The 72,089-nt window shown below is 41.2% G+C and overlaps 1 long non-coding RNA gene across 2 annotated transcripts; it reads right to left on the bottom strand.

Moving 5' to 3' along the window:
• Positions 1 to 42,683: 42,683 nt before the first annotated feature.
• Positions 42,684 to 69,097, bottom strand: LOC118239566. 2 transcript variants are annotated; one of them, XR_004772054.1, is made up of 4 exons: positions 68,820 to 69,095; positions 58,999 to 59,089; positions 48,252 to 48,645; positions 42,684 to 45,507 (listed from the first exon to the last, which is right to left on the bottom strand). It is a non-coding gene; the product is annotated as an uncharacterized LOC118239566 (long non-coding RNA). The 2 variants fall into 2 exon arrangements; XR_004772053.1 differs by lacking the exon at positions 48,252 to 48,645 and having other exon boundaries at positions 68,820 to 69,097.
• Between the last annotated feature and the right edge of the window lie 2,992 nt (positions 69,098 to 72,089).

Raw genomic sequence — 72,089 nt, 5'->3', positions numbered from 1 at the left:
CAGAGTCACTGGATGGACATTGCTGCTACCAGCATGCCAGAGCCTATTTAACTCTTAAATATTGGTTGACTTTTAAAAAATTATATTCAAAAATTTCTCAGAAAATCTAAATCTTTAGAATAATACATATTTATACAAAGTATAAAAATGTATATGATCTATAAATAATAACTTATTATTTATATGTTTCCTGACTATTATAAATGATATACTGTTGTGTGTCCCCTTGTATAGACTGTAGTCATTCAAATCTACATCTCTAGATCCAATATCATGGCAGTGTAAATTGTTTGGGGATAAAATCATCTTTTATAGACTTTGTTCTACCACAGTTTTATGTCATGGCAATTTTGAGCAGAAGTTAAAGATTTTTCCATATAGCTATTCCTTCACACATACATACTCCTCCTGTTTATTATCAACGCCTGCCAGAGCTAGATTTGTTCTTACTTAATGAACCTGTTCTGACACATTGCCACCCACAGCCCATAGTTTACCTTGGGTCTCACTCCTAGCGTTGTGCATTTTATGGGTTTGGATAACTCTGTAATGACGTATATCTACCACAATAGCAGCACACAGCCATTTCCCAGCCCTGAAAATATGCTGTGTTCTGCCTATGATTTTATTATTTTTTCCCACAAGATTGCCTACAGTCTTCTTAAAAATTGCCTTCAGAATAGTTAATAAATTTGACATTTTTGACAACTTTTATTGACTTTTCTCTGTTGACCACAGTATTTTTACTGAGAAACACTCTCCCTATATGAACTGGGGTATATTTTATAGTTGCAGAACAGATTCCACTCAGTCAAGGATATACTGAAGGGAGTTATTCAATTGTATAAAATTTTTAGTCTATCTAAAGGCACTGCCTCATGCCCTTTATTCAGAGTTGTCTTTTTTTCAAATAATTTTTCAAAGACAAAATACACCAATTCAATATCCTTTACCTGCAATTCCTTTAATGATTTGTCAGATTTAGATGCTATATCATCACAGGCCTGCTTAATGCTAATACCTTATGATATCCACCTAACGATGATGGTCCTTGAAAACACCCTTCCCATTGGTTACAATATTTCAAAACACAATCATGATTATGATTTCCAATTTAAATTGGTTCACCATTGAGTTAACTCTTTATTTCACTGGTTTAATTCCTTTCTTGAGTTTTAAAGAAAATTCATAATGCCTTTCCATCTGAAAGCTTTGTTTTTAAGAATTGTAATCTCTAAAAAATTTAAAAACCAAAGATTGATGCTTCGTGTAGTTTATAGTATTTTGATGAGGAGTTTCCTATCATCTGAATATCTACAGTTCTAATTTATAAATGTTTATCAGCATGATAAAAAATATAGGTATGAACAAAGATATCCTGGACTCATTTTCAAACTACTGTAACAAACAGAATATCTTAATATAAGTGAATACTTCAATAAAGTAGGTCAACTTTTCAAAAAATTTCTCTCCATATATGTTAATTTGTATGCAGTTATGCTGCCATCTACTATGCACGCAATAGCATCACGTCTAAAAATCAATGCACTATACCATTTTCCAAGAATTTTGCAGGCATGGTAGTACATGCCTGTCATCTCAGCTCTTAGAAGTCAGGATGGGCAAGGTAAAGACCAGAATAGGCTGCACAGAGAAAGACTGTGTCCCAAAGGAATTCTGTCTTATGACTGCAGTATCAACTTTCAGCAAACCATAACTTTTTGAGAGGGGTCTCTGTGTGTGAGACAAACATCTAGGAGAGATAAAATACACACAACTACTCACTGCAGAAAGGGAACCCATAACAGACCAAACTATGGAAATCATCAAAGTGATGACTTGGTGAACCAGTGAGTTTTATTGGGTTAATTGTGAGGACCAGAAATGACTCAGACACATTGGCATCACTAAAGCCTGTCCCAGCATAGGCGATAGCCCATAAAAGCTAGGAAACCTGGAGCACACTGCACAGCCTGCAGACAACTCAACAGGTTGCAGAGTGTCCTTTCCAGGTACCTCAGTTGGTCTGAACCAATCCCAGGCAACCCTTCTGGTTTCTGCTTCTCCCAGACATCTAGACTGGAGTCAGTCTTCTTTGCAACTTGGTTTGTTTGAGGAGGACTTTTGTTGTTTACTCTGGCCAGAAGGGGCCTAGAGAACCTTCTTAGTTTCCAGAACTTCCTGATTCTATTTCGAGTCATTTTTCTTACTGTTCAAGCTCATTTGCTGCAGGATGAAATGTAACAATTTCCTTCAAAATTCAAACCCCTTCCTCAGCTTTTTTTTCCCTTTCAGCCCCCTCTTTGACAATGATCCCTGAGCCTTGGATGGCTGACTGCAAATGTCCATCTAAGGCTAGGACTTAGGCTACTATGACAGTGAAGCAGTCATTGGTTCCCAAGAGCTTCACAGTATTTCTGAGTCAAAGCTGACAACAATAAAACATGGGCATAATATACATGTTTAGAAGGAAGTTTGCATTACATTCATCTAGTAAAACCACAGAAATTGCTTCCCTGTTGGGACCTATGACCTCTCTAGCCACAGATTTTTATCCTGGTTTACACTACCAGACATGAATTCTTTCCTGTAAAGTGGGCCTTAAATTCAATCAGAAGGGTATGGTCTCAGCCATGTTACCAAGCACTACTGCACAAGCACACACCCCCTTCCTGGCATGTCAGTATTTTAGCATGCTGGATTCATAGCTGAGCAGAGTGTTGGTTACAGCTCTCCACCAGCAGGACTGCATGGCACCTCTGAAACTCAAAGGCCAGCCAGCAGGGTGGGAGTTTCTAGCTCACATCCAGTTTAATTTCTCCATGTCCTACAGTCAAAGCATGCACATGCAGCACCGTCAGCAATAGGGGCTTACTGTCTCATCCTGGCAGATGACCAATAGCAGTAGCAATAGCTTTTGGATTTGTGGGGTTTAACTGGCCAGCAACTAACAAGGAGATGGCCTCCCCCCTGTTGCTGGAGTTTTCATTCAACAACCTTATGGCCTCTGGGAGTGTCGTTTTCCACGTATGTGGGCCACCTTTTGGATTTTTATTTCCTTTCAATTAACCCAGCCCCAGTAGGGTTATAAGGGAGCACCATTTGCATCCTATGGCTCTCTGCTTTCCAAATCCACAAAACATTCAGAGGTTAGCATTACATCATCTATATCATAAAACTTTTCCCAGAGGGACAAGGCAACATCTGGAACCACCATCTCATAACCAATCGTGGGGGTTACACAGATAACCTTGGAGAAGCACTCTGAAAGTCTGCTATCACCTGTTGTCGTACCTGTCAGGTGATCTGAGAGGCTCACCAGTACGAAGATTTGCTAAAGTCAAACACAATCAAGGTCTAAAGGAGCAAACAAATGTTCTGTCTGTTTGTATCAATTGCTTCTTCCTCAGATCAAGGTTGGATACATAGCATGGTTAGGAGGTGCTAATTTAATTAGCTCACTATAGTCATTCTCTCTGAGTCATTGTGTTTACATATTCTGGAGCTCTTCCATGGTGGCACCCTCTGTGACTCCATGGCTGCTGAGCCCAACGGACAGACTTAATTTGCTCAGACCAACTCAAAGCCAAGGGTCAACACGGTCCTGCTGTCTTCTGCTACATCTACTGCCTCCCAGGGTCAGAGTGGCCCTGGTAGGCACAGCAGCTGTAACTTGTCTCTCCATCCAATATACCTAGCTGTTGGGTGAGTTTTCCCCAAAGCATCTCCACCCCTAACCCCTAGCATAGCCTCCTTGTGTTTCTCCAGCCCCAGCTATTCCTGGGTACCTCAGACAAGTGTTCCTAAAGGCTTTGATAAGCCAGTCCATCAGGAACTGATTTCTTTAATACCGTCTCAGGTTATGCATCCTCTGCCTTGAGGAGGGATGGGAAGGTATATTATTCAGGTTTTCTGTCTTCACAATAGTCAGACTGATGCCATCCGCTCTCATGTTCCACAACCTCACAAGCCATGCTTAAAACTCTTTCCCAATTTCAGAAGTTCAAGTACTGAGTATTGCCTGATCACCCTAGTCTTTTATTCTGGATCATTGTACTGGACCACCTCTCCCCTCTATCAGCAAGTTTGGACCACAGGTTTCTTTTCTATTAAAAGCCAGACTTGAGGGATTATCTCCTACTGCCTTTTACCACCTCTCTCACGATCTCATTTATCTACTTCACTTGCTCAATCAGAGGCTAGCTTGATGAATGCTACTGTATCTTCCTTTCTTGTTATAACTGTTACTGTACACAAGCAAGTTCCTGCTTGGCTGCCATCTCAGCCTCAGATGCTTTTCTAAGTACCCACAACAGTGCTGGCCAACCTCGGCCACTGCTAGACGACAGCCTCAACTCTTGCTCCCAATCTCAAAGGCTGCAACATTTCCTCTAACCTTTAACTGTTTTCAGGGCTTCTCCATATTCACATAGTAGACCTCACTCACAAACAGTCATGCCACCCTGTACCACATGTACCACATAGATGAAGACTACCATCCTGGGATTCCTCCTGTAGACACTCCTAATCCTGATGGCTCAACCTTAGTTCATGTCTCCCTACCCATTGCAAGAACTATGCATCCACTGTCATAATAGCACAATGGCACACTAACACACACCACACAGGAAAGGACAACTGTATCAGAATTTCTTCCGTGGATACTTTCCCTTGGGTTGCTTAGCAACAGCCTCAGTTGCACACCTTGCTATCCATAGCCAAGACCACGTACTCATTCCTCCCCAAACTCATCTTTGGTTCTTCCCTTTCCATGTTTGCATAACAGTTATGCTGTATGAGAAAACTTTCCCTAGAGAGACAGCAGTATGTATTGTATTTGTAATCCCAGTGCTGTAGTGACAGAGATGGGTAAATCTACCTAAGCTCGATACTCAGCCATCCTAGCCCACTTGACTACTAGCAGGATAGTAAGAGACCATGTCTCATAAAGATGAGGACAGTGCTTAAGGAATGGCACCCAACATTTCCCTATGGCCTCCACCTGCACACAATATTGTTAATGAGTAAAATTGACAGAGCCACAAAGTGAGCACATGCCATTGGAAAGATGGCACTAATAGTTTTTCTCATTGAAGAATTTCCACAAGCTTTCAACTTGTACAAAGTGAAGTGCAGTAAACTGAAGTATACCTACATAGTGGTACCATATATATTTCAACAGCTTAAATATTGGTCAAATCTAATTAAATATGGGAAACCAAAGGGAAAAGGTGCTGACTTCTAGAATGTACTTGTATGGTATGTGAAGTAAACTACTTTGAAACGTCAGAAGCTGCAGGTTTGAGTTTACTCCAGCTCATTTAAAAGCAAGTGTGGATTATGCATGCTATAACTCATTCCAAGTCCATGTTTTATGAGTTCCCTCATTTGCTTCACAAATTTCCCAGGGCTTTGTTTCTGTAAAATGGTTCCGGAGAATGGGGTCATTGTTGTGACTACTGGACCACATGGCTCCTAGACATTTAGAACTTGTTTTGAGGAGGAATTTGGAGGAGTTTGACCACAGAATGCTGGAAGAGCTTATGAAAATTCTGATGGAGCTCAGAAGGCTAGAATGCTGGTTGAAACACAGAAAATGGAGGCCATCACTCATTTGGTTTCAGAGGGGAACAAGGACTCAATTGCAAACTTGGCTAGAGGACATTCATGTTACATTCTGGCAAAGAATCTGACTGTATTCTGCCCATGTGCTGAAAATTTAGGTCAAAATTCAAAAATGGGGTCAATTGTTGGGCAGTGGAAAAGTCAAGCATGGTTATTGGCCGGGCAACCTCTGCCACTGCCTGATGACAGTCTCAACTCTTGCTCTCAATCTCAAAGGCTGCAGCATTTCCTCTAACCTTTAACTGCTTTCAGAGCTTCTGCATATTCACATGGTAGACCTCACTCACAAACAGGCATGCCACCCTGTACCACATAGATGAACACTATCATCTGTATCGCTGTGCTTACTGAGTTTTATATTGAGAATTCAGGGTCCTCCTCTACTACTCCTTGCCTTATGGTCTTGAGACAGTTTCTTACTGGACTAGAAGCTCTCTATTTTGCCTAGTAGGCTGACTGGCAAGTGAGATCTCATGATTTGCCTCTTGGTACCCCTCAGTATTGGGGTCACAGGCATGTACAGCCATAGTTAACTTTTTATGTGGTTCCTGGGGATTCGATTTCATTCCTTACTTTTGCATCAAGAGCTCTTATCCACCCAGCTGTCTCATGAGACACCTTAAGCAGATTTCTACAAAGGACTGCCTTGTATCTGAGTCCAGAATGGGCTACATAATGAGTATGGGTTACAGGATGAAAGCATATCATGAGAATGGTAAGGATGAGCAGGAGGAGGAAGAGGAGCAGGGCATGAGGGAAGAAGAGGGAGAAGGAATAGAAGATGACCCCAAAGTGGGTCCTCTCTCAACAGTGATTCCCCTGTCACCCTACACTATGACTTCTAGAAGCTGTTTAGGACTGTGAGGAATAACTTTATCTTGCCCATATGCCACCACGTATATGGAGGATTATATATCAGTCTGAAGAATGTATGACTATGATGAAGATATTGAACCTGTGAGAAACCCGGTCTGTCCTACCCCTTTCACTCTCCACTTGAAGCCTGATCTTACACACCAGATCCTAATCAGTGGCTAGGAATAGATAAAACTGTGAGAAAGAATCCATATGGTTTAAAATACATATGGCTTGCCGTGCAGAGAAAACAGAGCACTCTTCTTAGTAAAACACTACGGTAATAGAGAATCCCATGAAAACAAACATGCATTACAAGGAGCCAGATAAAATGGAATACATTTACACAGAGCATGATTTAGCCTTTATTTAGTGATCCAAAAGGTAGTCTAAGCTCCTTGATACCTTTTGTGTTTTAATCCTGAATACTGAGAGTACACACAGAGTGAATGTCTTCACCTGATAGCACTACTTGCAAAAGCATGCTACTGAATTGACTGAATAATAAAAGTCCCTCTGTTAATATCATTAAACTCCCCTAGGGATGTGGTAGTACACACTTTTAATTCTAGCACTCAGAGGGCAAGGGTAGGAGGCTCTCTATGAGTTTAAAGTCAACCTGGTCTACAAAGAACATCTTAGGGCAATCAAGGCTGTACAGTGACTTTCTCTCAAAAAATAACCAAAGCATAAAAACATACCAAAATCATCATTACAATCTTATGCGTTCTGGTGATTTATATCAACTCTAACAGCATTAGGAAATGTCCCTAGCAAAGTAAATAATGGCAGCCTTGTGGGCACCCCTGCTGTTGCAAACACTCAAATCTTCATTCCACCCTGAAATGCAGACAATACATACAGAGATAAAAATTGAATTTACATAACAATTAGGAGGCTGAAGTTGACCCAAGTCTGCAAATTTCTGACCTGTCTTTAAGCAGACAACCCCAAATTTCTACTGCATTCTAAAAACTTATAAATTAAAATTCTTTATTTTTAATGTTAGAAATCTAAAGAAATCTAAAATGAAACTCAGAATACCTATCTAAAGTAGACGAGATTGCCACCAGGTATATTTTTAAGGCCTCTTTCATCTTTTGTTCTCCAAAATGTGTTGTCTTCATTCTTCCTGCCTTCTAGTCAGTTTTTAGAGCTTGTCTCCATGTTGTGTGTGTCTACATGTTTGTATACACGGACATGTGCATGCATATGCAGATAGAGGCAAGAGGTCAACATCAAATTTCTTTCTCTGTTGCTCTCCACCTTGTTCTCAAGGCGGGGTCTCTCAGTGACCCTGGATCTCATTGATTTGCCTAGGCTGACTGTCCAAGAAGCCCCAGGGATCCTTTTGTTATTACTTCCCCATTTTGGGGATTGCAGACATGCTACCGCTCTTTTATGCAGATGCAGGGATCCAAATTCAGGTTGTCACCCTGTGCAGTTACCTTCTGGGCCATCTCCAAAGACCTTTGTCCTGTTTCTATTTCCTCTGTCATTGCCTTGCTTCAGTTTTCATTACTCATCTGGACTCTCCTTGTGGTCTTGGATAGAGCGTCTCTACTTCCATGCTCTGTGCATTTCAACCTGTCCATAACTTTTTCATTCATAATACAAGACGGAATGCTTCTTAGTGCAGGAACAAGCTACACCTGAGTGGCTCAAACCAAGGCTCTGAGTCAAAATCTCTAATTGCCTGGACCAACTCAGCTTTACCAGAGATCATTACCCATCCCCGGGAGTTCTAGTCCAGTTCAACACACAATTTGCTTTAACCTCATGCTGTCCATTTTCTCCCATCCATGTTTTGTTTGTGTTGTATGCTAATTTGTTGGTCTAGAATCACTTTGGCTGTTATCAGCATTTTCTCAGTTGAGCTAGCCATATTTCAAGTGCTCAAGAGCTTATGTGGCTGATACCATATTAAATGCAGAAGCTACAGGTCATTTTTGTTTTTGTTTCAAAGACAAGGTCTCATGTAGCCCAAGCTGGTCTTGAACTTGCTATATAGCCAACATGACCTTGAACCCCTGATCTTCTTGACTCCATCTCCTGAGCACTGGGATTAAAGGTGTACACCACCATGCTCGGGTTTTTGTGGTGCGGGGAATTGAACCCATCTGTAGCTTGCTTTGTGGCAAGCACTCTACCAACTGAGCTGCATGGCTAGTCCTGATCATGAATGTCATAAACAAAGTTCTTTTCAAATGCCCTAGTATGCTGGGCTCCTGTTACCTCTCCTTCATTGTCAAGCTCCAGAATTGCTCCTTTGGCTTTTAACATCTCCTGGTGCTGGTGTTTTTCCCTTCCAACCTGGAACAGTGAGTTTATAACATGCCACACTCTGCCTCCACCGCTGTTTTTGTTTGTTTGGTTCTTTTGTTTCTTTAGGAACAGTTCATCCCAATCCATGTACACTTAAGCTTGTAAAAAGGACTTTGTGACAAGCCTCATTAGAATATTCTCTAAAGCTTGGTGAATGTGAAAACATTTCCATAGCAAAGAGTGATGAGTCAATTGCACAAATGTACCAGCGGGAGTTAGCATAAAATCGAACACAGAGACTGTTTGTGGTAACGATACTTCAGAAAACCTAATGATAAATCACATTGATCTCCATCACTTGTGACTGGCTTTCATCAGCCAGGGAGGCATCCTAATGTACAAAGGAAGATGGATGTGAGTACCACACTGCTCTGTCTCAGGATCTTATCTGCATCTATTACTGACTAGGCTTAGTCAAGCTCCTGAATTTCTCAGAGCTTGGTAGAGACAGTAAAAGCTCCCTACATTAGATAGCAAATGACAGAAATAGAAATCAAAGTGGATTTTTCAGAAAAAGGTATTAATGGGCTCATGGAACTAAAAACATCAGGCAGCTTGAGTGTGACTGGATCCAGGAGCCCAAAGAATGAAATACGTGGTACTTTCGAGTTTCCAGTCCAGCTGCAGGCTTGCCCTCCCCAAAGACAGCCTTTCAGACTCTGTACAGTAGTAAAGCAAGCAGTTAAGAGTTTAGTCTAAGCAAGCAAGACATCCATGGTTTGCTTTTTACCAAAAAAGCAAGCTGGCCTAGCAGCTGTACCATCACACGAGCCTCAGGCTTGTGTTATTCCCTACCCCTTGCAACCTGTCCCAAGGTAGCCATTTCCAGAAAAGTGGAATGCTTTTCTTAGAAACTCAATGTACCAGAATTCAGCCTGTTGCAAGTACAAACATAAGACTCAAGAACATGTATGGGGACTTAAGTACCACAAAATTGAAGATTCACTGGAAGAAAAATTACACATGTGCTCCTCTGGTAAGGAAGCCACTGAAGCTGTTTGAGTTGACCTAGCTAGAGTAGACCACTACCACATTTTTTTACATTATTTCAAGGGCCTTGAGCTGGCCCAACTTTGGAGAAGGTCACCTGTAGCTAAAGAAAGACTCAAGATCTCTCTGCAACCCTGGACTCCAGAGCAAGATCTTCTGAAGTCACACTTTCATGTCTCTTTCTGCCAGGAGTACCACTATGACAATTAAGAAATGGAGTGTTCAAAGAAGCAGAGTCAAGGCCAAGGGATAGGGGTGTCACGGGCCCACCTTGCCATATGCATCATATAGGATTGCTGTGGGATGGAGGCTTCATGATTCTCCAAAGAAACGAGCCAACACAAGGATGCTGGTGTGTTGAGTTGCCATGCTTGTCCAGAACAGGGCAGCCATTATATCCCATGGGACCCATGCTTGCTGGAACTGGCCACAAGGTCTCTGTTCTCCTGCCTTCTCCTCTCTTTCTGGCTCTCCTCCTTTCCCCACTTCCCCTCCCCTTCTCTTTCTCCCTTCTCTGATTTCTTCTATCTCTCTTTCCCTTCTGGGTTGTACCGTGGTTAAATGTTGCAATCCACATAAAATGACTAACAGATAGTAGGACATCACTTCTTTAAACCACCATGTGTTTTTATTTCTAACCATTTGACAGAGCAAGGGACATTCTATTCATTAGTGACTAAGATCTGGTTATAATCCTTCTAAGCATGCTATCAACATTTATTCTGAAACAAGAAAAATGAAAATTCTAGTTCCTCTACTATCACTTTCCTCAAGCAACATTCTACAGTCAAGGCAGAAGACTGAGTCTGATAAGAAGAAATGCTTCCTTGGGGTCCATTGTTTTGTTTGTTTGTTATTTTGAGACAGGGTTTCTCTGTGTAGCCTTCACTGTCCTTGAACTTGCTCTGTAGATCAGGCTGGCCTCACACTCACAGGAGTGAGTTCTGGGATTAAAGGCATGATCCACCTTTTCACACACAGCCAGGTGCTTCAAGCTTGTGTCTCAGCATCCTTCTTACGGCTTCTTCGTCTCCCTCTGTAGCTACACAGTGGTGATTACATCACCAAGGCCAATTGTTTGAGTATGAGTCTGGGAAGCAGATCAAGCATTAAGTACCCACACATATTAATGAGTCCAAATATATTTTTTGATCAAGTTTGCCTATAACATCAGCTTGATTAAAACCCGAGACTCACTTTTACCACTACTTACTGGAGTTAAGGAGAGGGTTGCTTTGAGTTTGACAATCTTTAGCAAGCCCCTTTCTTCGCTGCCTGTTTCAATTCTCCATGTTTTTCTATGGCCCCCTTAAGCCCAACCTTCAAGCAGCTCACAAATGGCCACAAACCTTGGCACTCTCTCCATTCATTGAGAGCCCAGAGTGTGTAAGTGGCATTTACTGTGAGTTGTTTTATGGGGTCATTGTCTTCTTCTGTTTGGTTCTCCTATCTCCATAACTGGATAAGCAACACTAGAGAGCAAGGAAATATTATCAATAACCGCATCAGAACACCTAGCATGAAACTGGTCTCGGCAAATTACCTATCAATATGGCCATTCAGTGAAGAGCAAAGGCTGTCCAAGGCCATGATTTCCTAATTCCCATCCCTGTCACCCACTGGGTCTACTAGAGCTCACAAGCAAGCAGATGCTGACCCTATAGGCAATCAGCTGAACAAGCAAACGAAGTTTCCCCCTGCAACAGCTGTGAAACAGGAAGAACACCTGGACAGGTCTCTATGAGAGGGAGATTTAATAGCTCCAAATAGGAAGTAACTCAGGGCAAAGCTCTAAGTAATCAGATAAAGACTGTTCTGAGACAAAACCAGTCTAGAATTTATATGCTTGCCAACAAAAGCCAGCCACGGGACCCTACTAGGCATTCTTAGTTGTTGACTTAACAGTATTTCATGTAGTCCAATCTGGCTTCACATCCAGTCTGTAGCCTTAAACTCTGGATCCTCCTGCCTCTACCTTCCTGAAATGCTGGGATTACATGTGTGTGCCACTATACCTGGCTCGAAATAGGCACTCTACGAAGAGAGATGGGAGTGTCCTCAATGGAATTTTTTGCTGCATGTTATTTTTTGTTATTATTTTTAATTTAATTAAAATTGTTTATTGTAAATAAGTTTTTCTCATACAATATGTTCTGATCCTAGTTTTCTCTGCCTCATCTCCTCCAGATCCTCCCCACCTCCCCACCCATGAAAGAAGGTATGGACCTTCTTTCTCTCTCTCTTTAGAAAACAAACAGGCAAATATTTTATTTTTATTTTTATTTATTTATTTATTTATTTATTTATTTATTTATTGGTTTTTCGAGACAGGGTTTCTCTGTGTAGCTTTGGAGCCTATCCTGGCACTCGTTTTGGAGACCAGGCTGGCCTTGAACTCACAGAGATCCGCCTGACTCTGCCTCCCAAGTGCTGGGATTTAAGGTGTGTGCCACCAACGCCCAGTACAAACAGGCAAATAAACAAACAAATCAGAATGAAACCAAACAAACAGAAAAGATACAAAAGCATAACACATACACCTATAAGGAAAACACAAAATCAGAAACCATAATATAAAGGAAAAAGCCAACAATATAAAAAAAAAAAAACACCTAAACAAACTATTTTGAGACAAAAAGCCTCCAAAAATGGTGTCTTCACCATTGAGCTTGGGGCCGAACCTTCAATGTGGTTTATATACCCAGTGAGATATAATTGGAGAAATCTAATTTTTCCTTTGCTTCTGGTTGAGAGATGGAGATTCATGTTTTCTTCCCTTCTCAGCTCTAGGACCCCATCTGGCTTGGACCAATGTAGGCCTTGTTTGTTGATGTGCCATATGCTCTTGTTTCAGGGACATTCTATATCCCCATCGTTATGTGAGCCTATGTATCAAACTTGGGGGGGGGCAGAATTCTGTGCAAAATGAGACTGGCAGTCTACACCCTGGGAATGCTGGTAGTGGGCCTTTCCCCGTGTGAAGAAGGTGTATGGTCTGGTGTGGCTCAACAGACCAATAGAAATGAGTGGATTCCTGGTAATGAGGGCCAGGAAGCCAATAGAAAGGACCTCTTTCTATATCCTGGTAATGTCTCAGGTAGAAGGATATGGGGACACAGTGCACTGTGTGAAGTTCTGGTTTAGTGTGGCGGCAGACTACTGATGTGTGTCTACATTCCTCCAGTTGAGAAAACCTGTGATGTGGCCACACGACTCCTCTCTGCAATGGGAAGAGCCCATCCCTCATGTGCAGTCATCATGAAGAGCAGATGAGTAAATGCCTCCCAACCTGCTGACAGCAGCTCTAGGCCACATGTAGCAAGAAGTCAGCAAGGATTGGCCAATCATCAATGTCCATGTCCTTATCATTATCCAGTATAAGACTGAGAGGGTACAGCTTCAGTTTTTCTCTATGGGCAGAGTGGCAGAGCTTGGCAGATGAGAGCCAAGTGTCATGGACTGAAAGAGCACACCCACCTAAAGTTTATGTGTAGGAGGACTCACCTCTGATTCCTGTGGGATGTCTTCAGAGGAGGGACCTATTGGAGGTCATGAGGTGAGATGAGGTTATGAAGGTGAGGCCTTAATGATGGAACAGCTTTGTGACAACAAGAAAGAGCTCTCTCATGTCATGTGAGGACACTGTCAGAAGGCAGTTTGTTTGCAAACCAGGTTGAGAGTCTTCACAGGGATCTGACCCAGCTTCCAGGACTACAGGGAGAAGCTTTCTGTTGTTTAAGCTTCTGGTTATGACAGCCTCAGTTGAGGCAACACCTATAGAGGGGTAGAGAGGCAAAGAGGTGGGAAGGGAAAAGGTTGGGGAAAGGGAGAGAGGGGAGGGGAGGAAAGGGGAGGAGAAGAAGGGAGAGGAGGGGAGGGGGAGGGGAGGGAAGAGGAAGGGGACTGAGATCTATGGTTACACAAATAATTCTGAACTAAAGTATTCTGCCTTTGGATCCTGGTAACATAACTCTTCACCCAGTCAGACTTAAAGAGTCAGCCATTCAGAATCTTAGGGAAGGAAGTACTGAGGCAGTGTGGTTCTGTGGTGTGACAAGGGCCTAGTTGTACAGCTCTGAGAGTCCCCTCAGTCTACCGTTAAGGGTATTGGCTATCAGATTTACATAGGCCCCCACTCCAGCTAACTCACAAAGGCATTACAGCACCCAGAAAAGAGTTGGGGACTGCCTCTCTCTGTGTGTCTCTCTTGGGCAAACATCCTACACTAATCCCTTTCCAGAGCCAGACTCATAGCTGTCTTTCAACCAATGAGTGGAAGTTGTGTAGCACAACTCCCTGTAGCTGGGAGGCAGCCATTTTCTTTTTTATGGGTCCTCCCATCAAAAATTGTCTTCAAATACTGCCAATGAGAACTTTATTTATAATCGGGATACTATGTCTTAAGTATCAGACCAAGTCACAGTCCTCAAAGGATGGGACGCCTGAGCCATGTGTTCTCCACATGTGTATATTTTGCATCTAGCCCAACAGTTTTGATAGCTTTTGTCACTGTTGGTGAGAGTGATGATGGTGATATTCTCCTCTATTTTTTAGCCTCATCTAAACTCATCTTTTTATTTAAATTTCCAATCACGGTGGCTTAATGCTATGTTAAAATAAGATATGAGCAATCTGACTTCCTTTGATTGGTTAGATAGGCTTTTCTTGCATGTTGCCCCTTGAATCTCTCTGAGGAGTCTGAGCTTTTCATTATTATCATTATTATTATTGTTGTTGTTGTTGTTGTTGTTGTTGTTGTGTGTAGATGTGCATATACCCACCATCGTGTGGGAGTCAGAGGATAATTTGTGGCAGTTGATTCTTTTTTTCTACCATATGGGTTCAGGGGATTGAACCTCAGTCATCAGACTTATTTTCACCTGCTGAGGCATCTTACCAGGCCAAGGGATTTCCTGGTTGATCACATAATGTTTAAAGACATCAATGGTTCAAAACAAGCAAGACATTGAGCTACTAGAATAAATTGGGATTGTTCTGGCAAAAGCAGGATGTATGTTCCTCGAGCTCCTATCTACACAGCATTTGCAGACTTCTCCACATTTAGGATGCCATTAGTCAATGTGAATTCCTGGCACCTTCTACTTAGAATGTTAGTCTTAGCTTGGAACAGAGTTCTGCTGTATTCTTCCATCCACATACTAACCAGGCCCAACCCTGCTTAGCTTCGGAGATCAGTCAAGATGGTGGCAAATTCAGGGTGGTATGGCCATAGACTCTGCTGTATTCTCTATAAGATTTGTTTATCCCTACTGACTCATTGTAAGATAACTGCAGGTCAAGTCAGAACTCATGGCATTTCTCACTCAGTGTTTTGGTATCAAGAAATAAGATTCCCAGGCAACTACCAAAGCATGCCTCATTCACTCCCTGATTCCTGAGATTCCAGTTGTTCCTATTCACATCTGAGATACATGAAGCTCCTACCAGAGAGCCACAGGCTTAGAATTCTGACCTATCTGTGTGATGTATCAAGAGAAACCTACCCAGTGTTGGGATAATGGCAAGAAGAAGAAGAAGAAGAAGAAGAAGAAGAAGAAGAAGAAGAAGAAGAAGAAGAAGAAGAAGAAGAAGAAGAAGAAGAAGGAAATAGAGTCTGGCAAAATCCTAGAACATGCTAGACTTTAAAAACAAAATACAGGAAAAGGCCTCAACTTGGAGTCAGAACACTGGTGCTGAAATCTTTTATCTGTCACATTCTCTCACTTACCTTCAAACAAAACCTCAGGCTCCTCTCTTCAAGGAGTCTTTTCAGGACTAAATAAGATGGTATGTGTGAAAACAGAGGGAATTTTGTAGCCCTGTGTGAGTGCAGGAATCTTACCCATTCAAATCAACCCTTTGGATTCTGTCCCTCTCAATCAGCTCAACTGTGTCATTAGGGACACAAATGCACAGTTGTAAGTTGTTGGGGTTTTTAAGCCAACAAAACAACTGGTTGTTACTTGATCCTTGACAACAGTTGGATATACTTTTTTCCTTAAATTAAATGAAGAGTTCTAGCAATCTATGAGTATACCCAGAGTAGAGCAACAGGAGAGAATTGTTTTCCTTGGGGAGAGCATAATTTCAACAGAAGCTCAACTTTACACATTATATGTATTTTGAATGTCTCTGTTAAATGCAGAGTGAGCATAATTGGTTATGAGATGTTTTGCCCTTGGCATAAAGCACATTAAGCTGCAGTGTAAAATCTTTCAAAATCTATTCATATGCTGTCATGAAGTTCAGGCCTTCCTGTATCCTCCTGTCTTAAATAAAAGAAAATGTATATAGTTTCCAAATTTAACAGTTGTTTCTTCAGAAGGGTAAAGAGTGGATGTAACACATCTATGACATCCAAATAATCCAGCCAGCCATAAATTCCTATAAATGGCACCTTGGGTGTCCATATCTAGTCACTAACATAGAAATGAAGCCTGGCACAAGGTGAGTGTATGAGGAATGAATGCCGAATGAGACAGACCAATGATAGAGTCTACCATTGATTCAAAACCTAGCAAATTGGAATTTGGGGGAATTCAGAAACATATACCTGCATTCTTCCCAGCTTATCTGCCAGAAATAATCACCAGGGTAGACTATGATTGTTAAGTGGCCATGGTGACATTGCTGACGTCCCTGATATCTCTTCACCTAGAGATTATTGTCCCAATATATAAAACAGGAGTCCCAAAGAGGAGCTAGGGGAAAGGTAAACATTTGTCCACCAGACTGTGTATCCATGGGAAGGAAGCTGCTTCTTTACTTTCATTCTTTCTGTATTTTTGAAATATTTTCAATGGAAATAGAATCTATCACTTTCCCTCCTACCTTTCCTCCCCCATACCCTCCTAGCTATCTTCTCCAGAACCCCTCCCATAAACTTCCTCTTAAGTTCATGGCCTTTTTCCCTTGATTTTTATTGTTACTACACACACACACACACACACACACACACACTGCGTTGGTCAAGCAACACAGGCTCATTCTGAGAAAGTGATTCCCCTTCTCCCAGTAGTCATTAGTTCCCTGTCATTCTCTGTCTAGTATCAGAGAGAGCGTCCTTCTTCTTTATGAACATGTTTATTGATTCTGCCATTGTTCCAGTTTGTTTGTGCAGCCATTTCTGGGAGAGACTGCTTCATAGCAGAATCCCTGGTATTCTGGCTCTTACAATCTTTCCACGCCCTGTTCATGATGTTCTCTGAGTCATACATGGATGCAGGAGATGTCATGCCCATGTATCTACTGGATCTGGGCTCCCAATGCTCTGTTGATCTCTGCATCATATCCAGTAAAGCTGTATCCTAGTAATAAATGTTAGCTATTTTTGTTAAAGATTAGAAGTCAAAAAAAAAAAGAAAAGAAAAGAAAAGAAAAGAAAATCAGTCTTCCCAGGTGGTTCATCTGGCCACAGTGGAAAGCCCAACCATGGAGAAGTGAACAGTCTATAGAATGAGAGTTCTGTTTGGGAAGTTTAACACAGGAAAGGATGCTAGACCTCTTACTAAAATATGCTTTGACTCTCAAAGGCAAGAGTCAAGATATGTGACTTGATAATTATTTAGGTGTGCAATTACTGTAACATAGAAACTCCCAGAAAAGGGGGACCCCACTTCTCTGCTTGTGTCTAACAGTTCTTAGCAGTCTTCTAAAGCACATGCTGGACAAGTACTGGATAGGTCCCTAAAAAGTCTTTAAAAATGATGTTTAAACCACAACTTCTTAAGTCATGAAATGGTATGTTGAACAATGAGGAGGAAAGAAAAGAAACATCAGTTAACCAGACTTCTCTGATCATGGGAGTGAAAATCATGTCAGCCACCAAGGCCTTGAGAGGAGACAGAGATTCCAAATGTCATACTGTCCCTGCCCCCACAGCACAACAGTGACCTGCTAGGTGCCACCTGCCAGCTTCTATACAGATACAATCATTGCTGTTGTATATTAGACAGGCATGTTCTGCCCTTAGTGTGAAAACACTTCCATTGGCCATATGTTTTACAGAAACTCCTTGATGTCATAAGCATGTGACAATAATTGACTGGTAACCAGGGACTTTCCACATTACCTACTCCTCAGTAGACCCCAAGTACAGCTGCCTTAATCTGATAAGTTGTCAGGTGACTGAAATGCTCATTTTTCAGTTAACAGTTGTAATTTGTGCACACAGCTATGAAAGTTCAACTCTATCCTCAAACTCCAAAATATATGCAGGTGTATATGTGCATAATTATATATACATAGATGAATAACACACATTCATATAGGAACATATAGTGTTTAAACACACAGACTTATCTTGAAATGTGCTGTGCTTGTTCTCACTGTTAAGTGAGAGCACAGGTCTTCTGTGATGATTTTTACCTCGATTATGGTGGCTGGCAACCTGCATACAGTGTTTCCATGCTCTTGCCCTGCAAGAGGAAAAAATATATTGAAAACGTAATGGCCTTCATATGCTCACAGTCACTACCTGGTTACAACAGTTACATCTGAGAACTTGTTCCAGCTTTATTCTATCTTTTCTTATTATCTTTATGTGTTAATGGATGGGAACAAAATGACTAGTTATAACCATCATGAAGATGATACCCAGATGCAACTCAAGGCTGCAAATTGAGAGACCAAAGGAGAGCAGAGCAGGGCAAGGTTGGGGACTGAGTTATGCATGAGAAGGAGGGGAGACATGAAATTAAACAACCAATAATGATGAGTACCATTCAGTTGATGCTCTTTAGTTTAATGTTTGAAAGCACTGACTCAAACCAAGGCGAAGCCTGAATTCTGCATCTCCTGCCTACAACTTGCAGACTGAAGTTTTGAATTACCTCTCTCTATCTATCTATCTATCTATCTATCTATATATATATATATATATATATATATATATATATATGAATTCTTCCTAGATGTCTAAAGAGGAGGATCTTAATAACATGTGGCATTTATTGAGTACCTGCTCTACTGTAGCAATCATGTTACCACACCAACTTTACTGACTCTCCTATTGATGCAATGAGGAACATGCTAATATTTTTCTTCCTGTTTGACACAGGGGGGAAACAGAGACTGGACTGGACTGGACTGGACTGGATAGGATGACTTTCTCAAAGCAATAAAGCTGAGTTCTGAACCTGGCAGAATGATTTTTAAACTTGTGGTTTAAAGATTAAGCTATCACCAAGCCATAAAGTACACATCTTAGTTTAATTGGGCTTCTGTGTGTAACAGGTCCACCAAAAGAGACCTCTCAGACATTAACGAAAGAAGTGAAGAAAATCACCCACCAGTGAAAAAACTGACCCAGTCCTTCACTGAAATATGTCATATGACCCAATACACAGAAGGGAGATGATGCTAGGGAGGCTGAGAGAACCCAATCCAAATATAACTGTGATCTGATGGGATGTTTATATTGTTCTGGTCAATAGAGCACTCTTCACAAGAGCCAAGATATGGAACCAACCTAGGCATTCATCAGTAATTATGATTTTTAAGAGTATTTGCACATAAATGGAATACAATTTAGCCTCAAAAAAGGAGATCTCTTCATTTGTGATTACATGAAACATCACCAAGGATGTATTGCTACATAAAAAGTTAGAGACAGAAAGATAAATGTCACATGACCTCACTCATATGTGGGATGTAAAAATAAAATTAAGATTATGGAAGAGACAATAGATGGGGCCTTGGAGGGGAATAGTGAGATATTTGGGAAATATTGTTCCAAAGGATGCATAATTGCATTTGGACAAGAGGAATAAAAATATGAAACCTATTGTGCATCAGACAAAAAAACCCATAGTTAATAACAGTGATTATCTTTTTTTAAGTTGCTAAAAGTAGACATGTTTTCATCGTGAAATGCTAAGTGTTTGAGGCAGTACGCATGTATGTCAACTTACTCCTAGGGTACTCCACAAAGCGTGCATATGTTAAAACATCATATACTCAATAAATATATTTAATTTCATCAATTAAAAGCAATTGAGGTGCTGCAAATGTAGCATTTACCCAGCATGCTCAGAGACCTAGGTCTAATGCCCAGCATAGAAGGACAATAATAATAACTGAGACAGTACCTTGCTTTTTAGCTCAGGCAGTCCCCAACCTCACTAGCTCCCTGTCTCTTGATTTTCTAAGTGCTGGGATTACAGGCATGGACTACCAGGCCTGGCTGAATTAAGAAATAATGAAGAAGTTCTTCCCATTCTCCCTTAGCAGAATGCTTCTTCATCTCAAGGAAGCTGATCTGAGGGGCTGTACCTCAGTTGCTCATGAGAAGGGCATGCTGGGCTCTCTGACACTTCCTGACCCCACTGCCACCTCATTTCACATTATGCCATGGTTGGTGGCCTTTATCATCATAGCAGACTCACAGGTGTTTTGTTTATTAAGCCATCTGTGACTGAATCAGCAGATGAAAATGGCTAAACCTAGCTGGAACTTGACCTACACAAAGGGCAATCGCTATTCAGTTAATGTCAATTAATCATATCAATTAATCTAAACAGGAAGGCAGAAGAAAGGAAGGATGGGCAGGAGTGCCATTTGTCCCGTTCAACTACCACAGCTCCTCAGACAAGAGGAAGATGGCCAGGGCTTAAGAATTTTCTCCATCTGTTCCTCGGAAATGTTGTCATAGAAGAGTAAAAGGGTCATTCTGGCCTTCCCCTGTGTGTGACATTGGCTCCAGGACACACCCTGGACCTTGTTGAATGTAGAATCCAAAGGAAACCTGTCACCCCAAATAACTCTCACATTCTCCTGTGATCAGTCATAGAAAGAGCTGCAGTGTCGGCCTCCCCCAGCACTGGGGATGAGGTGGCGGTCACAGGACTAAAAAACCCTGCCTTGTCTGCCAGCAACAAGGGGATCTGTGCAGCTGCTGCGGCCAAGCAGCTGGGGCTGCTGGAGGGTCTATCCGCCCACTTCCTGTGTCTGGCTTTGATTTCTTAGAGGGCAGATGGTCTACTCCAGTGTCCTCCCTGAATCAGTGGGACAAAAACAAGTCCAAAGCTTGTCTGTTGCTCCTCAGCCTTCTGTGAGCCTCTTCTGAGGTAGCTGCTTCCAGCTCTCTGTTTGGAAAGACCAGGATGCAAGATGAGTAGATAATAAAATGGAGCCCCAAATGATTTTATAATAAAGCACTGAAAAAAATATATAAAGTTTTCTATGTGTGTGTATAAATACATATAAATACATATATGCACAAATACATATATGCACATATATAAATATAGAAATAGATATAGATTAGATATAGATCCATCCAAGATATTGCTAGAAATATCTTCTTTCTATGCCTGCTTGGAAATAGCATATGTGAAGGCAGGTCTTCTTTTGTTGCTATCTGTTTTTTGAGACAGGGTCTCATGCAGCCCAAGCTAGCCTCAAACTTGTTTCATACCTAAGGGTAACCTTGAATTTATAATCTTCCCATCTCCACCTCCTGAGTGCTGGGATTAGCAGGGTGTGTCGCCATGCCCAGTGTATGAAGTGCTAAGGGATCCAAACCATAGCCTTGTGTATACTTGGCAACCCTGTATGTGAGTTTGCACACCTGGGGAGAGTCATCATTACATCTCTCCTCATAGAGTCCGGCCTCTAAGACTGGGATATTGCCTGAGCTTTGGAAGTTTGAAGAGATGCCCAGGTTACTTTAGTTTGCAGTGGAATTGGAGAATTTGATCCCAACTAGTGGTTTTCAAACTTGACTATCAGAATCAATGTGGGTGGGGCTTTGGGAAGCTGAGAGAGATTAGTGCCCTTCCCACCTTAGAACTGAGTTGTGCTGAAGCCTGGGAGTGTACAGTTTTCTCCTTTCTTCCCTTCTTTCCTCTCTCTCCCTTTTCTTACCTCCCTCTCTCTTCTCTTCTGTACTGACTGGTTTTATGTGTCAACTTGACATAAACTAGAGTCATCAGAGAGGAAGGAGCCTCAGTTGAGGAAATGCTTCCATGAGATCCAGCTGTAAGGCATTTTCTCAATTAGTGATCAGTGGGGGAGGACCCAGCCTATTGTGGGTGGTGCCATCCCTGGGCTGGTGGTCCTGGGTTCTATAAGAAAGAAGGTTGAACAAGCTCTGGGAAACAAGCCAGTAAGCAGCAGTTCCCAGGGCTTCTGCTTCTGCCTTTAGGATCCTGCCTTGCCTAAGTTCTTGTCCTCACTCCCTTCAGTAAGTAACATCAATATAAGCCAAATAAATCCTTTCCTCACCGACTTGGTTTTTGGTCATAGTGTTTGTGGCAGCAATAGAGATCCTAATTAAGACACCTTCCAATGGTTTTGTGGGCATCATTATTACTAATACATTGTCTTGTTTTCCTTATACAATTTTTAAATAGTTAACAGTCACATTTGTTTGTGGTATGTAACATGATGACTTGTTGTATTATAAATCATAGAATGGCTCCATTGAGCTGATTAACATGTGTGTTGTCACAGACTTAGCTTTTCTCACTTTTCGACAGTGCCCACACTTGCATCTCCTCCCTAGGCTGGGGTCCTGGGTCACATTCTGAGAATCAGCACTTGGAATTCTCTCTCTGACTTCAGCAGCTCCCTCCCCTGGTACTAGTCACAGTGCAATGCTGTTAACTAATTTGCATGTCTATTTCGGGCATTAAAACCCAAGGATATTAGCTTCTTTAGAAAAAAAAAAAACTTTTTTTTCTCTCTCTACAGAATATGGCAGATGCTCAATTAATGGTTTGTGAATAAGTAAATAAGGGCTAGTTATCACAATGAAAGGCAAGCATGTACCAAAGGTCCAGCCGTCCAGGGCATTTGATCTAATAACAGCCCCATGTGTTTCTGAATGTTCATCTAGAGGGGGGCTTATGTCTTGGGATTTGGCGGGAGGGCTGGCATGGCAAAGCGCTCTTCAGAACACCAGAATAAAAAGGCTTTATGCAAAAGCAGATGGTATGACATTACATCAACAACACTCCTTTTAAAACTGACATTTAATGAGTATCTCTATCAATAAAGGCCTTTTTAAGAGCTCTCCATAAAATGTTGTGAAAAACGAGAACATTTAAAATACAGGCAAACAATGAGCCCCATTCACACAGCTTCTTCACACTCTTTCTCCAGTGTCATGGACTCAAACAGGCTCACTTATTCTCCTCCAGTGAAGTTGGCACATGCTAGCCATATTGATTGTCTGATTACAAATAGAGCCCGTGGCAATGAGGGCTTACAAGAGGATCCCATTTGTCCCTGCCTGTTATACATGAATGTCAGACTTAATACACATTCAACCACAAAGCAATGGTACCAGGTAGTAAAGGGTAATTCCCAGGGAAATTAGACTCCGATGCAGAACAATAACTTCGTTGTTTCACATAAACTTGGTAAAGCTATTCCACAGAGATGTTTAAACAAGGGTTTACTAATCCTTGCTAATTTCTAAAGTAGCTACTCTCCAGTAAGAATGGACCGTCTCTTGTTTTTCATTGATCTGTAGACCGTTAAACAGCAACAATGTGAGAATACGCTGGCATTGATCTAAGTCCCAAAGCCAGAACTGGAAATGTGATATTTTGGGGGAGGGGTAGAATGTGTGTGTGTGTGTGTGTGTGTGTGTGTGTGTGTGTGTGTGTGTGTGTGTGTGTGCAAGTGCACACCAGCTCGAGTGTGTGTGCTGGGGGAGGGGCTTGATTGCTGTTATTTCAGCAGCCTTCTGCTCTGATGACCACCTGATTGTTCTGGAAAGACTGGGTTGGCCCTTATGATGCAGAAGTCCAAGACACTGGAATATCATCCTGGTGATATTATTAATGACATCAAGGAACACCTAGTATGAGAGACCCTTTGAGTTTCTGGTCAAGTTATCTTCACTGGAGCTCTGTGCCTCCCTGCACCTCTATTTACTATCATTAGATTGGATTCTCAGACTTGAAAAATGTCAAGATACTTGGATGTCGACGTTTTTAAGTTAGGTATACCATTGTTGAATTGAATTACATATTACTGTGAGCAGGTGGCCAATGAATTGAATGCGATCCAGTTAGGAATTAGAGGTTCTGCAGTTCATGCTTGCCTTACCTTTTTTTTTCTTTTTGCTGTTCAAATCATGTTCTTTATTCTTCTCCTTCTAACTCTCCTGTCCTACTTCTAACTTCACCTAGCTTCTTCTCCTAGTTTCTTCTTCCTTTATTCTAAAAATTCTTCTCCTTCAGGAGCCTTGAAGTGATAAAGAAATTACAAGAGTTGCCTCTCATTGGTCAAAGCATATTCTAGGGTAAGCTATAGGTAGTTGAGCCATTGCCGTGGCAACATAAGGCCCCAAGGCCACAGGAACAAGACTTTGACCAGAACGGGATGTGGGGGCACAGTGCCCAGTGACAACAACTATATTGTTAGCAGATTGTTAAGAAAAAAGTTTTGCCTTACCTTTTAACAATCAAAATGTGAAAAGTAAAATTTGCCTAAATTTTATGGGTTATGTAGTTGGAAGTTAGAGCAGAAAATGTGATTGAGCAGAAACAGGTCTCTGTTGGTATCCACTCTATACCTGAGGCTGATTTACTGGTTAGTTAATTCTCACATTAGCATCACTGCCTTCATTGCTTTCTCATTCACATTGGGTAAGAAGTCTATAAAACACAAGTAGGTCTGTTCTCAGCCCATCCAGGAGTTGAAATGGGGAGACTGACATACCTTATGTCACATATTAGAAGTCAAGGCTGGGAAGCACTCAGTTGGCAAAGTGGTTGCTGTGCAAACACAAGGACCTGAGTTCAATCCTCAGCACCTTTTTCAAAAGCTGAGCATGGTCACAGGAGAAAGTCCCTTGCTGGGGAAGCAGATCCCTGAGCTTGCTGGCCAGCCAGGCTAGCCTAATAGGTGAAATCCCAAGGCAAAGTCCTTGTTGCATAAAACAAGGTGAGTAGCTCCTGAGGAATACCACCCGAGTTTGACTTCTGACCTCCACATACACATGCAAGCATGTGTGCAAGTACCTGCACACACACAAGCACACACACACACACACACACACACACACACACACACACACACACCCATTAGAAGTTAATATACCTGTAGCAAGCAGATGTTTAATAAAGAGTTCTACCCTTTTCTTTCCAATGACAAAAAATGTAAATTTAAAACCTATTGTTCTCATATAATTTGAAAATATTTAAAAGATCATAGATGACTGAATTTAACAAACCTGTGTGTCTGGTTATTCATGCCCAAGCTGAGGGATTAATTAATGAGAAGCACCATGCATTTATTTCATGAAATTCACTTTGTCTTTATTTCAGTACTTCACATAATTTGATACTATTAATAATAATGTTCTAAGTATTAAAAATTAACATGTCATTATGTCTGAAATATATATTAAATTTGATTATGTTTTTATCAAAAGTACAAAACAAAACCATCCTGGAATATAAAAACACGATTTTTCATATTTTTCAGTGTTACTTTTCTTCTGCAACATTCAAAGTATTTTATCCAAATAAAAGGAAATTATAGATAATAATTCAGAAATGGCCCCAAAAGTGATAATTTAATAAAGCTTAGATCTTATTTGTTCTCTAAAAAGTAATCAGATGTCACTAAATGCTTTTTGATAAAACTTGAACCAGTTTACAGGGCAGTGTGTATGTGGTTACCACAGCAAAGGGCCACCATGTTGAATCATGCACATTTCATATAAAAAACAATGGGACAAATCACATAGCTTATGTCCTTTGCTTTGTCTGAGCCCTGTGACTCTGACAGCTCAAGGAAAAAGTCCCTGACTTGGTATCAGAACATAGCCAGACGTGGCAGGTAGGGCTAGTTAATAGAATCCTTCCACTGGTGAAGCTCAAGCCTTGTACTTCTGATCTGGATCACAAACTTAGTAGATTTGAGTTCCAGAGCAAGGACCTCCACGAGGGGATGCATTCAGTACAACACATGCTGAATTTATCCCATGTGTGTGATCCCTGGGACATTTAGACAACTCGTGTTTCTAAGAGCCAAGTCATCGTGTCCTTTCTTCTTGGCCCTTGAGGTTGTGCCAATGACACCTTTCCTGATCAGAACGACACCTAACAGAAAGACCTGGAACTTGGAAAGCCCTTGAAGAAAATCAGAACATCCTATGACCTGAACTTCATGGTGTAATAGACATCCATCTACAGTGAATAAATATCACCTTCTGAGGAAAACACTGGGCGTTATAGTAGGGATTTCACTGGAAAACTAACAGAAGCAGTGAGGGAAAGGGGCTGGTGTCTTTAGTATCTAGCTACCAGGGCAGCAGGGAAAGGCAGGGATGGAACCTGTCAGTCAAGTTCACAGGTCGGGGTTCTTCTACTGAGCATACAGCTGTCTACAATATACATTTATGTACTTATTTAGAGATAGGATTATTCTTCTCTTTAGCAGTTTCACTTCAATTTACTGACTGGACAAGAAACCACACCATAAGGATAGCAGGAAAACATAGCCATTAATCTACATTACTGTTTAACGATACTGTCTTGGTAGGAGTCATTTTAAATTACTTACTTTAAATAGTCAAATCACCCTGGCAGTCTCCTTAGTACCCTGATGGTCTTGCAAACCACTAGAGAGCAAGACTCCATGTATTTGTCTCTGCATCTTCTTTCAAGGTGTCCTGTTATTTCATCCTAGGGCTATTTTACCTTCTTTTCTAGTGGTATGGGCCAGAAGAACAAGAATGAATTCTGATTCCATATATACTGAATTAGTGATACAGTCCAGATTTATTGTAGAGAAGACTTATCTGTCTATACTAAGTTTTGTATTTAAGCTTTTGTAAACTGTCATGGTTCAAGCACAAGTCAAATTTATAAATACTTCCTTCTACACCTAGAACATAATTGAAACCCTCAAAATTAAAAAAAAATGGATTATGGGTTTAATAAATCCAGTTCAAGAAAATGTAATGAGAGTTGAGACCCGAGCAATTTCTCAGGGGAACCTGGCTTGCATTTTTTGCTCCACACAGTCCTGTCTCCATGGTTCAGAGCCAGCATATCAGCAAACTGTTTTCCACAGAGTACTTGTTGAGATGGTCAGTTTTGTTAACCTGCCTAGCCTTAGAATCCTCAGTAAAACTTACCTCTGGGTGGGTCCATGAGGCTATTTCCAGAAAGGCTTGGCTGAAGAGGGAAGAACCAAGAACATACACTACCCCCCACCCCATGTGAGTGGGACCACCCGCTGGGCTGGGTGGGATCCTGGAATAAACAAAAAGAAGAAAGGGATCTGAGGATCACATCCATACCCCTGCCCCCCACCCACCCCACCCCTTTCTCTGTCCCCAACCCCAGTTTCATCACAGTGTCAGTAGCAGCTCAGTCTCCTGTCTCATGACTTCCCTGTCACAATGAACTTCAAACTATGAACCCAAATCAACCTTTTCTTCTTTAAATTACTTCTGGCAATCAAGTACAGCAATAAGAAAATCAACTAGTCCAATAGGATAATACAGGGGGAAAAAAGAAACTATAAATGTGGAATGACGCACAAATCCATCTGAAGATGAGTAAAATAAGAATGCTGAAGTTAGAGATGGCTGTTTTCACATCTCATCACACACTTTATAGAAATCTAAGAAACCTCTTGGGATTATTTTCCCAATTTCTGTGGAGATGTGTGAAACTCACACATTTGTGTTTTCTGCTTCACTTCAACTCCTGTTGTACCAGTTGTTCCCCCTGCTTTGTTGTTTTCCTGGCAGACTGAATTTCAACTCTTTGGGGGTCGTTGAAATCTGCGTTCCTCCCTGTCCACCTCACTGTACTAGGCTTTCCTTGCAACTTCCTGATCCTCAAGATTCATCCATGAGGTGGGACCTGGGGCTCCAGATAGTGACGTAGTATTTGTTAAAATGCTGCTAGGTTTCATGCATGCCTGATAATGTTTCATCAGGCTCATATGTGGGACCTAGGCTTGAACACAGCCCTTCTTAAAGAATCTTCACTTCCGATCATTCACCTTGAGTTATCCTTTCTCTGTTTTCTTCCAGATTTGGTTAATGTGACCAAGGGAGATTTCAGTGTTCATAGGCCACTTCTAAGCTTAGCTGTAAAACTCTATGACCTCTGTCTGAGTAGAGTCCCTCTTTAGGACCACACACCTTGGGGGAAGCCTTTGTGAGCATATGTGGTAGGAAGATGAAACCTCCTTACTATGAGCTTTAACCTAAATCCAGATTCTAGACGGCATGACTGCAGCTTTGTGACATAGACCCACCCAGCCAAACCTGTCCCAGGCTCCAACCCTCAGAACCACAGAAGATGGCAAATGTTTGTTGATTTAAGTTCTTAGTTTTAAGATAATTTTTTATACAGCAATAAAAAATAGCAGTATGACACATGTATTCTTTTTGCCGTTTTTATTATGTGTGCATGGTGTGAGTATGTGTATATGAACATCTATGCCTGTATATGACCATTTTGTGTGCAGGTGTACAAGGTTCCTCAATCTAGCTTCAATTTACTTACAGAAGCAGTGTCTCTTGCTGAACCTGGAACTCATTGTTATGGTTACTATGGTTATGTGACTACATTACCTCTAAAGGACTAGGATTCTGGGTGAGCCTTCCTGCTCACTGGGCTTGTTTTACTTGGGTTTCCATTTCTACTACTCATACTTGCCAAGAAAGAGCTTCATGCACTGACACAAATTCACAGAACCTATTCTATTAGTTTTTGAGGTATAATTCATATAAGCTGAAATGCAGAGATCTAGGGCATTTATTTAAATGAGTTTGACCATTATATGCAAATGTGTAATCACATCTCAAAAGAATGTACACAGTTCCATCACCCAGAAAGTTTTCTATGTCCTTTCCAATTAATTCTCATTTCTGATTAGAAGAAATTACCTCTTTGTTTGTATGGCCGGAGAAGATTACACTCTATTTTTAACCATTACCCAGGTAGAATCTTACATTACACATTGTTTTCTGTCCCATTCACCATCACTTTTGTTTAGATTTGTCATTCCATTGCATAGACCATTTATTTACTTCTCCCTCACCCCTTCTTTTAGAAAGCGTCTCACTCTGCAATAGCACTGACTGGCCTGGAACTCACAATGTAGACCAGGCTGAATTCATAGAGAACTGCCAGCCTCCGCCTCTTGAGTACTGAGATTAAAACCTTCATCACAGCAGGCTTCATTTACTTCATTTTACTTTACTACTATATCATATTTTTATTGTGAATTGTCCCAATTTGTTTATATGAATATTCCTATTGGATGGTGTTTGGGTACACCTGAGTTGCTGTTATTCTTGTCAGAGCTTCTTTGTGACCATCAGCTTTCATTCCTCCTATGAGCTAAGACCAGAAGTGCCGGTGACACTATAATGCAATGATTCTCAACCTTCCTAATGCCGTGATCCTTTGATACAGTTCCTTATGTTGTGGTGACCCCCAACTATAAGTTGTTTGCATTGCTATTTCATGACTAATTTTGCTTCTGTTAGGAACTGTATGTAAATATCTGTGTTTTCTTGTAGGCTTAGCTGACCCCTGTGAAAGGATGGTTCCACACCCCTCAAAGGGGTCGCAACCCACAGATTGAGAACCACTGCTGTAAGTGATCTCTAATTCTGTAGGAAATGAACAGAGGTCTCTTAAAAAACCTTCTTTCATTTTACATCTACACCAACAGCTGTGAGATTTGTGACTTTCCAATGTTTGATATAGTGATACTGACAGTACATTTTATTTTTAGTGTGTTAGGGATTGGATCCAGGACCTCAATCATGTTGAACAAGTGCCCCTACCACTGAGCTGTACCCATGATCCAACCAGTAGTTCAATTTTAGCAATTTAATGGAAGAGAAATAGTATCTCCCTGTGTGTTTAGTTCTCTTAATGAGTGATAAAAGAAGGGACTGTCACTGACTATTGAGACCAACTTCTCTAAATGTCTTCAGGGTTACACTGGGACAGCTAATATAGAATCTACCTTTAAATAACTATTTGTTGAAGTAGTCGATCCCCTCTTGCTAAGCTTTCTCTCACGGCTCTTGTTACCTCTCACGGCTCTTCCCACCCTTGCTACTGTTCCTCACCATCCCATTTCCAGCTCCCATTTTTATTTCAGGATCAACACACCACGTCTCAGAAAATAATGCTCTTTTCATAACCTACTAACTCTCTCCCTGGGTCCTTTGTTTGGTTGGTTGTTTTAAATTTTTACTTATTTATTTTATGTATGTGGGAGTTTTGTCTTCATGCATGTCTGTGTGTGCCTGGTACATGCCTGGTCTGAAGAGCGTGTGGGAGCCCCTGGAACTGGAGTTGTAGATAGTTGTGAGCCACCATATGGGTGCAGGGAATCTAATCGTCATTCTCTGGAAGAACAGGCACTGCTCTTAATTGCTGAGTCATCTTTCTAGACTTCAGTCCATATATAATATAGAGAGTATATTTATATACTATATATTTATCCTATCTATAATATATTATATATTTTTCCTATATATAGTATATATAAGCATAAAAATCTCAATATGCACACACACATATAAAATAATCATATCGTTCTCCCCTTTCCTTTCCTCTCTCCACACCCTCCCATCAGCACTGGGTTCTCACTGTGAGGAAATAACAAAGATAAGGATGACAGGCTGGCAAGTATTTTATCGCTGGTTCTCTTGCAAAAATGGTTTATGAAAATTTAAAGTTTTGCTTGGGGAAATAGGTTTATTGGAGCTATATTCTTCTCTTTATAAAATCTTTAATGGTTTTTATTCTTTACATTATGGCTAGTGTGGAGGTATCTGTTCTCTAGACCTCAAATTTATAATGTTGACTGCCTTCTGGAAAAGATCAAACGGTAGTTGTTTCAAAGATAAGATACAAAATAATGCATTAATTTATCAAGTTGAAATGAACTTGGGTGGTCCTTTTCAGACTACTTACCTATCTAAATTCAACCTATATTTATCCAGAATGTACTATGTACCAGGCAATGCTAGGCACCTGGTCACACAAGGGAGAAAGAACAGTAAGAAATGAATTAACCATAATAGACCATAAGCACTAAATCAGGACTGTGAGAATCTGAGTAAAGTGGAAAAAGGAATTAATTACACTGGGAGGGCAGAATGATGTTGTAGGTATTTGGAAGTAAAGTACTAGGAACCGTGTCATCTCAGCTGTGTCAATAGCAGTGAATACTAGCTAGTTGTCAAAGCAAATGTTTTGAACACTTGTTGCTCTAGGTCTTGTCAATCACTTTACCCACATGAGTTCATTTCATGCAATAACACAATGATTTGAAAATATGGGATAATCCTGTTGCCCTCACCTCACAGTAGAGAACGTGGAGAATGGGAGATGCTTAAGTCACATCCAGATTCCCACAGCTAGCAATTGCCAAAGTCACATTTCAAACCAAGGTGTTTGTCTACAGAATCCATCTGGAAACTTAATTGGGGGAGGGTGCAGAAAGAGCGGGTTTGGATGAGTGGGGGGGAATCACTCAATGAGCAGCATCTATGCACTTGACCTTGCATGTTGATCCGTCTACATTATGACTCATTGTCTGGAAACATGGCTTTGAAGACAGAGTCTAGAGACCAAAATGGATATATGGACATTGCAGGGAGAGCATATGTCCTGGGTTTTTCAAAGCAATTAGGGTGTGGAATAATGTTAGTAGCTCTTGCCACTCCTAGGAAGATCCTGACTTGATAGATGTCACAGCTTGCTTTCTATTTCTGTGATAAATATCATGATGAACAGCAGTTTGGGTAGGGAAGGGTTTCTTTGGTTTACACAAGGGGGAGCCGAAGCAGGGATCCAAGTAGAGCAGAAATCTAGATGCAGGAACTGGAGCAGAGACTATGGAGGAATACTTCTTATTGGCTTGTTCTACATGGCTCTCTTGGCTTTCATAGTTACGATGTGGCTGAACTCTCCAGACATGAATTTGAAGCCTGCCTATAGAACAGCTTTCCCATGTCTTGAGATAATAGAGGAAAGAATTCAAACAGCTTGAATGTGATAAATAGTGGCTTGTCTGCATTCCTGACACCTCACACATGGAAGAGGACACACAGAGCTTTGTTGCCACACTGGCTCTATTTTGTAGGTGAGGACACTGAAATTTAGGAGGTTAAGTGTCTTTCCCAAAGTCACTGCTAGAAAGGTGTTTTTCTGCTTCCAAATCCTGCATTTCACAGATAATTTTTAAAAATATATGTATGGATGTATTATGTGTGTGTGTGAATGTGTGGATGTGTGCCATCTCACATGCAAGTAGATCAGAGGACAACTTATGAAAATGAGTTCTCACCTTCCATTATGTGGGTTCCAGGTTTTGATCATGTTTGTCAGTAAGGACCCTTACCCACTGAACCATCTTGCCAGCCTCCATAAAATGTTTTTATATATGAAATCTTAGCATTCACAGTCATATGTATATGCATGTCAGAAATCAGAATATGGAGATATTCAGGGAGGTCTTTCCTTTGAAATCTGCCTTTGATCTTAAAAAAAAAAACTTGCTTGCTATTTTCAAGTGGAATACTTCTGAAAAATATTTTCCCTTGCCAGCTTCTGATCAAAATCCACTCTTCTGTGAAATGCATTGTGCCTTCAGGTGTTGGTGTGGGCTTGGGTTCAGACATTTGGTACACAGATGCCATTCTTGAGGTTACGGTCAGTCACTGTGACTTCCATGGGCTGGCTGACAGGGATCAGAATTACAGTCATGTGACTTTTTGCAAAATGTTCTGTGTCTTACCTGGGGCTGACAGCAGTAGAGCATCCTAGGGGGACAGTGGCAGAAGACTCCTGAACTCCTTTGCCTGTGCTAAAAGCAGAGACGACAGCTCAAAAAACTCAAGACCAAGTTCCTAAGAACTTGTGCTTGTGTGTTGCTGTAGCATGAGCTTGAACTTGGCTGCCTTTAGGGTCTATCAAGCACTCAGCACATTGGAGAGAAATACCTGACAGTCTGGGCATCTCAGAAAAGAGGACATGAAAGATTAGAGTTGAAAAGAGTTAGGGAGTAGTAGGAGAAAAGATGGAAGAGGAGAAGGAAAGGAAATACTTGGCTCAGGTATGGTGGCCAAGATAAGGCTGGAGGAGTTGAAGAATCAGATCCTATCTTACTTCAATGACAGGTTAGTCAAGGATTTTGAACTCTACTTTAACAGCATTTAGTAATATGAAGAATCATCCATTTAACTGAAAACCTCTAACAGAAATAAATGTAGGCATGCTATTTTTACCTTCATAAGGATATGTGCTAATTGGTAAAGAGAGGAACCAAGAGCCAGAAACAGTGCATCTGGGGCTTTTCTGTGAGTGACATCTTTCACATGGGCCCTGATTTCTATTTCCTTTTTTCTGTACCTAGAGGCCATCATTGGTGTTCATGAACATATATGTATGTATATATATGTATATATGAAAAGGCATTTCTCTTTGCGATGATAACCTTTTAAATGCCAGATACAAACCAATATAATGGCTTGAAAATGGATCTTGTAGTTTTTCAGTCCTGTGTTTGAATCCTGATAATTCTTTAATGCCACTGAGTCTCATCTTCTCAATTTAAAATTAATTATAATAATACTTACACCTCATCATTGTGCAGTGTATATAAGATAATGTTCATGAATCCATCTAATACTAGTGATTGAGAGGGAAGAAAGGAATTAAAGAAGGAAGGAAAGAAGAAACTAAAGGAGAAGAAAGGGAAGAAGCCTAGGAGGGAGGGAGGGAAAAAAGGAGGGATGGAGGAAGGCAGAAGGGGGAATGGAGAAAAGATAGGAAGGAAAGAAAGAAGGGAAGGAGGGAGGGGAAGAAGGCAGCAAGGGAAAGGAAGCAAGCAGGCAACCAACCAAGATGAATTCATTACTAAAATCAGATACCAAGCACATAGCAGATGAGATAATTATGAAGAATATCAAGTATAGTGGAAATAAACTGGTTTCCATGCCAGTGACTTGTGCATTCACACATTCATCAAATGTTTACTGGGTATTATTCTCCATGACATCAGAAAATCCATTTACAAGGGACACTTTGGTCCTGGCCAGAGACTTTGTAAATACTACTGTCGTTATAGATCACATTGGCAGCTGGGGTAATGTGAGAAGTTAGAAGTGAAGGTTTAAATACTGCTTTTTCGGGATTTGACATTCAAGGATAATGAGGTAAACTGACGAAGGTTACTCTTTGGAAATCATGCATCTACTTCTGGGATTTTGGGCTTTTTGTTCAAATTTCACGACTATTAGTGGGTGAGCTCAAGAGAATACCTTGAAGATAACGAAACCCGTGTGCTCCTCTCTTTCTTTGGCTGCACATGACAAGGCCAAGAGCAGTCGTCTCCTAACTGTCTTAAGCAGTCACTCCCACGATAACTTGAGTACTGTCCCAGGTGGATGGCCTGCCCATTTCTATAGCATCTCTCTCGAGTCTGAAGTAGAGGCCCTTGAGCCCAATGGGGAGGGTCCTAAGAGCTACACATCTGCTTTTCTTCCACTGCTAAGACAGTGTTGAGTGTTCTGCATGGCACTATAAAATCTACTGTCCTCCTGCTGATATGGAACAGTGAAGAACCATGTCTTTAAATGTCACGTTTGTCAGGTGTCATCCAAAGAAAATATCTTACTAGGGCTTAATATAATCCAGAGTCTTTCTTTATCCTCCCCTTCTGAGTAGACTAAAGGGGCACTGGCAGCATGAATTTGGAATTAAATTCACAAATAAATCATAGTCCTGTTTCTCAAGAATATTAGTAGAAACTGAGCATGGTGGCATGTACCTGCAATCCTAACACTTGGGAGGCTGAGGCAGGAGGATTTCTAGTGAGAGGCTAGCCTATGCTACAAAGCAAGTTCCAGGCCACTGGGTTGCATAGTGAGAACCTGTCCCAAAATACAGCAAAAAATAACATAAACAAACAAAAATAAATAGTAGTAGGGAAGACAGACAAATAGACAGTACCCCCCCCACACACACACCTTTTCTCTCACGGGCATCTTTAAGATGAACAGTTGGCTATGACAGCATATGATAAAATTGTGAATGTAGTCTTTCTCTGAAAAATACCTTCTTGTGCTAAACTTATCCTTGTGATGATGTGAGTTGATACAGTGTCAACACAAAGAGATAATGGAGGTGAATTGTGGTGTGGCATTAGGCTACCACATAAATTTTCCTTGAATGTAAATGTTGTAATACCACCATAGTTAATCTGATGGCAGAGACTAATCTGACTAACAGTCAGGCGTCATATGGATACAGGAGTCAAAGAGAGAACTCTACTCCAAGGCAAGTTAGAGTGAGATGGTGCAAGATTTGATTTTGTCGTGCTGCTCAGAATGATAAGTCATTTAAAATACATGCATTAATATATCTGGACTTTTCTATATTTTTGCACCACAGTGGACCTTCACAACTGAGACCATAGAACTTTATAACCCAGACTAAGGGAGACCCTTGAATACAATAAGGTACAATAAAGTATTGAGTAGTAGAAGAAAATATTAAGTATAGGTGCCAAGATACTGAAAGGAAAGAGCTGGAGTCTATCAGAGGAAGTGGTGGGAGTAAGAAAAGAGAACTTTCAAAGGAGATGAGTACCTACTACAGACAGCACATGAAATGAATGATATATATTTAGTCCTTCCCTTCCTGGACTGGAGTGAGAGGACAGGTGTGTAGTGACATATGAAAGTTTAGTTAATCTTTAGAGCAAAGTCTGCCATAGAGGAAGATGGGTGGCCTCTTACATGTTCCATGGTACAAACTGCCTGTGCCTCTGATGAAGGTCCAAGTTTCACAGCTGACCATGGGGTAAAGGGCAGTCTGATTTTACAGACTCTTCAAAAGCCCCAATTGGGCTGTAAGTCAGGGTTGATAGGTGCCACCTGCCAGCGCTTTCAATTATCCTCCCTTTAAAAAGTTATTATCTCCTTCCAAGCCCGAAATGACTGGAACATCCCTTAACAAACACATGTTTCTTTTACAAAGTTATTGATATTTCACATAACATTTGGCTGGAAAAAACTGGGAGGAAGCCACAGTTAGGGAGAGAGAATGGACATAATTCCCAGACACCACCCTTCTCATCGAATGGAGCCGACATGTCCACAGAATAGTGTATTTCTGGAGCAGAGCCAATCCATCAGTCAAATTCTGGAGACTGTCCTGCTGCTGAGTGGAAAGGCAAGATTAAGCCCATGCATGTCATTTTTAGCATAGACACAGTACATTTTATTTTTAAGCTCACTTAGAGAGAATTTAGAAGGCATCACTCAAAACTATATAGGGAGCAGCAGATTTTTTTAATGGTCCATAAATTGAATCTGGAAAGAAAGACTGGTGATAAATATGGATGTCTGAAATCCCCATTTCTAAAAACATCCTAAATTAGCCTATAAGTGCTAATAAAAGTATGGGTGTCTGCAATTACTTGTGTTAGTATTTAAATATACAACCTTCTTCTATTTTTATCTAACCTCTGAAACACAGGAAGATTTGTGCATCCTATTTAAAATTTTTACAAGTATTATTTTGTCTCAGGTTTTTTTAAAGCAATTTTGTTGAAAAAATGTGTCTGGGTGTCTTTGATGCTAATGTTAAAACAGCATGCTAGCAAAATGCCCTTGATAATGGCTGAATCAATGTACCCAGACAGAATCACTTGGTTCTGTAATTTAAGACAATGTGGTTTATGGTCTTTTCTTTATCCTTAAAGTCTTTCTTCAAAGTCAGCCAAGGAGATGAAGAAAAATCACTTCCTAAATCACAGGATTGCTTTAAAAATGTCTTTTCCATATACAGCCTGTTCCTCATTCATCATGCACTGTTCAGTTCTGCTGGTCTCGGCCTGGGACTGCCTTGGAGTCCTATTGGTACTCTCTGCCTGGAGAACAAACCATAAAGTCTTCAACCTTAATTCACAACCTGCTTCCTTCTAAATGAAATCTTGACCTTCTGCCTACCCATTACATGTCTTCTAAACCAGTGGTTCTCAACTTTCCTAATGCTGGGACCATTTAATATAGTTCCTCATGTTGTGGTGACCACCGCAACCATGAAATTATTTTTGTTGCTACTTCATATCTATAATTTTGTTACTGTTATGAATCAGAATGCAAACATTTTTGGAGTTAGAGGTTTGTCAAAGGGGTTATGACCCAAAGGTTGAGAACCTAAACTCTCTTCCATTTACTAATTTACTTATTTCATTCCTTTCTGTCCTTCTGTTGGCCATCAGTTGGGGGACTTGAATTTCATAGTGAGCAAAGATCAAGTCAATTCTAGCATGTTTATTACCTGTGTACTCCGTGCTGCACAGTTTACAGAGCCAGGCGGGTGGAAAACACCTTAAGTTCAGCTTCTGCAGTTTGCTCTTTCCACTTCTACCTAATCCCTTGTAATATTTTTAGTGTAACTTGAAAATATTTACACTGTGTCTGTCCACCTCCATTGTCTTCTGCTGCCAACAACACCTTTGGCCCGGAGCACTGCAACACTTCTGTAATGGATGAGTTTTCTCTAGTTACCTCCAACTCATTTCCCTCCCTCAACTTTAGTAATCATTTGAACAGGTCAGGCCATACCATGGCAATGATACTTAATTTTTCAGTGTCTTACTATCAGTTTTGGGACAGATCCACATAGTCCCTACAGAATCCCATAGTATCACATCCTACCTGCTCCTCATCCTTTCCTCAACTCATCCATTATAATTATACCTCTGTTTCTTCAATGCTACCCGATACCACAGACAAGTCTCCATAGAACATTCTTCCTCTCGCTATTTAAATATGGCTTCTTTTTTTCTTTCTCTACATTTTTTATTTAAATTAGAAACAAGATTGTTTTACATGTCAATAACCAGTGCCCTTTCCTTCCCCTCCTCCCCTGCCCCGCCAACTAACACCCCACCTATCTCATACACTTTCTGCTCCCCAGGGGAGGGTGAGGCCTTCCATAGGGGGTTTTCAGGGTCTGTCATAGCCTTTGGGATAGGTGAGCCTAGGCCTACCCCCTTGTGTCTAGGCTCAGAGAGTATCCCGCTATGTGGGATGGGCTCCCAAAGTCCATTCCTATGCTAGGGATAAGTACTGATCTACTACAAAAGGCCCCATAGATTTCCCAGGTCTCACTGACACCCATGCTCATGGGGCCTGGATCAGTCCCATGCTGGTTTCCCAGCTATCAGTCTGGGAACCAAGAGTTCTGCCTTGTTCAGGTCAGCTGTTTCTGTGGGTTTCACCAGTAAACATGGCTTCTTTTTATCCTTTGGTATTAGGTGCCCTCTTCAGACAAGGCTTCCTCAGAATGAAAGCTTCTGGTTGCTTTTTCATTGTTTGCTTTTATTTTCATTACCTTTCAAAAGTGATTTATTTTGTGTGTATGAGTGCTTTGATTTGTGTGTATATACATGTGCACCATGTATGTGACTGGTGTCCATGGTGAGAAGAGGAAGGTTCAAGATAATCTGAAATTACAGATGTCTCAATGTAGGTTCTGGGAATTAAACCAGGGTCCTCCACAAGAGCAGCCAGTGCTTGCAACACCCCAGCTGTTACACCAGCCCTGCTTTTCATCTTCTTCATGACACAAATCCTATTTTAAATGATTAAATTAGTTTACATGCCTATGGTTGGTGTCCAGGACTAAGATACATGTTTGATAAGGGGCCGGGATTCCAATTGCCTTCTTCACCTCTGGGATGCAGTCAATGGTTAGAAGAGAGCTAGTTACAAAGTAGGTACTGACAATGCTTTTTGAAGTGTTGGATGCAGGTGTATTCTGAAGACACAGTAATACAACTGGAGGGCAGAAAATTGGAAAAAAAATGAGACTGTGTGAGTCTACAGCCAGGTCCCACTGCTCAGAAACTTCTTAATAACTGAAGAAACTATATTTAAATCTCTTCCAATAGAGTATCAGAATCTTTAAATGAATGTTCAAATACAGTGTATCAGTCTATCTCTGGAACTCTCAGAGTTTTGTCCTAGCTTTGCCTTTTAGCATGACAAGCCACTCAATGGACAATGGCTGAAGTGACTATAAAGTGGGGGACATCAGAAATGTTAGGCAGTGGGACTGAATACCTAAGCAGCAAGCCATTGCGAATGACCATGGAAGGCTGGGGCAGAGGTACATACTCCAACATAGCAGAGGCTCCCAGGAGTGGTTTCCTGGCTCTGAAGAACTAGAGATAACGGGAAGCAGGAAACTCAGGGGAGATGAAGCACTGTGTATACGCCACACTGGGCATGCTGTGTTTGCTGGACAGTAAAGCGGCCTTCAGCTATTAAAGTACAATCCAGGGAATGTCAATATTTGGAGAAAGAGGAACTTCTTACAGAAAAGAAGACTTTCATCCAGTGACAAAGACATTGGCCTTCTTCATTGTGAAGGTGTTTCTTCATCCTGTCCTGTACATGGGGACACAAACCTTACTCTTATGAGTTAGCTAATCTATTACCCAGCTCTATTAAGTTTCCTGTACAAAACTGGGAGACATTTTTGTATGTCACAGATGGATGTGCCTTCAAGGGCCTTATGCACTTGCAGACATTGAACTCAGAAAGTTCTGAGCTTCAAACAAGGTACAAAGAGTCACACTTGTGTTTCTCAGGAACTCAACAAGTCCTTCAAGTGTGAGGCAGTGGGATTTTCACCCCAGGTGTGCACCCAAGAAGTGTGTTTAGAGGACCCTTAGCATCTTCTGAATGCATGGTGCCACATTATACCACGCAATAGCATGAACATATGACTTGAAAGTGTGGTACTGCATTATACCATGCAGTAGAATGAAGATCTGAATTCTCCAGGCTGGAAATGGGAAAAGAATAATTTTAGGCACTCCTGTTATCCTGTTTAAACACACTGAAGAGCCTTTTTGGCAGGAGGCCTATGTTTAACCAGAGTTACTGAATATAGAATAATCATGGGTGGGGAGTACATTTTCCTTGAATATATTTTCTTGAGATAAATGTGGATTCCAGCCATGAAGGAGAATTGTGTAGACACAAGAAGCCTGCCTGTGGAGGTTAAGAAAGCACTGACAAATGGAAACCCCCTCCATCCCAGTCACTAAATTCTCCCTTCCTTGCCTTCTGCATGTCTCTTGGTTCTCATCTAACATCACCTCCAAGGGAACCACCGGTACCCAACCCCTTTCATTGCTCCATTCTGAACAGAAACTTTTATCACATGTCAGGGCCTCATGTCTGGGCTATTTGGCTGGAGAAGGATGAGAAAGTACTGAACTCTTGTTTAAGAACTGTTCATCTTTACATGGAAGGCATTTGTACTTGCAACATTTCGGTGGGTCCTTTCCCTGCCAATGTAGGAAAACACAGCAGGACCGGATACCCACCCCAGTAGCATCCTACATATGGAGCTAATTCCCCAGTGTTGGGCCATCTGCCAGGAAAGAAATCTGGAGAGCACTTTAAGCACCAGGTCAGGGGATCAGTTGGCAATGGATTGGCATTGTTCCTAAGAGGTGTTGTATTCATTTCTTCTGGTTACAATAACAAGTGACTACTGATAAGGTGGTTTTAACAGCTGACATTTCTTCTTTCACAGTTAGCAGGGCCATTGTCCCAGTCAGGTGTTAGTAGATGAGTCCTTCTTAGAACTCCAATGGAGGACCTTCCAAGTGTCTCACCTGCTTCTAGGGATTGTTAATTCCTGGTACTCTCTGACTCGTGGACTAAAGTTCTGACCTTTGCCTCCATTGCCACATGCCTTTTCATCACTCATTCTCCTCTGTCCCTCTCTCTGTCCCTCTGTCTGCTGGCTCTGAAGATCCCAGACATTATGTTAGGTCCCACTCGACTCTACCAAGGTTTCATCTTAGACAATCATGACTTTAGAGGCACTTTCCAAAGAAGGCTCTGAACGGCCTCTAATTCTGAGGGGAAATTTTTTGCCTGCATTTTTATTTACTTCATCCTCCCAACCACTGGGCACTTCAGCTTTATAAACTACCTGCATAATCATTTTGGGATGTTCTTGAAGTATCTTTCCTCCTAGTAGGTCTCAGTCTGGAAAGACAGAAAAACAAATGGACACCTGTTACAGACAGAGCATAGTATTGTGCTTGGCTATATATCTGCCCAGCCCCATCATCAGTGGTTATCCTGATTATTGTTTATTGTCAACTCAATGTCAGAAGCATCTCTACACAGGTGGTCCTGGGATGTGTACCAAATCTATCTGAACATGAGCCTATGGAGCCAGCCAGTAAGTGGTATTCTTCTTCTGCCATGGCATCTGCTGTAGCTCTCTTTTGAGTTCCTGCCCTGACTTCCCTCAATGATGGCCGTGTAAACCAGTAAGCCCTGTCCTTCTCAAGTGGCTTCTGTTCAGTGTTTTATCACAGAGACAGAAAAACCTAGCTAAAGTAGTGCTGTATATGTTTGTGTGCACATGTGTGTAAACATGTGAAGACCAGAAGTCGCGGCAGGTGCCTTTCTCTATTCTTTTCCAGCTTACTTTCTGAGACAAGGTGTCTCACTGAGTTTGAGACTCACCAATTCAGCTGGAATGGCTGGCCACTGAGCCAGGGATCTACCGGTCTCTGCATCCCTCCCCCTCCAGCACTGAAGTTACAGATGTGCACCATCTTACATGGTTTCTGGGAATGCAAACTCAAGCCTTCATGCTTGCACAGAAAGCGCCTTGCCCACTTAGTCATCCCCCACATCCTTTACCATCTTTTGGGATGCTTTGGGTACTGTAGTCACCATGAACCCTATTTTGTAGATGAAGATACTGAGGCTGAAAGGCTGAGACATTTTCTCCAAGTAAGGGGGTTTATTGAGTGCACAGAGTCAGGACCCAAAGCCGTTATACTCTTCTGCTTACCACAGGGTAGTGCAGATGCCCCAACCCACTGGCTATCTGACTATGTTAACACTTGGTCCATGGTTCGAAGCTGTTCCAACTTTTATTTTAGCCCATCCTGTTTTGAAGACACAGCTAGCCCTGGCATGAATATACTTCATTTATTTTAGTCAAGTCAGTCAAATGTTCATGGAACTAGCTCTCAAGCCTCCCAGACCCCAAACTACTCCCAGAGCCCAGGGCCCCCATCACCTCCCATTGCCATGTAAACAGCAGGAAGCAACCCACGTCTGGTCTCTTTCCTCTGCAGTCTGTCTTCCTGATCAGGACTAAAGAGTGTTGACTGATGTCCATCTTTATCTAATTTTATCTTCTCTTGGGTCACTGGAATAATAATATAATCTTGCTCTTGTTGCAGTGATTGTGTGTTCTGTGTAATTGGCAAGAATTTGGGGAACTGTGGATGGAGTCTAACTGCCTGATGTGATCCTCAAATGTTCCCAAACATTTGCACAATTGTTTACAACTAAATAAACCCCAAGTTTCACTTATTTATAAGTGAACTTATTTTTAACTTCTTTTGTGTTGTCAGGGAAATGATCACCATGCATGTTACTGGTTCATTTACCCTGAGCTCCTAAAAATATTGCCCTCAGGAAGGATGGCAGTTTGTTTGCCATGTCAACAATATTTTATTTTGGTTTCCTTTTAGAGAAAATTCTACATATAGCCAATTTTAAAACCAATTAGAGTGCCCCAAATATGTTTGCAAGTTTCAGGGCTCTGTTTCTCTCCAAATCCTCTCAGGATATAAATGGCATTCTATTGAGAGATGCTAATGGAGATGAAGTGTAGAGTCCCATGAGGAGATGTTTCAGAAATTAGAAAAATATAGTGAAATTTAGAGAAACTCAGAATGTCTACTAAAATATTCAGTTTTTGAGGATTGACATTTAAATCACATCTGGATTGTATATAATTTTATTGATGTTTTATTCACACCATATTACATAAATTTATAGATTTTTTTAAATGTCCCCAACTAATGGCATTGATGGGCTATTTATTAGTTTATTTGACCAGGACTCTGAGTCTGGAAGAAGCTAGCTATAACTATCTTCTTTGGTAAATAGGAAAATGACCACAGAAAGGGCATACAACAACTTCCTCTTAACTACACTAAAGATATCAATCATATCTAGAAGATAGATGTCCTTAGTCCTTAGGAAAAGAAGTCCTATGACACCCATACATTGGCTGGCAGATTGGGCAAAAGGGAGAGAGAAACACTTTGACTTATAAGATTCATCAAGATAAAGTTGTCAGTACAAATATTTATTAATTAACTGAACTTCTTAGCACAATAAACTATAAAGCCTTCATTGACATCTTGGTGACTTGAAACAAATAAACCCAGTAGGCTCTAAAGTGCAGTCCCCATGTATTTTCTTCCCTTGGTTTTATTTCTCAGGAGGGCCAAGGCTATCCTCCTGAAATTCAAGACTATCCTCCGGACTCAGCCTCCCAAATGATGGGATTACAGGCCGGAACCACCCGGACTGTCTTCAACTGCTGTGGAATTTACAGGATGGCAAGAACTCAGGATCAGTGCTTGCTTGTGGCTAGATGACAACTGTCAGGATCTATAGAGTGACTTCCTCAATGCCCTATCCATGCGGGTGTTTTTCTGAGTCCTTTGTCATAAGTAGAGAAGCTAGAGCATTCCATGAGAGCAGACTACACCTGGATACATGGATATCTTCACTGCAGGGTCATTCAAGTTTAGTGTCCCTTTGTGTTTATCAGGCTATTGTCTCTGGAAGCCTGGAATGTGTGTCAGAGATGAAGCTTCCTGTGTCCCTCTTTCTGCCTCCTCTGCTGTCTGTGAGTTGGCCTAGAGACTCCTGAATAAGTTGGAGGCCTGCAGTTTTCCCTGCTGCTATCCCTGGGTTATTTATGAGGAGTGCTGTAGACCTATTGGTAGAAGGAGGGGACAGCTTGATAGTCCTGGATCAGTTCTAGGTTTTAATGAGGCCAAGTCGGGTATTTCCCTTTCCAGATCACTTAGGCCCCTGGTAAAACCCCATGAGTCAGACTCTGCAGTACTGGTTCTTTGAGGTTAGGTCTTGGCAAGGAGAACCCAGAGAATTCAGACATATTTCAAATCGGCAATGTCCCTACCTCAGTGGGAAAGCAATAGTGTGCTTTTCCTTCTTTCTCACAGTAGAAACATGGTAATGGTAAAACTCAGGAAAGTTCCTGAGATTGGACCCTCTAAAGTGTATAATTCTCACACTTGAGCAAACAGAACCAACAGCGATTTGTCAGTGGTTGTTCGTGTTACTGGTTTCTGTTCCCACACTTCTGCTTTTGGTGAACTGAAGTTCCCTGCATTCATTGGCTTGTCCCTCTTGCTTGGGGGCAACAGTCTGTGACCTAAATTCTCTGAGGAATCTAAGAAGAGCTGTTGATTTTCAGTTTGTTCCCTTTTTGTTGTCATTCTTATTTTGTTGTGTTATGTAGATGGGAGTCAGGAGGAGCTCCTGGGATCTCAATTTTTGCGCACTATGTTTCTTTTATGTATGGAGAACATGGTCTCACTGTGGAGTCCCTGGTGGCTTCAAACTCACTGTCATCATGCCTCAGTCTCCCTTGTTGGGATTCCAGGTGTATGCCACCATTCTCAGGGACAGTGGTTTTCCCCTGGATTTTTCTGAACTTGGAATCTTCCCAGATGGTAGTTATGAATCAGAAATCTGGAACAAACAACCAGATGACTCACAGGCTCTGTACTAGACATTGGGACCACTTCTCTCTGAGGTGTTCTGATTCCAAACCAAGGGCTGTACTGTCCTTTTAGAGACCTTGCAGAGCAAAAGAAACGCTGGTACAGAATATTCTTTCAGGCTCACCACAACATACATAGGCCAGTTGTTTGGGACTGGCTCCTGGCACAGATCATTCTGTTTTGTACATATTTGAACACCAAATGCATTTGTTTCACATTCTCAAGTGCAGACGTTCATAGCTCTCAGGCTGAGTGAAGTTGAGAAGAGCTTGACACCCAAGGGACAGGAAGAGGATACTGGGTTTTAGGTAAAGCAGTTAAGAGGAAGAATCTCGCAAGCCCGACTTCACTGACAGACAACAGGCTTTTTCAGAAGAGGTGGGAATGGGGCAGAGGGCAGAGCAAGAGGCCTTTTAATCTCCTTCCTTCTTAGTTATGGGTGTAAAAGACTAGGAGTGGGCCTAGCTCTTCTCAAACACTCACAGAGATCTTGAAGAAATGCAGATTCTGTTTGAGGAGTTCTTGAACTGGGCCCCAAATTCTACATTTTTAACAATCCCCATGGGGGGGGGGACGGGTGAGAGGGGCCATACCAGGGCTCAGGAGATGCTGAAAGGTCCAAGGGGCTCGGTTGATTCCCTCTGTGCTCACTTGGAGAACACAGCAGTAGCTACTGGCTTTGCTTCCTGAACACATCACGTGTATTCTTAGTTTAACACAGTCCCTTCTGGAAGAGTAAATGGACTCTGTATTTTGGAGGCCTCGACTTTCTTTGAGCCTCTCTCAAACCAGCCCTTCCCTAGGGTTCCTCCACCACTCGAGGTCTCTGTGGCATGGCTCTTGTGGACTTCTATACCCTTTTTTGCAGGTGTTGAATACCACATCTTGTTATTCTTCCCCACTTCCCTGGGCTCAGATGGACCTGGATCACAAGGAGACTGTGTAGTGTAGTGGAAACAATCTAGACATGAGTTTAAACCCCAGCCCCATCACTCAGCAGCTGTTGAATCCTATACAAACGGCTGCTCCTTGAGTGGTAGCGGTGGTGATGGGGGCACGGGATGTTTATACCCCTCAGGACTGTTGAGAGAAATGAAGAAAATAAAGTTAGCTAAGTGTTACATCAAGTTCTGACATAAAGTCAACACTCCATAAATTTAAACCCTCTCCCCTCTAATCCGGTTTTTCTCTGTCCTTATTAGGACTTAACCGTATGTTCTCCTCTCTACACTCTTTCCTTGAGAAATACCATTTCAAATGCAACATTCTTGGGAGGTTTTGTTCTGTTTCCCATAGTCCACTGTAAGTTGGAAGCATCTAATACACCCACCCTACCAAGTAGCATAGCTTAATAATGGCATCCACTGCAAACCATTGAGTTTTGCCTTTCATGATCACACATCTGGCTGACAGCTGCAGCTCTGTGCTACCTATCATCATGAGAGATGCTAGGTACCACATATTGCTAGACTGTGAACAGATCACACTACAGTGTATGGCCTCCTCTCATGTCATGTTTTTACATCATTGTTAAACTAAGAGAGAAACGTGAATTGACCCATAACATATCTGAGACCATCTGTACACAAGAAGGATTTGGCAGAAGCTGGGAGAGGGGAACTTCTCATGGTATTGTTGGGTTTTTTGTTTGTTTGTTTTGTATCAGATTTTTGCACATGGACCATTTAAATTCAATAGAAATGTGCAGCTAAAATTGCCCTTGGAGGCTGGCTGTGTAGCTCAGTGAGAGAGGACATAATAGGCTCTCGAGAGGCACCAGGTTCAATCCTCAGCACCCTCTACCCCCACTGCAGACTATCTTGAAACAATACACTTTGTCAGGATGAACTCAAGTGCTGTATTTACTGGCATCTTTGATGACGATTGTGCATTGTTCTCAGGAAAACCCAGTGAGTTTTCTTTTCTTTAGATAAGATTTCTAATCCAAACTGCACTGTCAGCTGGCCATGACAACACACACCTATAAACCCTACACTCCAGAGAAGGCAGAATAGCAAGTTGTTAGGAGTCATCTGCTTTGTCACAGCAGATGAGATGACACTCAAAACTTGAGGCAGGAGAGGGGTCTAGAAGGACCAAACAGCCTTTCCTGCAGGTTATCTCTCCTAAGGCCTCCAGTGAGTATCTATAAAAGAAAAACAACTTGCTGTGCTTTGGAAATAAGCAAGGGAAGGTCTGGATTACAGGGGATTTCACACATTGTCAAGCCCCGTGAAAACACCACATGTGCCATGAGAATCTGAAAGACTCCAGGAGACTCTTGGCTGAAATGTAACATGTGTGGCTAGAAGGAGTTGCTGCTGGGATGGATGAGGCCCGATTAAACAGTGGCAGCGTCCCATCACCCTGCTTCTGAAGAGCAGCAGCTGTTGGCTGACAGACAGACACCTTTCCTTCCCGCACATGCTCAAGTGAGAAGTCGAAAGAGCCTCTGGGCAGGACTATTTTGGGCTCCCAGTGACCTGTGTTGCTATGACATCTGAGATTAGTGGTTAGGCTAGTGCCGGATGTCGCCCAAGCAGCTGATCAAGAAACAACCTCTGAAAGTTCGTTTCACTTCTCGGAAATCATCTGTGCCTCACAGCTGAGGGAAAAGTGGTCGGGCTGCTTTGTTTTGGGGGTTTCCCCACCCCCACCCCAAGTGAACTAAAGGGATCAATGGCCTTTCGTCACCGTGTTTAATGATTTCTCTTAGAGTTCCTACAAGTGCCACTTCTACACGTCTTCCCAAAGTTTATATTGATCATGTTAGCTGCTTGTAAACCACCAGAATAACACACACTTGTTGAAGCATAAAATGTCAAAATGAAATGAATTAGTGAAAAAGTGTACCCCAGTCAGAGTGGGATGTTGATCATCCAAGACACTGGCAGGCTGGCAGCTAAACACAGTCTATGGAGTACTAAATAACAGGACTACATCTAAGAGTGAATGGCAACAGGATGATTGGTAGACTTTGGGGAGCCCCTTTTGAGGGTCTTACCCTGCCTGGGGAGCAGAGGGGGATGGATAGGGGGAGGTGGGATGTTGAGGGGAGGGGAAGGAGAGCGAGAAGGGATTGACATGTGAAGCAAGCTTGTTCCTAATTTGAACTAATAAAAGAATAAAATAAAAAATAATAAATAGGGTGAATGGCAATTCATATTCTATAGTCAGGACTACCCAGTGGCTGCCTCTGCCATTTTGTGATCCTGGGAAAAGTTACATAGATTTTCTGTGCTTCAGTTTCTTCTTCAATAATATGTGGGTCAATAATATGATACATCTGCAGGGCAGTGGTGGCCCATGCCTTTAATCCCAGGCAGAGAAAGGTAGATCTCAGTTTGAGGCCAGCCTGGTCTACAAAGAGAGTTTCAGGACAGACAGGGTTACATAGGGAAACCCTGTCTTGAAAAACAAAATGGATAATAAACAACAACGATTATAGTATAGTATAGTACATACTCTAGTGTGTTTCTTACTGATGAATATCAGCTGTCAATGTTGCTGCCATGATCATTGCTGTTTCGACATTAAAGACCAGTACATAAGAACTCAGGAAATTATTAGCCAAGGCCAAATTGGCAAAAGAATATCAGGGAGCTTGGTGGCTGTGTCCAGAGTCAGGATTTCCTACTTAGGGGGAAGGTGGTAGGAGAAGTCACCAGAAAGAAGAGCCACCAAGAAAGGACATCATTGTTGACTTGAGAAGAGAGTATTTCAAAAATGAGAAGAGCCCCATTTCCTCGGCTGGAGCACTTTTGGAGCTATACCCCATTTATTTGTGAGACTTGTTGCTAAGCAACAAGCTAACTAGGTCATACCAAGGCGTTAGCAGGTCTGGCTTCCTTACTGGATTATCTGGGGGAAGGATCTGTTTCCAAGTTCAGGCAACTTGTCCAGATTCAGTTCCTGGTAGCTATGTTGCTGAGGCTCCTGCTGCCTTTCAGTCTGTAAGTTAAGAGTGGATCACAGCTCACATCTGCTTACCTACCCCCCCCAATGTCTTCTATGTGGTTCACCCCAACATCAAGTGTGTTGGGTCCCTGTGATGGCTCTTCTTGGTTGTTAAATTGACTGTATCTTGAATGAACTACAGTCCAGAAATGGAGGGCACACTTGAGATCCCAGTCCTTGAAGCAGGAAGACAGGTCTTTAATCCAGATCTTGAGATGGGAAGGCATATCTTTCAACTGGGCCACACCTTCTGCTGGAAGCCTATATAAGGACAATGGAAGGAGGAAGAGTTTATTCACTCCTCACCTGCTTGCCATTACCTTGTCAGCACATCCATTCCTTCACTGGTATTGAGCCTACTTCTTCAGGGCTCCAGCATATACAGAAGACCAGCTGCGACACGCAGCCTCCTGGGGTGAATAACTACTAGGTTCCTGGACTTTCCATTCACAGCAGGCCATTGTTGCACTGTAGCCTGTAAGTCATTCCAATTCATATATATAATTTCTTTACATATATATATATATATGTGTGTGTGTGTGTGTGTGTGTGTGTGTGTGTGTGTGTGTGTGTGTGTGAATTTACACACACACATATAGAGACAGACAGAGAGATATCCATTCTATAACTTCTAGGACTCTAGAGAATCCTGATTAATACAGTCCCTGTTATAATAAGAATCTTTCTGACTGTTCCAGAACAAAAAGTTTCATTGCTGGGACTTCAGCTAGAAAGTCTCTCATGTGTTATGTATGTGCATGCACATGTGTGGAGGCCCAAGGCCAATCCTGTGTGTCATTCCTCAGTTGATATCCACCTTGTTTTCTTTGAGACAGGGTCTTTCCCTGACCTGGACCTCATCAATATTTGCCTATCTCTGCGTCTGCAGTTCCAGGGTTATAAGCGTGGTCGACCATGACACCCCAACCCTTAACATAGGTTCTCAATTATCTCAGGTCCTTGTACTTTCATGGTAACAACTGAGCTATCTCCCAGCCCCTGGCCTTTGACTCAAAGGATTCATATGGTTGTATTTCATTCACCAACACATTCCAAACACTGTAACTTAAGGTTTATGACTCCAGTTAGTCTTGCAATGTCTCAGACTCTAGGGATCAGGATCTGGGGCCTTTGTGAAGGATTTGTTGTCCTTGCCATGCCTACCCTGTGAATGACAGTACCATCAAGTTGGTTCCCTGGGTACAGGTAGCTCTCCCAAGGGAAATCAAAATAGCATTACTAAAAGAAGAGTGAGTGGGTGCTGCAAGATGAAAGCAACAACTGTCTCCTGAATCCTTGTACATTGCAACAAGAGCTGACACGCAGAGCCAAGCAGATTTTTGACTGGCATGTATTGGAGTAGTGAGGCTCACAACCTGCAAATTTAAAAATATGAACAGATGAAAGAGAAAAAAAATGATGGTTTTAATCTCCCCGAGGTCGTTCCAACAGGAAGTGTGAAAACTTGAGTCTCCAATGAATCACTGACCAATGCAGGCAGTCACACTACCAAAGGTTACATAAAAGCTTGTGTTTTATGGGTTCATAATATAGTACCTTGGGGGTGTAGAAAGTTTCTGAGAAACTTGTGAAATATGATCCTCAGATCTGTTGCTATAGCTTGATTATGATATGCCCACCAAAGTTGATGAAGGTGACAGTTAGAAGTGGGGGTCTCTGGGAGGTGAATAGGTTGTGAGGCTCCTCTTCATGGAAGGGTGAAAGTTTGACCTGAGGGACTTTCAGGAATAGACTCACTCTTCTCTTTCTGCTGTGTGAAGATGTAGGTTTCTTCCCACTCTCGGATGCAACCTCAAGGCACCACTTTGGAAGTGAGAAGCAGACTTCACAAAATAACTGAACCTATCAATCTTGACCTTAGACTTCTCGGATTGGAGATTGCTGAGCAGTTAAGAAAGAGCACTGCTCTTAGACGGGACCCAAGTTCAGTTCCCAGCACCAACATTGTAGAGATCAAAACCACCTGGAATTCCATCCCCCAGGAATTTGATGCTCTCTTCTGGCCTCCTCAGGCACTGCACACATGTGCACAAACCCATACTCAAATACACACACACACACACACACACACACACACACACACACACACACACACACTTTAAAAAACAAAACGAGATTTTAGACATTGCAACCTCCACAATTATGAGGAATAAATTTCTATTCTTTATAAATTATCCAGGCTCAGATATTTTGTTATAGCACAAAACAACTAGGATCTCTACCCCCAGTACACTAACTCAGAAGGTCTGGGCAAAGGTCAGTCAATCAACCTTCAGTACAATGGCAGTGCCATAGCATGCATACAGTATGTAGTTTTGATGAATGAATGACAGAATTTACTAAACATGCCCAGTGGATCTAATCTAGAAATCTGAACACCAACCCCCTGGGGAAAATGGCAACCATCTGTTTGAAAAATGAGTAGAGATCCACTCAATAAGGGGCTTTGGTGCTTTACTTCAAAGTATTCTGTAACAGAAGTCAACATGCCACTTTGTTGTTGATGATATCTGGTTTTTTGTTGTTGTTGTTGTTGTTTTGGTTTTGGGGATTTTGTTTTTTGTTTTTATAAAGAAACTTGTTTCAGTCTTTAAAAAAAAATAAGTCCTGGAACCAGAAAGGAAATAAGAGACATAACCCAGGAATTTTAATCAGAGTGAGGTCATAGGAAGCGGTTGTTTGTCTGCATCTTTTTCTTCCTTTCTTTCTCTCTTGTTTTAAGCAGAAACAGACCAGTTGATCTTGCACCTGTGTTTCTATGTCTGTCAGTTATATGGGTCAAAGAGAGGAGAGCAGCCCCTTGCACTGGAGAAAGACATTGCCCTGTCTCTGGGACACACAGAACCTTCTTATTGCCAGACATTCTCACTCTAGTAGCAACTGGTAGCAGATTCCACACCATTTGGGCAGCATACCAGACAGACAAAATTACCCAGAGCCATCCAACCACACAGCCAGCCCTCCCCTTCACACATCCACCACCCCCCAGGCCCAGACACACAGAATGCCTTCCTTCCTCTTCATGTAAAAGTTCTGCCTTCCCGAGAAGTGGGGGAAAGACTCTGGACTCGTACGTCTTCAGTTGAGGTCTTCCCTGTAGTTTCGTAGGCTGGGTTTAAGGACCAATTGCACAAATTTCCTGTGCCCCTGTGTACGCACATGTGAACTGAAGATGCTAGCAACTCCTACTTTTTGGAGTTCCTGGGAGTGTTCCATGAGATAATCCATTTCAAGAAGGGTGTTTGTTACACATGGTGCTACAAATTGGGTAAACTGTCCAGCTCCTGCATCTGGCATATCTACCGCTCTGATTTTCTTACATGGGCATGCTGCAGACAGAAGCCCTGGCTTGAGAACATTTCTGTATCACATCCCTTCATGGGCTTCAGTCTTCCCTCCATCCATGTGTGATTGTAAATGGCTGTAATGGCCCCTCAGCCTTGCTCATTCGTCATGGACCTGTGTCATAATAGACATATGGCCATAATTCCAACAGAGATTAACACACAAGCTCCTTCCAAATCCTGACACAGAGTGTCACATTGCAAATGTCAATCATCTTTGTCCCTTGATGTCCAGGTGGGTTCTATTCTCTGTGATGTGAAGAAACTGAAGGTGTGAACAACATGATTCAAAAAGCACTTCCATAGACTAGAGAGATGGCCTAGCAATGAAGAGCATTGGTTCCACAGGTCTGAGAACCAGAGTCAGATCCCATCACCCACCTTGAAACCAGCCACAGTCCCACACAAGTCTGTAACCCTGGCACTGAGGGACACAGAGACCGGAGCATCCCTGGGGCTTGTTGGTTGCCAGTCTAGCCAAAGAATGGGGTTCTCCAGGCTCTGCAAGGAGGCCTTGACTGAAAGAAACACCGAGGGGGGGTGATAGAAGAGGACAGCTAATGCTCTTCTCTGACCTCCTTCTCAGCACACAGGGTACATGCGCCTGCACACATGTGTGCAATACACCTTCCACACATGAGTTTCTTTTCTGAATATTTACAGTGTTCGCATTCTAATTTCAAAGCCCTTTATTTGCAGGTGAGGAATAACCAAATGCATTAGGTATCCTACCCAAGTTCTCACTGTACTCAAAGCACTGGCATGGGATTGAACTAACAATCTCTTAGTCCAGAGCTAATGCTGTTTTCATTAAATTGAGATATGAGAGTCTGAACAAACATGCATTTATGAGCTTCAAATATCTATCAAATGTATGGTTTCTATTAAAATCCTGCACTCAGAAAGATCTCTGGAAGCTGAATCTCTGCCCATGTTCCTTTGTTAAAGTTTCATTGGCTTTTAAAAAGTAATATTTGACTCCAAATATCAAAATTTTGCAAATCACATTCAATAGCATAACTTAATACCACAGTCAATGTCTACTCATTTCTAGCCTTCATTTCAACAATAAACCATGTTCAAATTTACTAGGCAAGGTTTGAGTAGTTTCTTTTCATTTTTTATTTTTTTCAAGTGGCTTACTTGATTAATTAGGCATGAAAATGACTGAATATTGTAGCTTTGATTTGTGGACATAATAATATTTTAGTGGCATTGAATTATGTAATAATATGAGTACATAATACAATGTATTGCTAAAAACTAAAAGAAACACATCCATTTTTATAAAAAATCAACTTGCTATTATGTGAGTATAGAAGACACATACATTATATGAGGCTAATTTTTTTCTCTCATTTTTACCAAGATATTACATATATTAGTGGCTAAAATGAAATACACCAGCATTTTTCAGACAGTATGTTTTCAGGTTTGAAATTAAGTAATTCTGCATTCACAAATGCTAAGAAACAGACTAAGAAGCAGTGTAACTGCAACTTTCATTTGATTTCCTTGACTCCCTTTCTTAGGCTTGGGTTTTTTTTTTTAAGTTATTATTTTATCTTGTTGATTGTGTCCTTTGCCTTACAGAAGCTTCTCAGTTTCAGGAGGTCCCATTTGTTAATTGTCAATCTTAGTGTCTGTGCTACAGGTGTAATGTTCAGGATTCAGTCTCTAGTACCAATTCCTTCAAGGGTACCTCCCACTTTATCTTCTAAGATGTTCAGTGTGGCTGTATTTATGTTGAGGTCTTTGATCCATTTGGACTTAAGTTTTGTGTATGGCGATAGATATGGATCCATCTGCAGTCTTCTACATGCCAGCATCCAGTTATGCCAGCACCATTTGTTGAAGATGCTTTCTTTTTTCCATTGTATAATTTTAGCTTCTTTGTCAAAAATCAAGTGTTTGAAAGTGTGTGGGTTAATATCAGGGTTTTCAATTCCATTCCATTGGTCTACCTGTCTATTTTTGTGCCAATACCAAGCTGTTTTCAGGACTATAGCTCTATAATAGAACTTGAAGTCAGGGAAGGTGATGCCCCTGGAAGTTCCTTTATTGTACAGAGTTGCTTTGGCTATCCTGGGTTTTTTGTTTTTCCATATAAAGGTGAGTATTGTTCTTTCAAGGTCTGTGAAGAATTGTGCTGGGATTTTGATAGTGATTGCATTGAATCTGTAGATTGCTTTTGACAAGATTGCCATTTTTGCTATGTTGATCCTACCTATCCAAGAGCCTGGGAGATCTTTCCATATTCTGGTATCTTCTTTAACCTCTTTCTTTAAAGACTCAAAGTTCTTGTTATACAGGTCTTTCACTTGTTTGGTTAGCATTACCCCAAGATATTTTATGTTGTTTGTGGCAATTGCAAAGGGTGATGTTTCTCTGATTTCTTTCTCAGCCCATTTATCGTCTGTACATAGTACTGCTATTTTTTTTTGAGTGAATCTTGTATCCTGCCACTTTGTTGAAAGTGTTTCTCAGCTGTAGGAGTTCCCTGGTAGAACGTTTCAGGTCACTTATGTAAACTATCATATCATCAGCAAATACCGAATGGAAAAAGATCTTCACCAGCCCCACATCTGACAGAGGGCTGATGTACAAAATATACAAAGATCTCAAGAAGCTAGTCACCAAAACACCAAACAATCCAATTAAAAAGTGAAGCAAAGAACTGAATAAAGAAATCTCAATAGAGGAACCCAAAATGGCTGAAAGACACTTAAGAAAGTGCTCAACATCCTGGGAATTGCAAATCAAAACAACTCTGAGATACCATATTGTACCTGTCAGAATAGCTAAAGTCAAAAACACCAATGACAGTTTATGCTGGAGAGAATGTGGAGAAAGGGGAACACTCCTTCACTGCTGGTGGGAGTGCAAACTCATACAGCCACTTTGGAAATAGGTATGGTGGTTCCTCAGAAAAATTGGAATCAGTCTACCACAAGATCCAGCAATTCCACTCTTAGGCATATACCCAAAAGATGCACTTTCATACAACAAGGACATATGTTCAACCATGTTCATAGCAGCATTATTTGTAGTAGCCAGAACCTGGAAGCAACTTAGATGTCCCTCAACTGAAGAACGGACAGAGAAAATGTGGTACATTTACACAATGGAGTACTACTCAGTGCGGAAAAAAATGGAATCTTGAAATTTGCAGGCAAATGGATGGAACTAGAAGAAACCATCCTGAGTGAGATAACCCAGTCACAAAAAGACAAACATGGTATGTACTCACTCATATATGGATTTTAGACATAGAGCAAAGTATTACCAGCCTACAATCCACACCTCCAGAGAAGCTAGGAAACAAGGAGGACCCTCAGAGAGACATACATGGTCCCTCGGAGAAGGGGAAATGGACAAGATCTCCTGAGCAAATTGGGAGCATAGGGGAGGGGAGAGAGAGTTGGGAGAAAGAGAAGGGGAGAAGAGGGTGGGGAAGAAGACATGAGGAACCAGGAAGATTGAGTCGGGGGAAGAATAGAGGAGAGCAAGAAAAGAGATGCATTAATAGAGGGAGTCGTTGTAGGATTAAAGAGACATCTGGCACTAGGGAAATGTCCAGAGATCTACAAAGATGAACCCAACTAAAATTCTAAGCAATAGTGAAGAGGCTATCCTAAATGCCCTATCCCTGTAATGAGATTTATTACTACCTTATATGCCATCCTAGAGCCTTCATCCAGTAGTTGATGGAAGCATAAGTAGAAACCCACAGTTAAGGACTGAGCCAAATGTCTGGAATCCATTTATAGAGAGGGAGGAGTGATGAACAAAGGGGATAATATCAGGCTGGGAAAACCTAAAGAAACAGCTGACCTGAACAAGGGGGAACTCATGGACTCCAGACTTACTCGGAAACAAGCCTAGGACCGAATACCAATACCTAGGACGAATAGGTCCCCTGCTCGTGGATGTCATTTAGAAGATCTGGGCAGTGAAAGGAATTACTGATGAAGTTTAGCATGGTTGGGCAAGAACAGTGAAGAAAATATATGTGGCTGAAAAGGTGCATAATTTAGCATAATTCAGATACTATATATGTATTGAACAGCAGTTATATCTGTCAGGAATTTAAAAAATGATACAGGCCCTCTTCCTGGGTCTCAAACTTTTGGGATCTAGCTGAGGGAGCTGAACTTCTATATAAAATGAGAACTGACAACTCTGAATTAGACTCTCCATGAGTCAAGGATGCTGGGAAAGATAGCCAAGGAGCCAGGAAAAGAGAAATTACAGAGGGCTGCAACAAGAAATAAGGATTGGCTAGTGGCTGGAGAAAGCCTGGGCATTGCAGATGGAGAGACAGAGACAGAGACAGAGAAGCAGACATACACACAGAGACAGAGACAGACAGACAGACAGACAGACAGACAGACAGACAGACAGACAGACAGACAGACAGACAGACAGAGTCAACTGGTCGGAATAGAAGGAAAAACAGGAAAGCAGGAGGTTTTGCTTTAGAAAGGCACTACTACAGCAGGATGTTCCCACCAAACAAATATATGTTTCGGGGGTGGGGTGAGGTAAATATTTGTATCAGTGTTTTGTTAAAACCTGTTTTTTACAATGCCTGTTCTACTTCCCTAAGATGCAAGAGGGATCATTTACTCTGTCAAAGCTCTATGACCTTATCCTCAACCGGTTCCTCTGCCTCCTCTACACTTCAGCAATCTTTAGCCACAGATGCATTTCTTTTTAAAATAAACCTCCTTTCAGCCAGGCATGGTGAGGTGTGCCTGCAATCCAAGCCAATTAGAACCAGAGGCAGGATTGCTGGAGCCTGGGAGTTCAGAGCCAGTGTCCTCAACAGTGTGAACATTCCCTTTTTCTAGCACCTGAAGTTCGAGGCCAGCTTAGGCAGCAGTGTGAGCATTACTCTTCTTCTCAGAAAAAGTAGGAAATTGGGAAGGGGGGAATGGGTGGATACTGGAGGAGAAGGAAGGGAAAGGAACAGGGTAGAAAAGGACCTCTCCGGCAGGATTCCTAAAGATATACTCAATTTAACTTCTTAGGTAAACATGCAGTTTTTAGGAACCCACAAATTCCAGTGGCCCCCTTCCCACTCCCACAGGACCCCACATATAGCCACTGTAGGTATAGAGTGTGTAAAGACCATAAATTAAAACGTTTGCTTGGGGGGGGAGGGGAAGCAATTTGTCAGCATTTTTGCATTGGGACAGGAAGGCTGGCCTTGTGTTCTAGACACAACTGTTTGTTTTCATTAAGGTAGAGGTCTTCAGGGTTCAGAAGCCTTTTAGACCATAGCAAACTAGTGTTCCATTTCTGGCTGAAAAACAAGAGCAGGGTTCTGTCAAATTCTGAAGTAACATCACAACAGTAGAGGCACCATCAGTGATTACAAATGACAGTTCACCGGTTAAATTTTAGCAGGTTGTATGTGTAGGTGCAAGTGCTCACACTCATGGACTGGTGTGCATGTGCCAGCCACCCATAGGCCACCTAGATTTGAAAATAAGAATGTGAGGACATTGTAGGTGCCCTTATCCAGAACATTTGCTGGTGATTTTAAAAGCTGTGACATCAAAAGACTTTTACATGGAAACCGGTGACTCTTAGTGTTTGAAATCCTTGAAGTAGGAGATGACCAACCAAGCAACATGGATGATGCTGATCCATTTTAACACAGCTGAATTGCTACCACTAGGAGTTCCTAATCAATTTATTTAATTTTTATTTAGAAGTTTCTAATCTAGTTTTAACTTTTATCTTATTCATTACTCACTTCTGGGTTGGGGCCATTCTATTCTGAATTTGTATCTAAGTCCTACATACACTTTTAATGGAATGAGTTACAACACATCTTATCAACCTCAGTGGAACTAGAAGTCAACTTATAACAATGTGGAAAGCCTCATCTCCACTATCAAACAAGTTAATGAGAATATGAGTTCCTAATCAAACTCATAGTTTTGTTGACTTGTTTTCCTTACTAGGGATCTTAGAAGTGTGCAAGTGTTCGCACTTCTGTGGGACAAAATGTGTTATTATGGAATAAATCTTATTACAATTCTTCATGGGTGATAGGATATGTTCACTATCACCTGAGTGGCCTTTCTTGTACATTATTCAATTTGGCCTTAAAAGATTTTGAGAATATCCTCCAGGTATGGATCTTATAAATGATTTTATGGCAGTGCCACAGCTCCTCACAATTATTTATGATATATAACATAACTGATTTAATGTCTTTCTGTGAACTATAATTCAAGCAAAGACTGTTTAGGACAAGGGCAAAGGCACATTGTCCAAGTGCTGTGATAATTGCACCATGTCTCACCCCATCCCATCTCGAAGAGAAAGGTGCTAGCTCTCAGGACCAATTGCCCAACATTCCTCAAGTCAACACCATGCTTCACACATTTTTCTCCACCTAGAAATAGGTGGCAACTGTTATATTTTAGTGAGAACAAAACATCTGTGATCTGTCAGCTTCACAGCCCCCATCCGGGCCCCCAGAGTCTTCTCATATCTCACCCAAGGAAGATCCAGGAATGATGTTCCTAGACTGATTCGGTTTCTAAAATAAAAACGAACTCTAGGGAGGGGGAGCAAACATTCACTAAGAATGCTACCTAAAGACAAAAGACAGTTTAACCTCCCATGAGCAGGCTCCAGAAACTCGGGGAGATGTAGCAACAACAAAAAAAATCTGAGTTTGAGCCACATTGTAATGTGTTCTGGAACAATTCTTTTCTATACTATGAATATATATTACTCTCGTTGGATAATAAAAAGCTGACAGACCTGGGCAGGAAGTTAGGTGGAAAAGCCAAACTGAGAATGACAGGAAGACAGGCAGAGTCAGGAGAGACACCAGCACATCTTCTGAGCAAGCAGGATGTGTAAAAAACGAGGTAACAAGCCATGAGCCACATGGCAGAGCACAAATAGAAATATGGGTTAATTTAAATTTAAGAGTTAGCTAGTAACAAGCCTGAGCTATCGGCTAAGCATTTGTAATTAATAACAGCCTCTGAGTGATTATTTGGGACCAGGCAGTCGGGACAGGAAATGTCTATTTACAGCGATGCTTCATTTTCTATACTGGGCCTAAGAAACTTCTTACTTTCCTCCTTCCCTCTCTTTCTGTTTCTCAAGGAGATTAGCATTTAGATGAGTAAGCAGATGGTCCTCACCAGCTACCATTGTCATCCTCATATCTGATGAACATCCTACAGGACAAAAAAGTGGAAGGCAGGTGACTCACCCTTTCAAATTTTGAGTAGGCACATCCAACTTCCCTCGCATCAGAGGTCCAGGTTATTGAGATTCTGATATTTAATCCAGTGTCCTTTAACCTAGAACCAAATGTTATCCCATCAGCTTGGGCTAGAGAACCAGAACCGAAATACACCAAGTTCCCTCACTCTTCAGCTTTCAGATAGCTGGTCAAAAAGCATTTCCTCTCCATAATCAGGAGTCAATTTCTACAACACACCTCTCTCTATGTGTATTACAGTGATTCTCTGCTGTGGAATAATCCTTTTGTACATTCTGTAGATTTGTCACTGTGTTTGGTTCAATAAAGAAGCTGACTGGCCAATAGCTGAGCAGGATAAATTTAGGCAGGAAAGCCAAACTGAGCATGATGGGAAGGAGAAGGGCAGAGTCAGAGGAATGGCAAGGAGATGCAGGGAGAAGCAAGATAGACATTCCATGCTGAGAAAAGGTACCAAACCATGTGGCAGAGTGTAAATAAGGAATATGGATTAACTTAAAATGAAAGAGCTAGTTAGTAATAAGCCTGAGCTATTGGCTGAGCATTTACAATTAACGTAAGACTCTGTGTGGTAATTTAAAACAGTTTCTGGAATGGGAAAACTCCGTCTACAATTCTCTATCTCTGGAAAAGCTCAGTTAGCATACATAACAATGGTCTTAGATGACAAATTTGTGCAACTATGATAGCAAATTTTGGGGGGATAAAATGTTGATAATCTCTGTATCTGTAGTATGAGCTAGGATGAGGAGCTACCCCAGTATATTCAGGACTGGGGAGATTCCCAGTACCCACACCAAGGCTACTCCAGGAAAATCAAGATGAGTTGCTTACACCCAATGGAGTCAGCTTATGAATAATAAAAGTTTTTCCAGACTCCCAGTAGTTGCCCCACTGCCCACCAGAATCTCAGTTATGTTGCAACGAGCTCAACTGTAGCAAGGGTGAGCTCACTGTGATGTTTCTTCAGCTCCCCTCTTTGACATCTGCTGTGTCTTGTTGGGAGACCTGCTTATACAAGGGATGCATGCTATTTCTCCTCCCTGGAAGCATGGAGGTAACCTTACAGTTCACCCCAACCATTTATCTTAGATTAAAGAGCACCCTGTGACCAGTGCTCATGGTCCTTCCTCTGCATCCAGAGGCAGGGTCAGCTGTCCCTTCTGGATAATTGCAACCACTCTGAGGTAACAAAGTACCACATGGAATAAACGAACTTTCAGGGTGATCCCAGAGAAGAAGTCATCTCCAGAGCACAACAGACACAGATGAGGAAGGATCTAGAAAAAGTGGGACTTTTGCCCAAGCCAGAACAATTTTCTACACATTACCTGCATACCTTACAGAAGGTGGTATTGCCAGAGGTATGCAGTGGGAACATACAAGGATAAATGCCAAACTTTACAAAGATAAAGTTCATTATGTTTTTTTTTTTTACGTGTGTGTGTGTGTGTGTGTGTGTGTGTGTGTGTGTGTGTGTGTGTGTGTGTGGGTGTGTCTAAAATCAAATTCAGGTTGTTAGACTTGGCAGCAAGCACTTTTACTGGCTGAACCATCTCACTGTCTGTGAATTTGGTAATTGTTTTTTTTTTTTCTTACTTTAAGCATTTGCTTAAATTCTCCTGAGAGTTTACAGCTTTCTTCCAAAATACGTTTCTATTATAAAAGGATCTTAAGAACTTAATTGCCAAGAAAGCCCATATCCATGAATATTTAGATGTCTGATGAGATTCATCTCATTGTCATATATCATATTGTATAGATAGTTCTCCATACAAAATGGCTCTTGGTCCATCAATTTCTTACATTCCATCAATTGTCCAGGAAAGAAGCATCCTCCAATGCAGTCATTATGCAAGAGGCCCACAGCAATAAGCATGGCTCTATTTGTGACTTTTTATTCTTTGAGGGAGGTGGGGGGAACAGCCAGTAGCTTGCTGGCTTCCTTGCCACTACCTTGGAAAGTGGTAGTAGGAAGAGAAACACCATAGGAATACAAACGTGGGCAGGAAAGAATAGGGTAGCAGAGGAAGGAAATAAAAATTACCCACCAGCAAATCAAAAGCCATGGAAGTCTGAGAATTTCTTTAAATACTAAAATTACACTCATTTAAAGAAAAAGGACTAAATAATCAGACTTCTTTATTCTTGGCAGGAAAACATTCACCATCATGGCCAAGCCACCTGAGGAGGTGAGTGGCAGAGGCAAACCTACCACCTGAAGTTGAAAACAAAAACCAATTTACATTTTATTTAAGAAAAGCAAACAGATGGGCCTGTTAATAGCATCCAAGTCAGTGTCACAAAGAGAAAACAAATCTGGAACCTACGTCAAATAAGTTCCAAATCAAAAGCAAACCAATGAAGAGAAGCAAACACAGGCAGCTGTTGCCACTGCCTGCCTTGGCTTGTGTAACTCTGAACAGTCCTTCTCACACCAGGACAGTAGCAGAACCAGCCCACCAGGGACTGTTGTTACCACCTACGGGTAGTACTGGCTTTGTTTTCTCTGCCAAAGAATTAAAGAGGCAGAAAAAAGTTCAACAGGTAAAAATGGAGAAAAGGAGCAGAAAGAATCAGCAGTCGAAGAAAGATGCTTATTGAGGGTGAGGAAACAACACACACACACACACACAGGCACACACACACACACACACACACACACACAAACGCACGTGCACATATACACTCACACTCATATCCCCTGCAGACCCACAACAGAAAAAGATCTTCCTCATGCAGAGATGGGACTCAGGAAACCAAAGTGCCAATCTCCTCTCATGGGCAGGTTTTTTTGTCTGTTGTTTTTTAAGTCTGTGAAGAGTCTTCACCAGCTAATTTAGGGTTGGTCAGTTTGAAGCAAGATGAGACTGATTGGCTTCTGTCCTGTAAACAAGTCCTGATGTGGTCTTGAACTTGTTGAGCCAATCCATCTGCAGGAGTCCATTGGGGGAAAAGCCCAGAAGGCCTTTGTTTTAAGCTGCCAGGCTTTTGTCTCAAGTCAGGAGGCTGAAGAAGAGGCCCTCCATCTTGAAAGTTCATCATCCTTACTACCGGAGTATGACCCTTCTCTCTACCTGTCTGCCTACCAGAGTCTGTCTACACTGTTAACACAGATGGCACAGATTCATGACCCATATACTCCAGAATGGGAGCTCTAAGGCAGACTCAAAGTTCTGTTTGGGTCTGCCTCATGAATTTTAACGGAAAATAAAATCTCAAATCTTCCATTTGGTTTGAATCACGGAACAGAGAGGTAAAGATGAGTGCATATAGGTGGATTCAAATAATTGAGGCTTATATATTATAATTAAACATATGCAGGGAAACACAAACTCAAGCATCCCATTTGGCGAGTGAAGTAAAAACAGTTTCTTTTGGTCATCAACCCTGCTGACAATAGGTATGGAGTTCAAGGTGTTCACCATTGCACCTTCCCCTTGGGTTGATATCATGAGCATCATCATAATCTGAATTATCAAATACAACATCTACTACAGTTCTATTTCTCTTGTGTGTTCTTAATTTGTTTTGTAATATAGGGTGTATGCTTGTGTACACATTCTTGTGTGGGTAGGTGGGTGAGAGCATGCAAGTGTCACAGTTAATGTGTAAAGGCCAGAGGACAACCGTAGGTGCCAGCCCTTACTTTCTTGCTTACTTGAGATCCAATCTCTTGTTCACCACCACAAGTATAGATACACCACTGCATCTGGGTTTTCCATGATTCCTGGGGATCTGAACTCTAGTCCTCATGCCTGCGCAGCAAACACTTAATACACTGAGCCATGACTTCAGCCTCAGTTGAGTAGTTTTTATTCAATGGTCTTTTTTTAAAAAAATTATTTATTAGTTCTAGTAAGGGAACAAGCTTGTTTTAAGTCCCTTCTCCCTCTCCCTCCCCTCACCCCCAACCCTCCTCCCCCACCCCCAGCCCACCCCCACCCCATCCACCCACCACTCCCCAGGCAGGGTAGGGCCCTCAAAGGGGGCTCTGCAAAGTCCACCAAATCTTCCTGTGCTGGTCCTGGGCCCTTCCCCATGTGTCCAGGGCCAGAGTGTAACCCTTCACATGGGATGGGCTCTCAAAGTCCCTTCTTGCACCAGGGAAAAATACTAATCCACCATCAGAGGCTCCCTGGAGTGCAGAGGCCTCCTTATTGACATCCATGTTCAGGGGTCTGGATCAGTCTTGTACTGGCCTCCCCGACAGCATCTGGGGCCCATGTGCTCTCCCTTGTTCAGGTCAACTGTTCCTGTGGGTTTCTCCAACCTGGTACAGACCCCTTCGCTCTTCATTCCTCCCTGTCTTCAACTAAATTCCCGATTTTGGCTCAGTGTATATCTGTGGATGTCTGTCTCTGCTTCCATCAGCCACTGGGTGAGGGCTCTAGGATGGCATAAAGAGAAGTCATCAATCTCATTTTAGGGGAAGGGCTTTTAGGTTATCCTCTCCACCATTGCCTGGATTGTCAGATCGTGTCATCCTTGTAGGTCTCTGGAGATCTCCCTGGTTCCAGATCTCTTCTCGGACCTATAGTGGCTCCCTCTGATATGGTATCTCTCATCCTGCTCTCTTTCCTCTATTCTTCCCCAACTCAATATTTCTGCCCCTCCATTTCCTCTCCTCTACTACTCTTCTCTTGCTCTTATTGTAGCAGCTCCTTCCCCCCCTACCCTCATGCCCCCAATTAGTTCAGGAGTTCATGCCACTTCCATTCCTGGGGACCATTTATCCCTTAGAGTCCTTCATGTTTCCTAGTTTCTTTGGTGAAGAGCATTATAGGCTGGTAATCCTTTGCTCTATGTCTAAAATTCATATATCAGTGAGTACATACCATGTTTGTCTTTTTGTGACTGGGTTACCTCACTCAGGATGGTTTCCTCTAGTTCCATCCATTTGCCTGCGAATTTCAAGATTCCATTGCTTTTTTCTGCTGAGTAGTACTCCATTGTATAAATGTACCACATTTTCTCAATCCATTCTTCAGTTGAGGGGCATCTAGGTTGCTTCCAGGTTCTGGCTATTACAAACAATGCTGCTATGAACATGGTTGAACATATGTCCTTGTTGTATGAACATGCACTATTTGGGTATATACCCAAGAGAGGAATGGCTGGATCTTGAGTAGACTGATTCCCATTTTTCTGAGCAACCGCCATACTGATTTCCAGAGTGGTCTTACAAGTTCGCACTCCCACCAGCAATGGAGGAGTGTTCCTTTTTCTCCACATCCTCTCCAGCATAGATTGTCATTGGTATTTTTGATTTTAGCCATTCTGACAGGCGTGAGGTGGTATCTCAGAGTTGTTTTGAGTTGCATTTCTCTGATGGCCAATGATTTTGAGCACTTTCTTAAGTGTCTTTCAGCCATTTCAGATTCCTCTGTTGAGAATTCTCTATTTAGTTCTGCACCCCACTTTTTAATTTCATTGTTTGGTGTTTTGGTGGCTAGCTTCTTGAGCTCTTATATATTTTGGAAATCAGTCCTCTGTCAGATGTGGGATCGGTGAAGATCTTTTCCCATTCTGTGGGTGGTCATTTTGTCCTACTGACTGTTTCCTTTGCCTTGCAGAAGCTTCTCAGTTTCAGGAGGTCACATTTATTAATTGCCGACCTCAGTGTCTGTGCTACTGGCATAATGTTCAGGAAGTGATCTCCTGTGCCAATTTGTTCAAGGGTAATTCCCACTTTCTCTTCTAGAAGATTCAGTGTAGCTGGATTTATGCTGCGATCTTTGATCCATTTGCACTTAAGTTTTGTGCATGGTGACAGGTATGGATCTATCTGCAGTTTTCTGCATGTCTGAATCCAATTGTAGCAGCACCATTTGTTGAATATGCTATCTTTTTTCCATTGTATAGATTTAGCACCTTTGTCAAAAATAAGGTATTCGTAGGTGCGTGGGTCAATATCAGGGTTTTCAATTCGATTCCATTGGTCTATCTGTCTATTTTTGTGCCAATACCAAGCTGTTTTCAGAACTATGGCTCTATAGTAGAGCTTGAAGTCGGGCATGGTGATGCCTCCAGAAGATCCTTTATTGTAAAGAGTTGTTTTGGCTATCCTGGGCTTTTTATTTTTCCATATAAAGTTGAGTATTGTTCTTTCAATGTCTGTGAAAAACTGTGTTGGGATTTTGATGGGGATTGCATTGAATCTGTAGATTGCTTTTGGCAGGATTGTCATAGGAAATAATCAACCTGAGAGCCAAAATCAACAAAGTAGAAACTAGGAAAACAGTACAAAGAATCAATGAAACAAAGAGTTGGTTCTTTGAGAAGATCAATAAGATAGACAAACATCTAGCCAAACTAACCAAAAGGCAGAGAGAGAGCATGCTAATTAACAAAATCAGAAATGAAAAGGGGGATATAACAACGGACACTGAGGAAATCCAGAGAGTCTTTAGGTCATACTTTGAAAGCCTGTATTCCACAAAATTGGAAAATCTAAAGGAAATGGACAGCTTTCTGGCTACAGCAATAAGACAAGAAAAGGGGATCAAAGGGATACAAATTGGAAAGGATGAAGTCAAGCTTTCACTATTTGCAGACGACATGATAGTCTACATTAGTGACCCGAAAAACTCTACCAGGGAACTCCTACGGCTGATAAACACCTTCAGCAAGGTAGCAGGATACAAAATTAACTCAAAAAAATCAGTAGCCCTACTATATACAGATGATAAATCCAATGAGAAAGAAATCAGGGAAACATCACCTTTCACAATATCCACAAGCAACTAAAATATCTTGGGTTAACACTAACCAAAAAAGTGAAAGACCTGTACAATAAGAACTTCGAGACTTTAAAGAAAGAAATTAAAGAAGATACCAGAAAATGGAAAGATCTCCCATGCTCTTGGATAGGTAGAATTAACATAGTAAAAATGGCAATCCTGACAAAAGCAATCTACAGATTCAATGCAATCCCCATCATGATATAATTTATTCACAGGTTTTTAGTTCCAAAGTCAGAATTGTTACTATGCATTTTTCTCCCACACATCACATCTCTCTATTCATGTCTCCAGGTACACTTATGCTATATTTTCTTTCACTTTCCTCATCCCATAAAAGCTGTCCAAGTATCTTCATTCTTCCCCTTGGCACTGATCTGATATATGCAAATATTACTGTAATACTGTCCCTCTTGCCTGTCATAGTTTGGAAGACTGAGAAAAAACTGTCTCCATCACAGACAAAATGCTACCCTCCCTCTCATTTTTCTACCCTCTGTGACTAAGATCCACTGAACTCACTGTCTCAGCATATTAGTTGAGGTGTTTTAAGAAGAAAGCAACATCTGACTTGGTAAACAGAGATAAACAACAACAAAAATCTTTCCAGTGTTTGTGGGCATGACCCAGTCTGTTGAGAACATGACTAGAACAGAAGGGTGAAGGAACAGCAAACTGAAAGTAGAACATACAACTTTTGTGTGAAGAATATAGTATGGTGAGGGAATGAGGATAATTTGATTAAAATGCAACAATCATATATGAAACTTCAAACAATAATTTTTCATCACATGATATGGCAGAGTCAAGGCTGACCCTGGAAGAATTGTCTGTGTGTCTCAATCTGCAGAGAATGGTCCTTAGATTAACCTGACTAGTTCACTGCAATTATGAACACACCTCCCTTATTCTCAGAAGTATCTTAGTTTGGATAATAAATGACATGGCCACCTTAATCAAGAGACAGGTCAATGGAAGTCATTATGGACCTGCACACTGAGTGCTTGGAACTAAGCTGAAGGACAGCTCGGGGCAGATGCTGCTGTGGTATTTGAGTGAGCATGACAGAGTGGTTGCCATGGCAGACAAGCAATAGAGAGTCTGGGAACTGTCCACAGAACATAAGGGAACTGTGGGATGCATTCCATCATCTCGAGCTACTCAGGCATCTTCATAGCCCCACAGGGAAATCGGTCTTCCATCATTGTATAGCTAACACTCTTTGAAGAGCTATGCAAAGTTCTTCATGTCAGTTATCTTAAAAAAAGAAAGAGAGAAAATTCTCATAAACATGCTAAGTGGCCCACAGTATAACTATTCTAATTTACAAAGGAAAACGAAAGCTCCTAAAAACTGAGTTAAAGACCCACCTTAATTTTTTTTGTCATCCCAAGCGATTTACTCAAACAGTCTAATTTAGATATGTTTACATGATGCTGTCTTGCCCAACTTTGACTATGGTTAAATCAGAAGTGTGACTGCTCTCTAGTAAAAGTGACAGTAAAAGGGACAAAGAAATAATGATGAGATAGAGGGTTCATTTCATAAAAGGAAAGAGAATATTGCATAATGCAACACTGTAGAATTGGAACAATCTTGTAAAGAGATATGAAAGAGAGAAAGAAATAATGGAGGAAGAAAACAAGAGGAAGAAAGAACTCAGTTTCAATATGCAGTTGCCCTCCAATGTAAAAACAAAACAAAAAAAATCACATTTGTTTATCACCTAATGAAAAATGGCACTTGACTTAAGGCCACAGTAAGACAGCAAAAAAAAAAAAAAAAAAAAAAAAAAAAAAAAAAAAAAAAGAGCCATACATCATCCACCCTGCTGTAATTTCTTCAGGAAAGGAGAAATGGAAAGAATAGAGAAGAATAAAAGCCACCAGAAAAAATACAGAATTGGGACAGGATCTTAAAAACGGAGGTTTAAGGTTTAATCTTTATATTGGAGTCTTAAGAGTTTACTACTTCAAAATGTGGTCCTTACAATGCAGCATCACTCAAGAGCTCCTCACAAAGCAGCATCACCCAGGAGCTCCTCACAATGAAGCATTACCCTAGAACTTACAAAGCAGCATTCTAGGCTCCCAGCCCAGCGTTACTGAGTCAGACCTACAATTTGAGCAGGTCCTTAGGGACCCACATAATTTTAAAGTTCAAGAAGTCACATTTTTTAATGTGATTGCTTTCCATGCCTAATGAGACCAGGTTCTCTTAAGGAGAAAATTCAAAGCTTAGCTTCAGATAGACTTGTATTTCAGTCACTGTTCAACTCTCCGGTTGTATGATCAGGACCAAAAGACTCCATTTTCATGAGTCCCGATGTTCGAATCATTAGAATGAGGGATATAAGAACCATCTTCCAGGTTTGTTTGGGAATGTCAAATAATGTACAACAGTACTCCCTTTGTTTGGTTATTCACATATCCCAATTCAGACACCTCTGCTACAAAGCTGGGTGGCATTGTCTATTTTCTAAACTTTGCAAAATATGATTGAATATTATCTAGAGTAACACTCTAAGTTTTATTTTCTCAAGACAACAAGGCAATTTAGGAAATTGCCTTATAAGCTGTTCTTTTACATTTCTATATTTTCTCACGCTGAGCTGGTGGTTGAGAAAAGCACCACCTACACAAAGGCAGATAGATACATTATGCACAGATATGACGGCTCTTGCTTGTATTAAACTAACATAAACTGAGAAGTTGCTAGTGGCCTGCATTATGGTATACTACAAATATAACATTATCACTAACTACAACTATTAATAACTACTTTATAGATCTTCTCTTGGACTGAGTGATAGACTTTTACTCCACATCACCAAAAAGGAAAGTAAGTCCAGAAAACATCAGATGTGTTGTGGGTGGTCCCATGTGGTAAGTAGCACACACATCTTTTGGTCTTTTCACTGATGACATTGCCCTTAAAAGGTGGTATCTTGTCTCTCTCTAGGCAGGATTAAGTTATGGGGGCCTCTGTGGATTCCCTTTCAAGGTACATGGTGACCTAGAGCCCCTATGCAAAAAATTAAAGGCATACAAAGCAAGTTGGCCTTACCCTGGGATCTGGCTTAGGCTGCTATCTTTTCCTTCTTGAAACATTGTCATGCCACACACAGTCTTATGAATCTCAAGCCTTTGGCCACTTTGACCTTTTCCACACTTCTCTGATTAAACTCACTTCCTGCCTAGGAGGTCTGTGGTCTTCTCTTGCTGTTTAATCGGAACTTACTCAGCTGTAAGCAACATAAATGCAGATCAAATGGCGAAGAATCATGGGTTCAAAGAATAGAGAAGTCAAGGAACAAAACTGACTTCCAAACTAGATGGACCCACAGACCCCGTACCATTTTAGAACACTCTCTGTCTCTCTCTCTGTCTCTCTCTCTCTCTCTCTCTCTCTCTCTCTCTCTCTCTCTCTCTCTCTCTCTTGATTTTTCAAGACAGGGTTTACAAAATAATATTTGTAGGACACATTTCAACAATAGAAATGATCTTGCCTACTTTTATAAGTGACTAGTTTTAAATTGGATGCTTAAGCATATATGCTAGATGCATTTTTACTGACTTTCCAGCTAAGTTTATTTATATTGGGCAGTAGGATTTTTTCTAAGTACTCCATTGCTGAAAAACTTGGTGGGGTTGGGGTGGGGGAACCTCTCACATCTTACCAGAGAATAGTTTACCAAATACTTGGAAAAGTAAAAATATCAGGTATTGTGTTAGCACACTGAAATTCTGAAGTAATTATGAAATAAAATAACTCATCTATATATAGTTGTGCCTTTTCTCCCAGATATGAAAATTATTATTTACATTTTAATTCATTGCTCTATAGTAATCAATTTATATCATGAATAAAGTTTTGAAAGCAAATTAGGGGAAGGGGAATTAAAAGTGGGCAAAGAGATTAAAAGAGTAACACCTGGGGTTTTAGGGTTAAAAATCCTTTTTTGTGTTTTTGTTGTTGCTGTTATTTTGTTTGTTTGTTTGTTTGTTTTTCCAGACAGGGTTTCTCTGTATAGCTTTAGAGCCTATCCTGGAACTCACTCTGTAGACCAGGCTGGCCTCAAACTCACAGAGATCCACCTGCCTCTGCTTCCCAAGTGCTGGGACTAAAGGTGTGCGCCACCACCGCCCAGCAGGATTATAAATCTTAAACACATTAAGAAAGGCCTTCCTGATACACCCCATTGATTAAAGTCCCATCACCTTTCACAACCCCTCTTGACTTCCTCAGAAAAGCCCTTCAAATGTAGTTTCTGAGAGGCCTTTACTCACAACCAACTCTGTTTTCTATTTTTATTTTTTCTAGTTTTATTGTTTTTAACACACTTATTATTTAACTGGTTCAACTATTCCCTGTGGATTAGAAGTTCCAAAGCAGTTGTCTGTAGGTAGACTTTGGGGGGCGGGGGCTCCAGCTCACAAAGAATGATATGGAGACTTATTATTAATTATGGAAGCTAAGCCAATAGCTCAGGCTTTTTCGTTGTTGTTGTTAGCCCATTTCTATTTATCCATGTACTGCCCCAAGACTCAGTTACCTCATCTATGTACTGCTCATGCTGCTGCTTCTGCATCGGGCTGGTGACTCTGCCCTTCTTCCCAGCATTCTCTCTGACCTGAAAATCCTGCAAAGCTATTGGTTTTTAGCTTGTTATTGAACCAATCACAGTGACATATCTTCACACACTGTATAGGATATATTCCACAATAGTTGTTCATTGTGTTTCCCACTGTATTCCTTCCTTCTTGGCAGTGGATGGTGTTATTGAATACCATCAAGAGCAGCTGTCGTGGTATGGGCGATCTTCAGATGGTATTGATAACCATATATAACAGCTTAAAACAGAAAATATCTTCAGTCTTCTACATTAATTAATTAATTAATTATTACCATCGTCATCACTGTTGTCAATTCAGGCTGACATGGAACTTGCTTGTGACCCAATCTGCCTTCAAATGCACCATCCTCCTGAATTCTGGGATCAGTGTGCACGACCAGGCCTAGCTACAGTCTTTTCCTTCTTTCTGTTTATTGTTTGTTTGTTTTTTTTAATTTTAAGGGTTAATTTAAAAACTAGAGACCAGTGAGAATTTTTGTAAGTTTCCCAACCTACAAAGCTCTGACTTCATTATTTACTGTGACCTTGAACACCAACAAGTGTCTTTGGGCAGAAACAGTGTCTCTTCTACCAGTGGCTAGCTCACTGTGGGCTGATTCTTTAGATACACTTATATGCTTATTTAATTTTTAAAGATTAATCTATCTTCATTTTATGTGTATGAATGTTTTACCTGACTGTACATATATATATATATATATATATATATATATATATATAATATATAACCACCATGCCTGGTGACCACAGAGGTCAGAAATGAATATCCAATTTTTGTGAGCACCTATTTAGAATGTAGTACTAGATGCTGTATAATTGAGCATAAAGGTTAATAAAGTCGACTTTTGGGTTTTCAATATGAATTCACCAGAAGTTGGGCAAGTTATCTTTTGAAATCTTTATTTTTCATTTGAAAAATAAATGAGAAATGACAAAAATAATGTCACCAGACTTCTAAGATATAATGAAACAAAGCAAAACTAACCAGCACCGCCAGCAGCAACAAAACTCTTCATGAATCTGTTAAAATTGGGCCCAATATAAAATAAGAAATTGATAAACGTTTATCAACAATACCTTAGGATTAATTCCATGTTTTAAGGCAATAGTTGAAAATCGCAACATTCTGTTTTTTGGTAACTGAAAATAAACTTGATAGTTTTCCCGTTTAAACATTCCAAATGGCTGTACTTAAATTTGTTCCTTGCATGAGTTAAGTTACATGAAAATCATATTTTTGTGAGACATGATAGTCTAGCAGAAATTAAAACAATATTTCCCACAAGAAGACAAAATGCATTATGCATTTTACCAATTTGGTGTGTGTGTATGCGAGTGTGTGTGTTGTATGTATTTGTACAACACATCTTATTGGCTCTGTAGACCAACTGCTATGATTAATAAGAACAAGTTTTCTAAAGAAAATGGAATCACAACAAAATTATTTGTGTTTAACTTTTATTAGCGACAAAAAAGAAAGACTGAGACAAAACAACATGAAATGATAAAAGTGAATGGTGAAAATTCATTCACAATGATTGCTTCCACCAGCAATTTGTCCTGGGTAATTCTCAGCCTGAACTATGATTCTCCAAAGTGATAGCTGAAAGTGAATTATCATAACACAACCACACTCACTCAATAATGCCTGGGAAATCCATTCAAGGCATTTGGGGAAAATTCAAAAGGAGAGATGGCTT

Source organism: Cricetulus griseus (genome assembly GCF_003668045.3).
Source record: "Cricetulus griseus strain 17A/GY chromosome 1 unlocalized genomic scaffold, alternate assembly CriGri-PICRH-1.0 chr1_0, whole genome shotgun sequence".
NCBI classification, from domain to species: domain Eukaryota; kingdom Metazoa; phylum Chordata; class Mammalia; order Rodentia; family Cricetidae; genus Cricetulus; species Cricetulus griseus.
Note: the sequence above shows the minus strand (reverse complement) of the source record. Positions and strands in the feature narration are given on the sequence as shown.